We start from the raw sequence: 60,948 nt of genomic DNA, 5'->3' as shown, positions 1-60,948 counted from the left end.
TTCCCTTAATACAACTGAGTAAGTAAAAGTATTCCATTAGTCATTGGCAAAATGTTTAATAATTAAACTGCTTGAATAATTAAGATGCTTGAACAGAAAAACATATGACTGATGACTTAAATTATCTAAGTTTTCATAACTTTAATTTGATAGAAAATGAACCAGATTTTTCCCAATAGGAGGAAGTTCAGACAGCTCAGGAAGAACATGAACCTTTTATGATTACTGAGGCACTGCTTAAACAGTCTAGCTATGCAACTTACTAAGAAGAGCTATCTCTTTAGCAGGGTTTAACTTAGAAAATGGCCGCAACTACTCAACCACTAAAGAAGTTCCTTTATTAACAAGGAAGAGATACTTTCCTAAGAGAATAAAGAGTTACATTACATGCAAACTCCTCGTCTATTTCAAGTGAATATTTTTTGGAGTGTGGATTTGTTTTGTCCACAAAACGAATCCACACTTCTGGTTTATTTTTCACTTCTGGTTTCCCATTCTAAGTTATGGAAAAATGAACTCACAGAAACAAATTCAAGTATCTATTTTGAAAAGTATTTACTTAGTTTGAATAAATTAATTGCAAATAAAAATTAGCTACAATATATAGCCTGAATAGAAATGACTAGAACAAATACAACACAGGACTTGATTTCCTTGCATTAGTCACAAAGCATGTGACAATCCAGAAAACTTCAAAATCAATTGTATATCTTTGAAAAAGGAGTAACAGCAGTTACTGGTACATCACAACTAGTCAACTTATAATACAAGTTTCCTGACATGCATTTCCTGAGTGAACCCAAATGATCATTTTTTTAAAACAAGGAAATTTTGACAAGTTGAAGTAAAGTAAAATAGTTCATGGCTTCTAAGCAACAGGTTTTGTTTTTTAAAAACCAAAAGAAAATTCAGAACAGTATCATAACAGGATAAATTAAAGCTATGCTACCACATACAAAATCTTGCTAGAGTCAATTAAGTATAATACAGCTTTTTGAACTAAAGGAAAACAAATCAAAAGATTAAAAAAATGATTCTGTCTAACCTAAAAGTGTACTGATTTTTACAAGTGTCACAAAGGGTTTGATGTAGTGCAGCTGTCTATACTTTCCTTGTGGGTATTTAAAAACAAACAAACAAAAAACCGGTGGGTGGGGGAAGGGGAGAGAAAATGTTTTCTTCCTTCTGAAAGCAAAGAACTTACAGGAGTTAAGAAATAAACTGACCATGCAAGTATGTCCCTCCAATTGGCTGTCACTGGTGCTCACCTGCCAACCAAATACTTCCTTGAGTCACACTGTGGCAAATGTCCTTATAGGATTCAAATCCACAGTTAAGGTTGGTCTGTTAAGATTTAAAAAAAACAACAACAAAAGAGCACTGTTGTCATTCAATCCTTCAAATCTTTCTACGTTTCTTAACACCTGAATAAGTCCAAATACAGGATAGTTAATTCAGCATTCTTTTTCTAAAAGCAAATCAAGTCACTCTCCTTTCTTGTTAATTTATGCTTTTTCTCATGGGAATGATTTTTTTCTAGAAACAGTGAACAGATGAACCACAGTTTATATCTAAAAAATAAACTTGCCAAATGCTGCTGATACTAAAAACAGATTAGTTACTGTGGGAGAAAAATAGATAATCTAGATTAAATTGCATTTTCAAACGAGCATATAAAATGTTTCTTAGCATTAAGCTTTTGTTATAGTACTATACTCGGAAGAAACATTAAGGAAAAAATTCTTTCCCGATTATCTTTAATGTGGTTAAAAACAAACACCTCTTACATAATGATAATTAATATGAATTTGTTTTTACAAAGCATTCTAATTTACCAAATTTCATATTTAGATGGGGTGGGGAGAAAGTCTCTCCTGTCCTTCTTCCTAACTCTGCAAATCCTTGAGCTACGCTTGCTAAACTACCATTCCCACCAGGAGTGTGAGACTATCGTCACCATGCTACTCTATCGGGAACAGTCTAAGATATTTTCTATAATAAAGATAAATAGAAAAAAAGTTAATATACATGTTGCTGTATTTTACAATTTTGCAACAAACTGTAAACTAACATAGTTTGAACCAACAGTACCCTCAGTTATACAAAACAATTTTTCAACACTGAGGATGGGTGATTCAAAAACACTAAAAGGAAGGCATCAAATTAGACTGTGTCTTTTTCTCCTCAAAATATATTTTCAAAACTCAGAAATCAGAAGTCTGGTACTTTCGAAAATCCCTTTGCTTGAGTTTCCCAGATTTTTGCTCAGAAATTGCTACTATTTATTACAAATGTTTAAAAAAATTCTTCATCTTAATGCAAACGACCAGAGCAGAAAACCTGTGACGTGGACAACAGGTTGGAAAGCCCAGATCACTTAGCTTATAAATGTTTAATGTAGTCCCGCAGGACAACTGTCTGTTAGTCTAGAGGTCCTTGGAAAATAAGTCTGATGTAGCCTTGTTCACCAGCCAACTGATGTGCACAGAAGGGACAGGCGGCATGAAAAGTGTGAGTACCGTGAGGAAGCGGGATCTGGGACCAATAGGCAGTTGTCTTTTCTGAACACACATGCCCACATGGGCTAAACGCATGGGTTGGAGGGCCGGCGTCCACATAAAATCCAGCTTCACATCCAAGCCACAGAGGGACATAGGGACCAACAGACCTACACATAGGACATTCACGATCTTTTCCATCACGTTCTTCTTTGTTTCCCCAGTTATGATAGCCATGCACATGGCCGCAGTTTAGATATACCCATGGTTGTTTTTCATCAACAACATCTTTTCTCTTCATGCTGGGAAATGCTAGTGTGTTGAACCCTACAGGGCACTGAGGTCGCGCTGCATTGATTTCCTGTCTTAAAGCTTCTAAATGCTTCACTGTAGGAGTGTGGGAAAGGCCTTCTGCAGTACGCCACAGCAACGTTGCGCCGCAGAGATCAATTAATGAGCCATCTTGTAACTGATTGGTTTCAATTTCCACCTAGAGGAAACAAGAATCAAAAAACACACATTCACCATGGAGTTTTGGATTTTTACTTCAGAGTTTTGGTCTTACAAGCTTCTTACTCAAGAATCGAGATTTCCTCTGGTTGTTTATTGAAGAAACTTGAATGGCAGTCATGAAAAATATAGGTTTCAAAATCAAGGATAAAATATTGAACAGTAACACATCTTTTCAGAGTTATAGTAAAGACAATTTATTGTTTAAACCATCTGACTAATAATCAGTAAGCTTAATATTTCCAATTTGGTAAATATGTTGGTCAAAGATATACAGATACAAGTAGAAAATACACAGAGTATTGTTTAAATTGGGAAAGCTTACTCACCCTATGAAGTCTACTGTAATTAAGAAGTTTATATCTTAGTACTCACCATTTTCCCTCTCTGCTGAGCTGATCTGGTTTCACGCAGGCTGAACACATTTCCACACACTGATATTTCTCTCCATATTCCAGGTTTGGAGTCTTCCGTGAACCCATTGCGTGGATGCATAACAAGAACGCCATTAGTGGTGAGGCCATCCATCTGTCCATCTGATGTCTTCCATTTGGCAGCCTTCTCCTAGTAGAATAAAGAACTTCTATTTATTTGTAAACTGGGAAACAGAAGCGGTTGTAAAAGGCAACATTTAGGAAAAAAGCTTTTTACCCCAAGAAAGATGTTTTTTGATGAGTCAAATCCTGCAGCATAAATCCGTGCTGTAAAGGGGGGATTCCGTTCACATATGATTCTACAGGCAAATCTTGATATGGTGCTCTGCACTGACTGTGTATCAGAATTACTTTGACTTCCAGGAACTGTGTCAGTTACTACAAAATCAATGGGACTTTCAGTCGACCGGCCAATCTAAGAGAAAAAGAAATATCTATAAACCTATAGAAAGGAACACAGCGGAAAATTCACTCAAAGGCACAAACAATAAGGCGAAATCATCAAGCTTCTGAAATTTCTCAAGCTCAAACTTATCACATTTAACTCTGGAGGTATCTATACCCTTGAAAACCAATCTGTCAGATTTCCTCTGATGTAGTAATCACTTAGAGCACAGAATTAAGTAGGAACTTAGAACCCAGAATATAGGAAACCCCCAGGGAAGGAAGAGTTTAGGATGGCTGAGATTTCTAAGTGGCTGCAGATTTTAATTTTAACCCCTTGGGATAGAAATATGTCTACCACATATTACTCTAGTTTCCTTAACAGAACATAATGAACATAAAAGTAAATCTTCTATGATGACTCCAGGACATTACACTATGAATACTGTTTATATTAAGCTTAAGTGCAGTGATGTCTTTGGGTGCTATAAAGGTGTAGAAGAACACTGATCCCTATGTTAAAATGTTACAAAGCCGTGCTCTGAGGTCTTACGTCTACTTCACAGATTTTCTCCTGTCTTTTTTGTCAGGCTGTCAACTCTCATTTCTTGCTGATGGGTATACGTGTCTCTGCAGCATATTCCTCCCTGAACTAGCTACTCTTAATTCTGCTATGGGTTGAGAAATCAGATAATCAAACTTCAAGGAAAAGTATTTCAAAAGGTTCTTGGTGATGGCCTAAGGGATTCTCTAGGGAGTACAGAAAAGGAATTTCAGTACATGGACTCTGTGGCATTTATTTTATATGCCTAAATGTTTTTTCTGTTTTCTTCCTGGTTCTTGGCCATATTTCAGAGAGACAAGTTTCCTTGAACAGAGTTCTTCTGCTGGATGAGGTGTCAGTGAAGTAAAAACATCTTTAAATGTACTAGCTAGTAAATTAATTAATTTCATTTTGAAAGATGAAAGTTGAAAAAATGAAATCGGTGGGAGAGATGGCGAAAATGACAATTATCACAGGGTATTAAACATTTAGAAATCAGTTCATTAATGTATTTGTTATAAAGTAGTATCACAGGACTTCCCTAGTGGTTCAGTGGTTAAGAACCCACCTACCAATGCAGGGGACCCAGGTCAGATCATTGGTCTGAGAGGATCCCACATGTCATGGGACAACTAGGTCCAAGCACTGTAACTACTGAAGCCCATGAGCCTGGCGCCTGTGCTCTGTAACAAGAGAAGCCACCACAATGAGAAGCCCGCTCACTGCAACAGAGGTGCCCACACTCACTGCAACTAGAGAAGGCTTGCCGGCAGCAATGAAGACCCAGCACAGCCCAAAAAAATAACACTGAACAAGTAGTATCATAAAATATAAAGAAAACTGTTATTGAGAAACACTACTCCCTTTACAAAGATGATGACTCTTAAGTTGTTCTTTGCATAGTTAAGCTTTAAGAATTCCTTTTATCAACACACTTTAAGATAAAACTCTAGTGTTTTTATCCTGCCACTAAGTACAAAGTCCTTATTTAGTCTGGATAGTTTTAGGGGGAAATTTATTGATTAAAAAAATGTAACATTTGGATGTTCCTTTTCTTTATTTCTAAGAATACAATATCTAAAGAAAATGGTCTTAAACCTTTGGAACTAAAAATATTTCCACTATTCTAAAAAATTCAGCATTCCATTAAGAGGGCTGAGTATAGAGTGACTTTAAAGAAACATTTCTGTTACTGACTACAGCAAAGACACCTCCAGGCCTTTTCATCTTCATTTTCTCTCATAAAGTTAAGAAAACTGAAAAGTCATTGGGACAATAATCATAAGAACAACATTATTAGGCACTTTATATCCTACTTAAATTTGTTTCAAAAAAGCCCAAGGCTTTACAAAAACCCAGTATTAAGAGAGATGATGTCTCTCTTAATCAAGAATCTTGCTTATGTCTTTAAGGTTTGGCTCTTCTATCATCGATTTATAAAACCATCAGTACTGGATTGGTACAAAGAATGAGAAATAAAAACTTACTATACCATTAGCTTTGACCAAATATGTGCTGAGAAGAAAGTTTGACTTCACATATATGATATGAATAATTAGAAATTGTACTTTTAGTTGCCTAGAGAGGGAAGTGAGAAGTAATAGCAAAAAAGATCATCAATGTGTATAAAATATTCCTTGGTTTCTTTTTTGGATAATAATAGATGATAATTATTTTTACAGCTACCAATACTAGGAGCTAAGTGTTTACTGGGTACCTGGCACAGTTCTGAGTACTTCAGAGGGACTAACACATTTAAGCTTCTTAATAGTCATCTGAAGGAAGTTCTATTATCTCACTTTATAGGAGGAAACTGATGCAGAGAGTGGCTAAGTAATGTTTACCAGAAATTGATATCAGAGCCCATCTCTTACCCATGCTATGTGGACTTCTATACACGGGGTTTAGAAATCAACATCTATTTTAATGAAATGCATTAAGTATGATAACCTTTAAGCTGACCACAGCGAAAGTCAATTACAACAGGTTTTTAACTTTTTTTTGTTCTTTAAGAAAAAAAGTTTAGATGTTATAATACCTGAAACATATCAGTGTTGCTGTCATGAGTATATTCAACCACTACTGTCTGCGCTCGAGACAAGGTGTATGATATGCTATGCTGGTCCTTATTGCTTATTGCCTAAGAAAAAAAAGATTAATAGCAAAAATTAGCAGGTACCTCAATCTAAATAGATAACCTTTTCACAATAGATAACCATAATAGATAATAGATAACCTTTTTTTCAAAAAAAAAAGAAAAAGGGGAGCTGTGCTCATTATACTATAACAATGTAATTGGAAAAAGAATTTGAGAAAGAAGAGATACATATAAATGTATAACTGAATCACACTGTCGCACACCCAACACTATCACTTTGTATTGGAGTATATGTACTCCAACATAAAACAAAAGTTTAAAAAAAAAATACCGCCATACTGCTTTCAAGGGTAAGTCAACTATTTTATAATTACAAAAGAAAACATCTCTTATGTCAGTGCTGATATCCATTTCACCTATACACAGACATATAAAAATATATATGTTAATACATAATCAAGAACATCATTACTGCTATTCTAAATAAAATATCTGTTTGATCAATTGCGAATAAGAAAAGTAGAGGTTTTTATTCTTTCTTTAAAAAACGGTAATCTGTTTATTACATGTGTGACATATTTTCCCCCTGAAATTTAGAGATTAATAACTTGTACAACCTTTGTGTGACAGTTTCTTAGAGTGAGTGGAATGCAGAAGAATTCAGGCAGACCTCATTTTATTATGCTTCACAGACACTGAATATTTTATAAATTGAAGATTTGTGGCAACTCTGCATTGTCAGATGATAGTTAGCATTTAGCATTAACAGTACTTTAAAATTAAGAGCTTTCCTGGTGGCTCAATGGTGGGAAATTCCATGGAGAGAGGAGCCTAGTAGGCCACAGTCCATGAGGTCGCAAGAGTTGGACACAGCTGAGTAACTCTCACGATGCTATCACTGCACACTTATGTGCTCAGCCACTCAGTCGTGTCCGACTCTTTGTGGCCCATGGACTGCAGCCCGCCTGCTCCTCTGTCCATGGGATTCTCCAGGCAAGAACATTGGAGTGGGTTGCCATTCCCTTCTTCTGGGGATCTTCCCAACCCACGAATCGAACCCGGGTCTCCTATAATGCAGGTGGATTCTTTACCATCTGAGCCTCCAGGGAACCCTGCACACTTAGGAGACCACAGCATAGCGTAAACATAACTTTTATGTATATATTAGGAAATGAAACCAGTTGTGATTTGCTTTATTGTGGTGGTCTGGAACTGAACCCAAAATATATCTGAGGTCTACCTGTGCACTGAAGCAATTACAGAGTAAAAACATAAGTTCACTGTATAAAAAAAACTGTAAAATCTGAGTCTACATTATAAGTATTTCAAGTTACAAGATACTTAAAAATCAAATCCCAGGTAGGAAATGAAAGCAGTACTCAGTACTGCTCTGATAAGGAGAAAATACAAAATCTTGCAAGACAAGAGGAATCTTATTTAATAATTAAAGAGGTTTAAAGGTAACAAATAAGCAGAGTTAACTGGTTTTCCTAGCCACTCTGTGACTCTATAGATGACAAGTATTTGCCATATGCTAGGCTAGATACAGAAAAATTCATAGAATGATTAAACATACCAAAGGAAATGGATATAATGCTTATGACTGTACTTTTGACATATGCCAAACTAAAAACATTGCTAAAAAGAACTTCTCAGTTTTGTTTTCAGGCGTTTTCTATGCATATGAGTTGATGATAATATCAGAGGGGGAAAAACCTGCACAGAGGAAGTGGAAACAGGTTGCGTAAAAGAAACACAGAAAGACACAGAAGAATGATTATATGCAGCAAAGAGGCTAAATTGGAAAAAAAAAAAAACTTTTGTAATTAAAACTTTGGTATTATGAAATTTTACTTGGTTTCAATTGGTAGCTAACCTGGAATAGATAAAAGTCTTCATAGTTTTAAGATAATGAAGACTGTGAAATTTTCAAATATACAAAAAGAATATACAAACACCTGGGTACTAACTACCCAACTTTTATCACTCTTACTAATACCATTTTTGCTTCTGATATTTTAAAAGAAATTAAACTGCAGATATAATGAAGGCTGCTTATATGTCCTTCCCTACTCCTGTCTCTGTAGAGAAACTGGACCTCAAGAGTACAGTTTAGGTCACTCCCGTGCACTTTAACAGGCTTTACTACACATTGATGCATTCATAAACATGACAAAATGGTTTTAAAGATTTAAAAATATATAATTACTTTATCTCAACATTAAGCAGCTGACTTTTCGATGAAATAATTTTTTAGTACTGTGGTCATTATTAATGGCTAAAGGGATTTAAAAACACAGGTTTTGTGTACTTTGAGATTATAAGCTGTTTTTTCTTTTTTTAACTATGAGATCTATTCAGACTGAGAATACAGAGCTGTGTCAAGTTAAATTCTCACTGTATTGGAAGTCAGGGTTTAAGCACTCATCCCAGATGACTGCTAGACTAAACAGTTAGTTTTCTTCCTGACCTCATTACACACTCCTCCAAAATTGAAAAAGCAGAAAGTCAATCTTTGATCCCTAAGATTCTTGCTGCCTAGTAAAGATGAAAAGGAGCCAGCAATGAAACATGAGAAGTATGACAGTAAAAACATGAAGAAAAGTACACAATAGGAAACTACAGAAGTAAGACTTAGAAATTTTCCCTAGGATAGGAGTTCTTAACCAGAGGTAGTATCAGCTGTGTAAGGGGTGTTTGGTGGCTGTGTTTGTTGGCCATCACAAATGACTGAGGGCTGAAATGGCATTCAGTGGGAAGGGACTAAGAATATTAGGTTGGTGCAAAAATACTGGCTGTTCTGCATTGTTGAACTCTATGTGGCTATGTTATTATACATGATTTTAATGTCCATTTCTCACTTAATTTTTTTGCCAATGACTTATTACTTGCTGTTTATTTTATATTTATTTTAGACTACAGAAATGATGAAAGATAAAAAGCAAATTTGAGCAATTTTTTAATTCGAGTTCAAAATGGGTCATAAAGTAGCAAAGACAACTTGCAACATCAATAATGCATCTGACCCAGGAACTGCTAATGAACGTACAGTGCAGTGGTGGTTGAAGTTTTGCAAAGGAGAAGAGTGCCTTGAAGATGAGGAGTGCAGTGGCTGGCTATCGGAAGTTGACAGTGACCAACTGAGAGCATCATTGAAGCTGACCCCCTTACAACTACACAAGAATTTGCCAAAGAATTCAACAATGACCATCCTGTGGTCATTTGAAACAAATTAGAAAGGTAAAAATCTTGATAAGTGGGTGCCTAATGAGCTGACTGCGAATCAAAAAAATCATTTTGAAGTGACATCCTCTCTTATTCTGCTGCTGCCGCCAAGTCACTCCAGTCGTGTCCGACTCTGTGAGACCCCATAGATGGCAGCCCACCAGGCTCCCCCGTCCCTGGGATTCTCCAGGCAAGAACACTGGAGTAGGTTGCCATTTCCCTTCTCCAATGCAAGAAAGTGAAAAGTGAAAGTGAAGTCGCCCAGTTGTGTCCGACTCTTAGCGATCCCATGGACTGCTGCCCCCCAGGCTCCTCCGTCCATGGGATTTTCCAGGCAAGAGTACTGGAGTGGGGTGCCATTGCCTTCTCCGTCTCTTATTCTACACAACAACAAACCATTTTTCAACCGGATTGTGACACGTGACGAAAAGTGGATTTTATACAACCACCAGCAAATGACCAACTTGGTGGCTGGACCGAGAAGAAGCTCCAGAGCACTTCTCAAAGCCAAACTTAAACGAAAAAACTGTCATGGTCACTATTTGGTGGCCTGCTGCCCATCTGACCCACTATAGCTTCCGGAATCCTGGTGAAACCATTACATCTGAGAAGTATGTTCAGCAAATCAATGAGATGCACCAAAAACTGCAACACCTGTAGCTGGCAATGGTCAACAGCAAGGGCCCAATTCTTCTCCATGACAATGCCCGACCACACATTGCACAACCAGTGCTTCAAAAGTTAAATGAATTGGGCTACAAAGTTTTGTCTCATCTACCACATTCACTTGATCTCTTGCCAACCAACTACCACTTCCTCAAGCATCTTGACAACTTTTTGCAGGGAAAACACTTCCACAACCAGGAGGAGGCAGAAATTGCTTTCCAAGAGTTCATGGAATCCTGAAGCACAGATTTTTATGCTACATGAATAAACAAAATTATTTCTCGTTGCCAAAAATGTGTTGGCTGTAATGGTTCCTATTTTGATTAATATAAAGATGTATTTGAGCCTACTTACAACGATTTAAAATTCATGGTCCGAAACCGTAATTACTTTTGTACCAACCTAATATTAAATATCCTGCAACAGGTGGAACAGTCCTGTATAAAGAATTGGCACACCCAAAATGCCAAGAGCACTTCAGTGGGGAAATACTGGAAAGAAGTTCCTCAGATCAATAAAGCTTTCACTCTACCACCTGCTTATTATTTATTAGCACATCCCTTCTTTGCAAAAGAACATAAGGAAACACGTAAAAGAAACTGTCACTTTTCTACATTCCCTGGCTCTTAAATAGTAAGAGGAGACTCTGAGGGCTCTTGCTCAGACACCACACTGGATATAAAACAAAGCCGAAAGTCCGGGGACTGGAAATGTGACTTAAAACAAGGCACTGTATGCCAATTTCCCTCTCATTTACTTTTAATCTACAAAAATATACCTTAGATGGTATAACAGTAATGTACATTCTGCGGCTGCTTAAAGATATAGGTAATTCCAGATGTAAAGAACTCTTTGTAGTGTTTATTCATTCACCACAGTAACAAATTGAGTCTGTTATAAAATTTGAAGTAGAAGAAATGTAAGATCTGAAATGACCCCTTACTGTCTATCACTCTAGGAAAAGCCCAAGTGTCCTAAAATGGTGGCCTAGCTTCTGGAAATTCTGGTTGGGAATAAAAAGGGGGCTAGAAGCATGAAGTAGGCCAGGCACCTGAGAAGTTGTGTTATAGACACAATTGGGTATTTACTTTCATAGCTTTGATTTGATTTAATAATTAATGAAGGTCTACTCTGTTTAAGGCTGTGGTCCGTGTGGTCAGATTGGCTAGTTTTCTGTGATTATGGTTTGACTGTATGGATCACAATAAACTGGAAAATTCTGAAAGAGATGGGAATACCAGACCACCACACCTGCCTCTTGGGAAACCTGTATGCAGGTCAGGAAGCAACAGTTAGAACTGGACATGGAACAGCAGACTGGTTCCAAATAGGAAAAGGAGTACATCAAGGCAGTATATTGTCACCCTGCTTATTTAACTTATATGCAGAGTACATCATGAGTAACGCTGGGCTGGAAGAAGCACAAGCTGGAATCAAGATTGCCAGGAGAAATATCAATAACCTCAGATATGCAGATGACACCACCCTTATGGCAGAAAGTGAAGAGGAACTAAAAAGCCTCTTGATGAAAGTGAAGGAGGAGAGTGAAAACGTTGGCTTAAATCTCAACATTCAGAAAACTAAGATCATGGCATCTGGTCCCGTCACTTCATGGCAAATAGATGGGGAAACAGTGGAAACAGTGGCTGACTTTATTTTTTGGGGATCCAAAATCACTGCAGATGGTGACTGGAGCCATGAAAGTAAAAGACGCTTACTCCTTGGAAGGAAAGTTATGACCAACCTAGACAGCATATTATAAAGCAGAGACATTACTTTGCCAACAAAGGTCTGTCTAGTCAAGGCTATGGTTTTTCCAGTGGTCATGTATGGGTGTGAGAGTTGGACTATGAAGAAAGCTGAGCGCCGAAGAATTGATGCTTTTGAACTGTGGTGTTGGAGAAGACTCTTGACAGTCCCTGGACTGCAAGGAGATCCAACCAGTCCATCCTAAACGAGATCAGTCCTGGGTGTTCACTGGAAGGAATGGTGTTGAAGCTGAAACTCCAATACTTTGGCCACCTCATGTGAAGAGTTGACTCATTGGAAAAGACCCTAATGCTGGGAAGGATTGGGAGCAGGGGGAGAAGGGGACGACAGAGGATGAGATGGTTGGATGGCATCACCGACTCGATGAACATGAGTTTAGGTAAACTCCGGGAGTTGGTGATGGACAGGGAGGTCTGGCATGCTGCGATTCATGGGGTTGCAAAGAGTCAGACACGACTGAGCAACTGAACTAACCGTGTTTAAGGCACTATGCTACAAAGCTGTGGGGGTCATAAAATAAAAAATAAAAACAAGAGCATATATAAAATCTTTGATAAAGACCACTTAGTTAAGAAAATGATCTCATCCAAACATGTTTCTAGGCCCTGAATACATATATTCTGTACCACACTCCTTGCCCAGCTCAGGGAGGTCCCTCGAGTAATAGCGGGAACGTACTACATCTCAGGGCAGTTCCACAATTCCAAATTCTAGATGAAGCCCTGTCCCCCCTCCACCCCCGCTTTTTTTTTTAATGACAAAAAAGGAATTACTTCCTTTTAATTTCTACTCATGGATCTCATGTGTTATTAAAAAAAGTCCTATGCCCTTTTAGATATCCTATCTCCCAAGTGTCTTCTCCCATCCAAACAAAAGGAAACTTCTGGTATACAATGTGAAGGGTCTACAAGAGAATATAAACAGCAAATATGTCTTTCAATCTCTCCAAGTTAATTTATTTAGTTTTTGTTTGTTTTACCTTTGCAGCCTGAGGAGTACAAGCAATATGCACAGTGCTGGGCTTCACCCCATTTGCCTTAGGTCTTTTAAACAAAGCAAATCTACTTTTCCTCCTTCCTCTATCACCATTTGGGAGAGACCCATTATACCTGATGGGAGAGAAAAAAGTTTAGATGATCTCATGTGAGAACCACACAATTCTAAAACAAAAGCTTTATTTTGTCTTAGAGGATCAACCACTGATTAATTATCTATTAGCAGATTGAAAGTGTCTAGAATTAACTTTTAGCAACTGCTGATCCCCAGACCAGCTGCCTAAGTGTGAAACAAAAAAGATTTTTTTCTGTCTATGTCTGAAGTCACAGAGAAGTACATTTTGGATTACACACAAGTTTAAATTACTTGTAGTTTTCTTCCCTCTTTAAGATAATCAAGAGCTGATTAATGGCATATCTGACTTCTTATGACTCATTCTATTTTTTTTAAAGGTGAATGTTTGCATGTGGTAATACAACCTTTAAAAGTACATATTGAAACAAATATGACCTGCTTAAAATAGAATCCCCTTTAACTATGAACCAAACACTTTATAAATAACTGAACTTTTGAAATTAGGAATTTTTAGACTGGTCAGTCTCAGCTACTGGCCTGTATACATTCACGTTGAGTCAGTAAAACCTGTCCGACAGAGCATAACTAAGTGGCCGTTAAACACGTGTGTTGCTCAGATCTTATGACCATTTCTCCATGATAACATAAACATGCCCTAAAGGTAACCAAGTGAGCGAGGAGTGAACCAATAGAAAAAAGGTCCAAAACAAACATCTGGGTGTTAACTATGTCCTAGGCACTAGTGGGTTCTATTTCACAAATCACTTTATTTTATCCATTTTCTCATAAAAACTGCAAAACTGGTACGTACCACTTGCCTCTGTTACAGGTTAGGAATCAAGTTATTCTTCAGAGGAATTGAGTCCCTCCATTATTTTCTGAAGGTCACATAAGTGACACTGGCAAAGCTAGAACTGGAATCTAGGTGCTTGGTGTGCTTTTCTCCATTCTTTACTGCTTTGCCGAAGCGTGAACAGTAGCTTAATAATACTCTCTCCTCATGTACTGTCCCCTTATGGCCCGACAAATTTGGTTTTATGGTTTCTTGTTTATCGTTGGTTAATCTGGGGGGAAACTGAGGCAAGGAATGGGTATAGTTTTGAGGGTGGAGGAGACTGTGCTTATAAAATGGCCTATGCTAGTGGCTGACAAGGAAGGGAACAGAGTTTACTTAAAGGTTGTCAGATATAGAAATGACACTGAACAACCTTTGTAAAATGTAAAACACACTGATTCTCCTGGCAAAAGCCCCTGCTAACCTTGCTAAAGGTTCAGAGTAGTGCCCCTCGGCTAATACATACTGGATTTTGCTGCTTGGGACTGTGCTGCCCCCAGTCTCACAAACTGAGGGCTCCTCACTCCCCCTCACTGCTGTCTACCAGAGCGCGCCTCCTTCCTCCTTTGGACATATTCTCTCTTCCTACACTGTGTTCTTGTAGCTCAGAGCTCTTTTCTAACTAGCACTAGCACAAAACTGACCACCTTATCCAGCTTGACTTCTCCTTCTAAAATGTTGAGAAGCATTGTTTGCATTTTAAGACATCAAGTGCTAGGTACAGAGACAACCATTTTATAAGAATAACTGAGAAACTGCTGGGCTAAAAGAGCCAGTTGAAACCATACACTAAATTTTAAATTCTAATTCTTCAGATGACTCAAATTTCCTGCTGAAGAATTTAACTTTGAATAGCTTTTGGTGGTTAAAAATCTGTTATTAATACATCAAAATCTATGTGATTTTAAATTGTAATATTGTAGTTCCTATATTAAGTTTACAATCTTTTAAGTTGTTTTTGAGAAAAAAAAAAACAAAAACACATTTTCTTTAATTTCAAGGGACCTTAGTTGATCTTGTCTGTCATTTTACAGAAGAGGAAACTAAGACCCAAAATGGTTAAGCGACCTGCCTAAGGCCACACAGCTAGCAGTGTTGGAAAAAGTACTGGAATTCAGGATTCCTGGCTTCCAGTCAAGCTCAATAACACCATATTATTTCCCCAGTTTTTCTTACTCTCTTACCTGAAACAATGGCCACAGTCTCAGTTAAAGAAGAATTTGCACCAACCTGATTCTAAAATATGTTCTAAATGTCTAGAACTGCTTTTTAGGCAGGACAGAAACAGTTGGGAGAAAGTAAATTTTACAATGTCTAGTTTCTGAGATCTCTAAGAAACAGACTAACACTGTGTCTCCATTTGACAGCTGTGGCAAGTTTAGACTGGATAAACTAAAATAATGGAATCATTTATTCCTCAATCATAAGACTGTATGAGTAGAATAGATGAAATTACTTTCGAAGCAAACAAGTAGCAATGTCCTGGGCTTCAGAATCATCATATTGTCACGTCTATACAACTCTTTTAAGTACAGGACCAAAAGCAGAAAGAGCATCTGTCTCACAGGGCAAAGGAACAAATAAACACTAACCTACGTGAAATGACCTAAGCAGATGGGAGATTTTGGGTACAGTCAGCTAAGGCAAATTTTCTAAAAGGCATAGGGAAGACAGATGGACTGGCTATGTGACTTTAGACAAGTACATTTTTCACTTCATCTTTAAGAAGGTTTGTCCTTTCTAGGGGTGAGGGTGAGGCAGAGTTTATGGAGCATTTGAGTAATTACAAAGGATGACACAAAAATGAGAATTAAAAGAACTTCTTGATTTGGTAATATAACTCTGTAGCTTTAAATACTCTTTGGAAATAGGCAGGATATAAACTCTAAAAAAAAAAAAGTGCATTTAACCAAGATGTTCAAGTTACCATATATCATTCAATTTTATGCTCATCAGATGGAGAAGTCTTACCCTAAGACAATGAGTTCACCATATTTTACTGGTGCTTTGGATGGATGATTTTCTTGATCAGGAGAAAACATGAGCTTGGCTGTCTGTCTTTCTCAAATCTTTGTTCACTGGTCAGGAGCCTTGGGACACCTTTTGCATTATTTCCTAGAGGGGAAAAGTTTTCATTAATAATTTGAACAATGAATTTCAGTTTAGGTAAAGATGTTCTTTTCTAAAAGTCCTTGGGAGCACAATATTATGAAAATTATCACATAATATATAAAGCGTCTGACAGTTCCCCCAATAATGGTTATATATTTGATATAACTGTTTAAACACATTAAAATGTAAATTTAGGAATGTTAACTTTACATTAAAATGTAAATTCCAGTTCCAGGATGATGAGGAAAGACATTATTTTTCCTATGATTTCTGCTAATTATAAACCAAAACCCCTGAACATTATATATAAAGCAGAAGACGACTCTGAAAAGTAGAGAGAAGACAGAACATGGGGCCTTGGGGCCCATGGAACAACTTAGTGGCAAGTTCTTTGGGTTTTCTTTTTGCCTACTATCAATATATCCCAGATCTGAAGCTGAAGAATCTAGCAACCTGGAAGTGCCCACTGGCAGAGAGAAAAACAAACATGTGACAAAATGCCTGCTCTCTCTGGTCAGAAGAACAAGAAAACGGCGCCCTTAGCAAGACAAGAAGCTTTTGACGATACCTGCTCTACTCAGCCACCACCACAGCAAACACGGTGACCCCACCATCGCACTCACCAGCAAGAGCTGAGTGCTGAGCAGGGACATCCACCTCAGGAGGCCACAGTGAGGCGGCCTGGCCTCCCCCTGGGCCTACCCTTGTGGAGAAGTGTCAGAACAGGCCAAGTGGAGAGCCAGCACGGCCACCCTGTTGGCTGGTAACGTGCCCCCTCCTCTGCCCGAGTGGTGTCTGTGGAGAGCGCAGCGAGCCTGGGGTTCCAGCCCAATTCGGCAGGATCGTCTTCCCTCAGGTGTCAATGGAGGCCGAGCAGGGAACCTGGACTTCCATGTCCACCTGGTAGTAAAAAGAAGGCTCCCCGTACTCCCCTGACAGAGCAATGTGAGGGAAAGCCAGGGAAAATAGGAGGTCTGGATGATATTCAGTGTCAGAACATTAAACGAAAATGTCCAGCTTTCAAAAGAAAGCCACGTATTATATAAAGTACAAGACAGAATTAAAACAATGCAAAAAGATAATCAACAGATGCCAGAAGTTTAGATGACAGAAATGTGAGAATTATCTAACAAAGATTTTAAATCAGTCATGATAAAAAATTTCAGTAATCAATTACAAACAAGTTTGGAGCAAAGAGACAAACAAAAAATAGAGTCTCCACAAAGAAACAGAAGATATGTAAAGTTCACTGGATGTGCTCAACCCAGAACGGAAGGTACGTAGGAAAGGAATGAGCTGGAAGGCAGAAAGAATGAGCTGAATGACAGACAGGAAATTAGACTGGAAAAAAAAAAGGAACGAGCCTAATGGGCCTGTGGGGCTACAGAACGGCCCTATTAATAACATTAGTGTGGAAGAATGGAGCTGAAAAAGTACTCAAACAATGACTGAAATTCAACAAATGTGAAAAGGGAAACAAAACCACAGATTCAGGAAGCTGAACAAACTCCACATAGGATAAAACTAAAGAAATCTATGCCAAGACACATGACAATTAAACTTCTGACTTAAAGGCAAAGAAATTTTCTTGAAAGCAGTCAGAGAAGAACTAAATCTTACGTATAGGGGGAAAACAATGAATTTCTCACCAGAAACTACAGAAGCCAGAAGCAAGTGGCCTATTTTTTGCAGGTGTTGAAAGAAAGTAACTATCAGCCAGGTTCCAGCAAATATGGAAAGAAAAATCAAAACATTCTCAGATGAGGAAAAATTAAGAGAATCTGTCACCAGCAGAGCTACTCTAATAGAATGGTTAGCAGGAATTCTCTAAACAGAAGATAAAAAAAAACAACAAAACTTGGAACACCAGAAAAGAACAAAGAACATGGTAGTAAAATCAAGACTTATGTTCACACAAAACTGTACATAAAAGTTTATAGCAGCTTTATTCATAGTAGCCAAAAACTTGAATTAATCCAGATGGTCTTTACTGAGTGGATTATTAACCTGCGGTACACCCACACTATGGAATAGTACTAAGCAATAAAAAGGAATAAACTATTGGTCCATGAAACAGCATGGACAAACCTCTAGAGAATTATGCTGAGTATAAAAATCTAAGCTCAAAAGGTTACATATATGATTTCTTTTATATAACACTCTTGAAATGACAAAATTACAGAAACAGAAATCAGATAACTGGTTGCCAAAGGTTAAAGTGGGTGGGGGGGGAGCAGGAGGGAAGTGAATGTGACTACAAAAAAGCAACAGGAAGGCACCACAGTGGTGATAGAAATGGTTTCTAGCCTTATCAGTGTCAGTATTCTATAAAACCAGAATATTGTGATATTGTGCTATAGTTTCACAACTAAAGTTGCATATAACAAGATCATCTAGTTGCATATAACAAGATCATCTAATCTACACTATGTCGTATATCAATATACGAATGTCTATCCCTTTTACTTCTCTCCTAAAGAAGCAATTCATTTTAAAAAGCTTAAGCAGAAGCTTTAACCAGGGGTTTTAAATGAGCTCTTCTTAGACAATTAACGTACTGCCATCTAATCATGAAAACACAGCTGTGGCACACTTCTGACCAAGAACAGTAAGAATTAAAACTTCAATAACATCAATTAATTAAATTTAAAATTTAAATTAAGTTTTAATAACACTGTCCTGATTCAGATTCCTTTTTAGAGTTACTTTCTACTTTTAGGAAGTGGGGGTTTTTCATTTATAGCAGCAAAACATTTCCTTAAAAAGAACTTATTTAAAGAAGTCAATTTCAACAGTATTAAATAGGTTAGTAAGCACATAGATATGGCAAAAATCTGAAAATGATACATAAATGCCCATATCTGGCTGACACTAGTTTTTAGCATGGCTAGCAAGTATTAATCCATGTTCTAGTTCTAGTTCTCTTTGAATAAACCAATCTGCTTCCTCATCTCTAAAAATGAAGGGACTAAAGTAAAATGAAGAGAACACTGGAGGTGAAAATATACGAGAGACCATCTGGTCCTAACATATGAATTTACAAGTAATGTGCATACAGCACTATAGATTTAGTCCTATTGCCCCTATAGCAAAACAGGAACTAATTCTAGCTTTGACAAGTAATAAGAGTAGGGTTGGCATATACTCACCACTCTATTTGCTAGAGCCTCTGGCCAAATTAGCCAAGAAAAACAACATGTTCCCAATTATTCTTACTCTGGCTAGATCCCTTAGGAGGTCTAATTTGAGCTATTTACCAGATAACAAAATTTCAATCACAGGAACACACTGAAACTTGGTTTCTATTTCTGTATCTAATAATCTAAAATCTCTAATAAGATACTTCAGTAGAAATGGTTATTTAGGATCTTAAACAAAGCCCAGCAGCTAGATAGTAACTCTTGCATTCACTCTCTGTAGATAATCTCTGTGTTTTAAAAATCTAAATAATATACAGAATTCTTCAAAATCAATTCCTGAAGTTATATTTCTGAGAACATGAAATGCGTATGTACATAAGCATATTCTAATACCTCAATCACAGACAACGCCTGGTGGTATTCAATTAAGTTAGCTGGTCTAACCCCATATATTCAGTCCTATCCCAAAGTGATCTAGCAAAAAGAATATGAAATAGCCCCATTAATTCTATATGAGACTGGAAACAATGATAGAGAAAATCTTGCTAAGACAATAAGGCTGTTTCCTATAATATCTATTACTTTGAAGTCTGTTTGATCTGTGAAAATTAAGCATGCTGTTCTCATCAGCAGAAACCTTCTCAAGTTAAACAAATTTTAAAAGAAATACATTATGGAACACTATTTGTGTGTGTGTGTATGGGCTAGGAAAACATGAGTAATTTGCCATAAAATACGTTTCTTAGAGTCTCATTAATTTGACTGATACAACATTCTAATCATATGTTCTTTAAAGGCCAGGAAATACAACTGTTTTCTTATCAAGTGTTTGCAAAGGAAAAGACTTTCTAATATATAATCGTCAGTTTTACCTTAAGAAGGAAAACTGGGGAACCAATCTCGGTCCAAATTGCTCCTTTAACATAACACTTTTCTTTTTCACACTGCACAAAGCCTTTTTGCTTTCTACCTACTAAACACAAGTACAAAATTCCTGTCCTGAAAAATAAAAAGAAGTAAAACAAACACTAAGCAAGGGACAAAACAGACCTTAGGAATGTATTTACATAAACTTTTGAATACTCCTATTTTGGTGGGCAAGAGAGTAGGCATAAGGGATGCTGGGGGGAAAAGGGAAAATGTTTTAAAACATGAAAATGTTATAATTTTTTATGGTGAAAAATATAATGTGGATTGCATATGTTATCTCTGATGAAACAGAATTCCATCTACGCCAGCATTCCCCTGTGGCTGATTTCAAAAGGATGATTCAAACAAAAGGAACTCTTTTCTTATGCTTGTGGTGGAGCCATTTGTTGGTGGAGCCAACAAATTGGAGGGTGGTAAACTTACAGTAGTTTCTTGCTAAGAGTGAAAAATTAATCATCATCTTCCTTCTTTCACCATCAGCAGGATTTTAATAAGCAGCATTTTTCCATAAATGGAGAAAAGAGATAGGCAAAATAATGGTGTCAGCTGTAGGAGGATGAGTTACTACTTTTCTTTCTGTTGGTGGCTTTTGGCTTCTCAGTGGAGCACTGAAAGAAGTGAAGGCCATGTTCCCCTTCTCAAGATACAGGGCACTCCTGGACAAACTCCCAGCCCTGCTTTTTAGGGTGGCCAAATGACATGCTGATGTTTTATCAGCTCCAGTGATAACTTATTTTCATCCTGATGGGAAAGCAATTAACATCTTTTCCACAGATAGTGACTGTTCCCCTAAACTCGGGTTTCTCAACCCTGGCACTACTGACATTTTGACATGGGGAGTGGAGGGGGGAGATGGCCTGCATGTTGTCAGAGGTTCAGAAGCACCCCTGAGAATGTCTCACCTTCCCACACTCCATCCCCCAACTTCCTTCCCACCCTCACCCTCAGAACCACTGAGAACAAACTGGAGATAACAATTTTTTTAGGAGGAATTTCCCCGATTTTGCTCATAGTATTTAGTACACAGTAAGGTACTACCATAATCATAATGATGTCGTCTTAAAATTTTTTTATTTTATTTGGCCACACCTCACAGCATGCAGGATCTGAGTCCCCTGACCAGGGATCAAATCCATGTCTCCTGCATTGGGAGTGTGAGTCTTAACCACCAGTCTTAAAGAGTTATTACTAAGCCTTGTGACAGGGAGAGCAATGGCTTTGAAGCTGCAGTTTCAGTATTTCATCAGACTTGATAAGAGTGGCTGGAATGAGAATGGGAGAACTATCATCTTATCTTGATGGTGATTAATTATTAATATTTCTGTGCATTAAAATATTTTAACATTTTAGCAACCTCTCTCCACCAACCTTCTTTCTTGAAGGAAAGAAACTGGAGTCGGGGTGGCTAAAGAAGTAGCTATACGGCCAGTGCTTGGTAGCCTGACTTTTTGTTGTTGCTTAGTCGCTCAGTTGTGTCTGACTCTTTGCAACCCCATGGACTGCAGTCTGCCAGGCTCCTCTGTCCATGGAACTTCCCAGGCAAGAATACTGGAGTGGGTTGCCATTTCCTTCTCCAGGGGATCTTCTCAACCCAAGGATCAAACCCATACCTCCTGCACTGGCAGATGGATTCTTTACCCCTGAACAACCAGGGAAGCCCAGCCTGATGTTTAGAGAAAGGCTAATCTGTGGAGGCCAGATAAAGAAATATCTTCTTGACCTAGGAGACCCAAACTCAGAGAAACTAAAAGCAGGCTTTAAAAGCATAGGGGAATGCTTTTAAATCAAAAGGCATATCAGTATCAATCGGAATCAAACTTAGATTAAGGTCTACTTGCACAGAAAGTTAATCAGCAAAGTGCCTTCTCACAAGATTAGGTTATTTGACCCTCACAACAGCCCTGTGAATTAGGTAGGGATGTCTTATGAACTCCATTTTCCAGACAGGGAACAGAAGGTGTCAGTCAGAAAGGCCAGTGACTGGTTCAAGGCCAAACAGGTACTATGTGACAGAGCTAGAACTGAAGCCTATATATTAAACAAACATACATTAACTCATCTAATTTCTATCACAACTGTATCAAGTATAGTTATTTATCTCCATTTGATAAATGAGAAGACTGATGTTCTTAGAAGTTAAGCCATAGTTCAGGTTTTTTGTTACCACTGATCACACCCCAAACAAGGTTGGGTAGGGTTGATTCCTAAATATTAATGAGTAAGAGGCCATTAGGCAGCCATTTAGGAAAAGAGACTGTAAAGTAAACTAAACTCTAGACAAGCTACACTCCAGCAGAGACTAATAGCAACTATGCAATTATGACTAGGGCTTTTGGACATTATTTGAAATTTTGTCACTTCCTCAAAGCTCACTGTATTTGTCAATCCTGTTGCCTGGTAGTGACCAACAATAAAAACATCAGTAAATAAAGTGGACTTTGCAAGCTTTTTTAAAAAAAAGAGGGGAGAAAGGAATCCAAGGGGAAAAGCATGGTATTACACTAAGACAAATTCCTGGCATCATGAAGAAGAAAAACACATGTATGAGCAGACCACCCAGACAGCGCAGGGACAGGTTTCATGCACTCCCGGGAAAGGGACAGCCGAGAGAGAACAGCAGGCAGCGTTCCTGACGGGGTGGGGGCTTAAACACGACCTGGCCACCCTACCCCAAAAGGATCACTTAATTCCCCACGTCTAGAAAATGTATTTTAAAGGACACAACTAAGGATTCTTTTTGTTTGTTTTTTTAATTGTGCCTGCCCATGCTTGGCCTGCATTTCAACTCTTTTAGCTTACCAAAGTGCCTAAAATGATAATATGCTTCTCAGGAAAGCAAGACCAGAAATTCCCCTAGATTTCACCACTAAAGTCTTGAAGAAAATTTTGCAGAAAGCAGCAAATTCAGTGGGATTAGATAGCTATTCGGACCAAAAAATATCTGATAGAACTATACTCGTTGTAAACGCTATCGTTTCCTCAAGTCAGCAGGCAACCCATGCCTCTGCTACCCTTTTTTCTTAGTGTCCAACACTTTCTGGGTTCTATGCCAAGCACTGTTCTAAATACTTTACATAAAACAACTGATTTAATCCCAGAACAACCTTGTGAGGTTCAATAGATAAAGAAAACCAAGGTTACAACTCAAACCAGTACTCTGGATCAGCTGAAACAACTGAGTTTAAAATGAAAAGTAAATGGGGGGTGGGGAGGAGAGAACTGCACTGGGAAACTAAACAACAAGCAAGAAAACCCTCCAACTCTTCCTACTATAGTGTATTTAATAGTAAGAGTTTATATAAATGCTATTGCCCTGTAATACAGGACAAACTTTTATAATACTGACTAACCATCTGAAGTTTCTAATAATTCAATCATTTTAAAACTGAGTTCAAAAGGCCCTTGGATAAAATTTAAACTTGAAAAAAAGGAATGGATTTTTCTCAATTACTTTAAATCTATACCACCCTATGAAAATAAAAAATGGAATACGAAGTCCATGTTCCACAAAATGTATTGTGTAATGATTATTTTGGACAGTTAGATTACTCCCAGAAATAGAATAATCTGGGTTTTCCTTATTTTTATTAAAACACTGACCAAATCACATGCATTTTAAAAAGGCCAATAACAGTCTCAAGTATCTCCTCCAAGATATTTATTGATTATGAAGTGGAAAACTAACTTGACGGTGGGCGAAACCTGGCAGACACCATGTTTTAACTAACTGATCAAGGTTAACATCTGCAATAAAATGTTTCGATACCATGTATTCCCTGATTATGATGTATGAAAGCCACATCACTTTTGTGCTATGTTGCCAGAAAACGTGTCACCTTGATCTATTCAGGAGAACATATCAGACCAACCCAAACTGACAGCCTACAAAATAACTCTCAGCACTCAAAGTGCCAAGATCATGAAAGATAAGAAAAGGCTGAGAAACTCCCAGGTTGGAGATTAAGGAGATGAAGCAACTACACAGAATCAGGAATTGGATCCTGGAACAGAAAAGGATGGTGGAAAACTGAAATTTGAATATGGCCTATAGTTTAGTGAATAGTATTGTAGCAATGTCAGTTTCCTGGTCTTGATAAATATACTCTGGTTATATAGATCGCTAACATTACAGGAAATAAAGGGTATATGTAAACTCACTGAATTAGTTTTCCAGTTTTTCTCTAAGGCTAGAATTATTTCAAAATAAAAAGTAAAAAAAGAAGACAATAAAAATGGAAAACAAAATTTAATAAAAATTTAATATCAAAATGAATTCAAGATTTAAAGTTTGCTTCTTTCCAGCCCTCTCACAACCTAAATGTGTAAGATTTTCACTTATGCTGGGCCTGTCAAGTCACAGCATCTGGTCTCCTGTCCTGTCTCTGATGTGAAGCTGCCCCATTCACAGCCTCTTTAGTGAGCAAAGTTGTTACTACAAAGTGCGACCATTCATTGGACTGAGTGATAATAACTGAACCTTAGTGATGTATCCACACACTTATCTAAATTTGGCAGAATCATGCTTCATGGCTTTTTTTTTTTAAGTTATGACATAAGAGCAATTTAACTACTGAATGCTCTAGGAAGTTTTATTAGAAAACACTTTGTATATGGAATTATATCATAGCTTTTGATTTAATGCTATACTATACTCTGACCTTTAACAGGATTTTAGTTTATTTGAGTTCTGAAGAGTTTATAAAAGGGAACAGAAAGAAGGATAGGAGAAAGAAGAGTTAGGAAGCAGCAGCCCTGGGTGATTTCTGACACATTTCAATTAGAATAAAATCCTGAAAAGCCAGAAAGTCAAACACTTTCCTGAATTATTCATTAATTATTTCATTGTGGATACTATTCTCTTCAAACAAGAAGAGGCTCTTGCCAAGGTCTAAGCTATGACAGGGTCCTCTAAGGCCAACCCTAAGAACTCTGGCCCTTGACAGTCACGAGGGCTGGACCCAGGGTCGTTCACGAATGCTCAAAGCTACAAACCAGTCCTGTAACACTCAATTCCCCAAGATGGGGACAACACTATACTCACCTCATAGGATCTGTCACCGGGTCTGAATGAGAACCACAAAGCCACACTGGGATTTGTTCTGTTGGGCCATCTCCTTGATTCACTCAAATCACAGAATTTTGAGTCTCTTAAAATTATTCAAACTGTGAGAGTTAAACCAGCGATTTTCAAGGTCTTAATGTAACGCTAAAAAAATTCAAGTATTTGTAAAATGTATTCAGTTAGGCTGGATAATACTTGGTAAACTAAATAATATATCTAATAATATAAAGTTGGCCTTGATAATACTTTATGGTAATGCTGCCTTATCACTTAATATTTGTTTTCTCAGAGATGCATCTTTATTTCTCAGAATCTAAACAAATGTTTATGGTCTGCTCTTTGTCAATAACTGATACCATGTATAAAGTTCTAGTTTTCTACTGCTCATAACACATAACAGGACCTGAAATATAATTAAAAACCTCAAAGATCATAGCAATTAGTTTTAAGGTTGAATGCTATATAAATGTTTTGATTCTCAGTAGTGGAAAAAACATTTAAATCAAATTAGATTTAATGTATGTACTTCCTGCTTTTGATGCTTTCGAATTATGGTGCTGGAGAAGACTCTTGAGAATCCTTTGGACAGCAAGGAGACCAAACCAGTCAATCCTAAAGGAAAATCAACCCTGAATATTCAATGGAGGACTGATGCTGAAGCTGAACCTCCAATGCTTTGCTCACCTGTTGTGAAGAGCTGACACAATGGAAAATACTCTGATGCTAGGAAAGATTGAGGGCAGAAGAAGGGCGTGACAGAGGATAAAATGGTTGGATGGCATCACTGACTCAGTGGACATATAAGAGTTTGAGCAAACTGTGGGAGACAGTGAAGGACAGGGAAGCCTGGAGTGCTGCAGTCCATGGGGTCACAAAGAGTTGGACACAGCCTAGCGAATGAATAACAATTTCCTGTTCTTATAGGGAGTTAACTTAAAGTTTCACAATTTCATTATAAGCGCTATTAAAAAGGAAAGGGAAAAGAAAATGTGGTTGAAAATTCAAATAACTAAATCTCCAATATTTCTTCTAACAATAAAGTCAGCTACCCACAGAGAGAAGTCATTATTAAAAGATGATGACTATTATAATCTCACTAATGAACAAAAGTTTCATATTATGATTTCTCTGTGGTTCATGAAAAGTTCTCAAAAGTAACAGCATCTGATCTTTCGTCGACCAAACCATGTTTTCCCCATAAATTTTTATAACAGTAATTTAGAGACACTGTGTGTGGGAGGCTAAGAACATCTATTTTTTAGCAGAGTGAATATTTTAAATCACCTGGTATGGTGTTCCTATCTAATTCTTTTCATTAGGAAAATAATACACACATGTAGCCTGGATATTTCTACAAATTTCCTCTTTCCACTCTGATTACCCAAGTAGGTAACTTATTAAGATCAATTTTTCTTCCTAATCTGCAACTTTTCTCTTGTCTTCTGCTGTATACATACCCAAGAGAGTGTATACTCCCCTCTAACAAATTAGAAAATCTGATAAAAAATGAACACACATTCCTGGGCAGCATGTTGGTATTCTGGCAAACATTCAGTTTTAAACAAAATTAAAAAAAGAAAATCTTAAGTTATACCTTTTCTTTAAATGAAAATAAAATGCTTCAGAAAAGAACACTGCTGGGAACGTAAAACTGTTCATTTTTTAGCAGAAGCCTCACCTCCTCTTAAACAGCAGATCTAAAATTATTAAATCTCTTCCTACCACATTATAGAACAATAACAAAACATTCAGGTAGAAACATTATCTAAAATTCTTATAAAGCAACTCTCTCAATATTTAAAAAAATTCTATAAATTTTCCCTACCTTGTAAAAATGTTTAAATTTTTAAGTAAATTGTAGTTATCTCAAAAGTCTAATCTCTTTGAGAGGACCTCGGGAGACTTACGGTCAAAAAGCTAAATTCTGAATAAGCTAACAACAGCTAACCAAAGTACAATGACAGCTCCATCATTCTGGCTACCAAACAATTTCCTTCAAAGAGCAATGTAATTCTCAAATTTAACAATTCAGAAGAAAACAATGGACAACACTGAATTCCAAAGTATGTTAAAAACTAAATACTGTAGCTTGAAAGAAAAACACTAAATACTGTAGCCTGGATTGGAAAAACACTGCAAATGAAGAATTTTTAGTTTTCTGCTGACCAACAGAAAACAGGCAGTAAATCCCTGTAGTTATTTCTCTAAGAGTAATGAGAGGTTAAAATTAATAGCATAAACCTCCCTAAAAACACAAAACCCTTGGAGCCCGAGATTTAGTCAAACTTTTTCCCAAGAGGGAAGAAAATATAATTTTTACATATTTCTAAAACCAAATGTGGAAAAATTAAATATAAACCATCTGATGATTCAAATCATTCCTTTTGCAACCCTACCTTTGCCCTGAAGCCCTGACAATGTGACACTTATTAAGCCATAGAACACCCACCTCTTTACTCCTTTGCTATCACCACTAGCTAGATAAACCACCTTCTCACCAGATGATAAAATCCAGATAGTACTAAAGCATCTTCCAGTTACACTTGGAATCACACACATAAAAGCAGTCTGTTCAGTGTTCCTTCACTTAAGCACCTCATAATGTGTGTGGGTGGGCCTGTGTTACGAAAAATAGGTAAACACTATGTAATTCTACATTCTATTGGCTGAGTTGAGAATTCACTTCTCCCCTCTCCTCCCTAAGGAAGTCTGTATCCCAAAAGAAAAGGAAGGAAAGCAGTGAACAATTTTTAACACAGACTGAATTTCAAGTTATGGAATACGGTACTTCAAAAGGGAGTATTCTATTTCTTAAAAGGCTGACTGAATTGACTACATAAAGGTTCTCTAAAAATGCTGGAAATATAAAATTCGGAACTACCTTTTCATAATAAAGTAATAGCCTATTTTAACAGATTTAGTATAATACTTAATCTGTTAAGAAACACTCTACTTAAAAAAACAGAAGAATCAATATCACTCATATGCAAAGAAAGATGGCTCTTTTAGAACTATCCAACGAAGCAGATTTTTTTGGTTTTGTTACAAAAAACTACATTATCTCAGGCATAAGAACAGGTGAGCATTCAATCACATTTCCAACTGATCATGCTTACTTCCAGATTTATACTTTAAAAACAGATTCACTGGGTGCTCAAGAACATAGAGAAATGATAGCAGTCCTCAGAAGGAGTTGGGGTTGTATAAGTTTCACCAAACAGCCTCTCAAGGCACCTTACTTACTGACTTCAGCAGCTTTTAGATCCTACTTGTAAGCTTTATTTGAAGAGTTACTGCCCGCTTTTCCAAATTTCCCTGCACCTTTTCTTAAGAAATGTGTTTTCTTATGGTGAAGGGTTATACATAGAACCTGTTATTCCTCTACACAGCCAAAAATAAACCTACTCTGTGCTTAATTACATTTCAGGTTTTTTAAAGCATGCTAAATTAAGTTACAAGAGCAAATTCTGGTCCATACCTGTTCAACAAGCTGCACATGCAAACTATCTATACTCTCACCCATTAAATTGTTGTTTAGCTTGAGTCTAGGGAGCAAATGCACTTATAGAAAAATATTTGGCAGCCCTAATATCTACCAAATAATAGATACCCTACTATCTACCAAATAGTAGTAAATTAGGGTATCTACTATCTACCTAATACCTACCAAATAATATCGCCACAAAATGAACCCTCTTCTACCTTATAGCTACAAGTCTACTTCTGTTGCTACCCAGCATTCAATAACTATGTCATATCCCCTGCAGCTATTCTTGAGCAAATCTGCATAATATTTCTTTTGCTCATTATGCTGGCAGCAGGCCCACTTAGGTTACTGTGAAGTAAATCTGCTCAGGTAGTCTGCTTTTGTCCAATGTAGATACATGCTCAGTCCAGGAAACCTTTTTGTCAAAGTAATCTGGGCATACTCTAACATTTTGCTGTTTGGTGATCCTGCCACGTCATGTGATTCGAGGCTGATGAAACTGCTCAAGAAGCCGGACGTGACGGGTCCAATACTCATACTCAACAGAATGTAGTTGTGACTGATTATGCCTTAAACTTGATGCCACAACAAAACTTGAGGACCTGCCATTCTTGAGACCAATAAACTGACTCTGTTATTAACTTGGGGAGTGTTATTTCTTGCTCACCTCCTAAGGCAATCAAATACATCAATAGCTCGTACACTGTCCATGACTTATCTTATAGATTAAAAACAGACCATCAGGAGTATAAAAATTCCTTACGTAGTTCAAGCTCTGTGTTTATACCAAATAATCTGAAGGAATATATTTTTCTTAAAGAGCTCCAAGAAAACATGAAGACAAAACCTCCCTATTTACTGAGAATGATGAACAATTTTAAAATGAGACAAAAGACCCATATTCATAATGGAAAAGGGCTAGAATTAAATTTTTAAGCTTTTCTTTCCCAATCTGAACTGACTAGTTATCTGGGGTTTTTTTTTCTCTATGAACTTTTTTTCCTTTTTACATGTGGTTTATTTTTTATTTACAATGATGTCTGATTCAGTAATATCTCATTGTTTGTTGTTTAGTCGCTAAGTTGTGTTTGACTCCTGCAACCCCATGGACTGTAGGCCTGCCAGGCTCCTGTGTCCATGGGATTTCCCAGGCAGAACACTGGAGTGGGCTGCCGTTTGCTTCTGCAGGAGATCTTCCCGACCCAGGGATGGAACTCGCATCTCCTGCATTGCAGGCGGATTCTTTCACTACTGAACCACTGGGGAAGCCCAGTCAAATACAAAAACAAAACATTAAGTAGTTTTGTTAACTGGTAGGAATCAAAGTTACCAAACTCTGACAAATGGACCTTAACACCTCAGTAACCTTTCCCCACCCTTCTCCCCAATCTGCCTTGGCTTACAGGTGTCAAACTTCCTTGTCTTCACCCACAATATCTGAACTTCTGGGACTTATCTCCGTTGGGCTGGGTTTGTTTTATTGATACCAATGATAAACTTTCAGTACCCTGGAAACTTAAAATCAATTCAAAAGAAAAATAAACAAAACAAAGTGCACTTACCTCACAATGTCTATGCCTTTTCAGATGTTTCTTTTCTTATGCCTTATTTTTCTTATCTGTTGTAGTTTAGGTTTTGATTTCACCTTTGAACACGACTTCCCTCTGAGAGCCTGTTTCTCCTCTAAAGGTTTCTGAATACTTCTGAGGATACAGTCAAGGACTCTTTCCTTCTAGGCCCTTTACCTCTAGCCACACCCACAGCAAGTATGTAAACTATTTCATCCTTTAGTTCCACCTCACTGGTGACACTTATGTCATGTTCCTCTAACCCATAAGGCAAATTCACATAGATGGCCTTGGCTATTCCCCAGTAAGCTTTTACTGAATATCTACACGTGCCCAGGTTTTTACCTGCCTAATGCACCTAACTCTAATCCTAGAAAAGGTATTTGAGGTCTAAGATTTTTCAACAAGGCATAATTCTTCATTGTTAGGGACAGGAAGAAGAGCAACAACAACAAAAATATCATTGGTATTCCTGTATCATATAACCACATTGTAAAGCTGGAAAGAACCCTGAAGCATATCCTATCAGCTTATTCAATTTTCAGCTCCCTCATTTTACAGATGAGAAAAGTCTGTATCTAGAGAGGGTAAGGTATTTGATTAAGTCATAGTACTAAGTAGTGGAGCCAGTTAATAGATCTTTTGACTTCTACTAGGTTGTTTCATTCGTTTTGGAGGCAATACCACGAAACTAAAGAAAAGAGCAGTTAGCTGACACGTGACTCATACCCTGTACCACAGTATTATCATGTGAGATGGCCAAGACTGACCTCTAGCTCTATCCTTATCTGTGTGCTGTTACTTTATACCAGAAAGAAAAAGCTGAAAATTAGACAAATAAAAGTTTGATGATATGCGTATCATGGAGATTTCTTTTTTAAAAAACACATAAATGATCAATAATTACACACAAAAAAATGCTCAATATCAACAGCCATTAGGGAAAGGTAAATCAAAACCTGAATAATGAGACACCATTTCACACCCACTAGGATGGCTGTAATCAAAAAGAAATATTGTCAAGGATGTGGAAAATACAAAATTCCCAACCACTGCTGGTAGGAAAGTAAAATAGGGCAGTCACTTTGGAAAACAGTCTGTCAGCTCCTCAAAAGATTAAACACAAAGTTACCATATGACCCAGGAATTCCACTCCTGGTAATATATTCAAAAGAAATGAAAACACATATTCAAACAAAGATCTGTGCACAAATGTTCACAGTAGTATTATCTGTAACAGCCAAAAAGTGGAAATAAGCCAGATGTCCATCAACTGATGAATGGATAAATAAAATGTGGCACATCCATACAATTGAATGTTATCTGGCAATAAAAAGGAATAAAATACTGATACATGCCACAACATAGGTGACCTCTGAAAACCCTATGCTAAGTGAAAGAAGCCAACCAGAAAGGATTACATATTGCATAATTCCATTTATTTGAAACGTCCAGAATAGGTAAATCCAGAGATAGAACTATGATTAGTGGTTGCCTAGGGCTGGGACAGGGTCGGGGGAAGAGGGGGTCGGGAATGGGAGCTTGAGGGGGCAATGGTTAAATGCCATGGGGTTTCTTTTTCAGGTGATAAAAATGTTCTAAAATTGTAATAATGGTTATACAACTGTGACTACACTAAAAAACCACTGAAGTATACACTTTACATTTCAAATGCATGGTATATAAATCATATCTTAATTGAACTATTACATTATCAAAGAAACAAAGCATTTCCACATTAAAAAAAAATGCCACAGACTCTAGATCACTGGATGCTGGCATGCATGTGGCATTCAAGTACTGATCTTGAACTTACTACTTCTTGAACCAAAGAAACTGAGGGAAACAATCATTTGAATATTCTACAAGATAGATAGGTTTTCACAAACAGAGCTGAAGACTTTACTAAATCAATTTGCTTTTTGTACAAAAATCTCACAGTCAGGCCTGGAATTTTTAACTTTATATTATTTTAATCTACCTTTTATTGTAGACATTTTTGTTTGGTTTTGCTGACATCTTACATCACCTTCAATAAATACAAGTGAAGGGTGTTCCCCTAAGATCAACTCATCAATTCTCTGATACAAACTGAGTGTGCCAGAATTCAATTCTGACACTATCCACCTGGAGGAGTTAGTGCAAATCCCACAAGTTAAAGGACTCAGTCCCATAAAAGAGTTACACTTCAGCACTTAAGATGCCAGCTGCAAATCTCAGGCAACCCTTAATTCTGCCATAAATCGAGGGTTCCCGTGACTACCTCTTCATATTCCCTAACTTACTAGTATGGCTCATGCAACTCAGGAAAAAACCTAACTTACATTTTCCAGTTTATTATAAAGGGAAGTGTTATTTAAATATTTTGAGTGTTAACTAGATTACAGTCTCATTTGGCTAAATAGCCGAAAACAGAAAATTAAGATCTAGGTTACCAGATGATGGTATCTCTCCACAGCAGGATTATAAAGAGTCACCCTTCTCCCAATCCTCTAGATTCCACTAAATGCCTATTAATGATTTCCTCTACTAACAACAACAATTGTGGGCTTCCCTGCACTTTATTCAGCTTAGATGTTTGAGTAATTTTCAAACTGAGGCCCATGATCCCCTTACTTTTAATTTTATACATCTGGAGTCACATCTAGAGTCTAATAATACAATTCCAATTCTAACAAATAGTATTGAGCATTTACTATAATTAATGCCAGAAGCAATAAGAATATTCAAACTAATGCAAAAGGTATGATTCCCTATACCACCACTCATTTACTCACAGTCTGGAGGGGAAAAGGTGTAAACCAATCAGTGCAACCCAAATCAGGTACCATATTAAAGTCAAAGGGAATAGATAATGTAACATTTCAAGAAAAGTATTTCCATGTTGGTGGAAGAGCATCCAGGGAAAGGTTCATAGAAGGAGAGGTATTTGATTTGGGCCCTGAGAGACAGACTAGATTTTGGTAAATGGGGAAAAGTATTTCAGGTGGAAGAAACAACATGTGTCAAGATTTAAAAAAAAAAAAAAAAAAAAGTACTGTGTGCTCAGGAAAGGTTAGGTTCCCAGGAACTGAAAGGTAAAGAACAGCCTGATAAAGGAGGCCTTAAGAGTCTGGGTGAAGAGACTGAACTTTTCTCTGGAATTAGTCAAAAGTCTTTAAGGAAGGCTTTCAGAAAGGGAAGAAAACAACTTGCATGTATTACCTATTATATAGCAAGTAAGAACTTTATCTGTGTTAAACTCAATCTTTACAACTGTCTATGACAGATGAGGAAATTAGGCTAAATTATGTGCTCATGGTCATTCAGAAACTAAGCGGCAAAAGTTGAGATCTGAATTTAAACATATATCCTGTCTACCACTCTACCTGGCAAAATTCAATCAAGCAAGCCAGGGCCAAAAGATGTCTGGCCATAATGTCCATGATCAAATTTGATATTATGTCAAATTAATTTTTTTAGTCTGCTTATTACTACATTATGGTAAATGGGTTTTTGCCAAATGTGAGTAGACTGTTGGGATAGCTTGATCTAAAAATATAGGCTGGAGTAGACACATAAAGGGCTTACCAGGTGGTGCTAGTGGCAAAGAACCTGCCTGACACTGTAGGAGATGTAAGAGACAGAGCTGCGGGTCTGATCCCCAGATCAGGAAGACCTCCTGGAGAAAGGAACGGCTACCCACTCCAGTATTCATGCCTAGAGAATCCCAAGGACAGAGGAGCCTGGTGGGCCACAGCCCATAGAATCAGAGAGAGTCAGACACGACTGAAGCTACTTAGCATGAGACACATCATTTTGGGGTTCCTTGAGAAGTTATCTTGAAGAAAGAGCTATCTTTCTGACAGATTAAACTAATTACGAGGTCTGAAGACGAAGAGGGAAATACATGCCAACGCATTATGACGAAACGGATGACATAAGCCATAGAAAGCCCACAAAGACACAAGCAGCATGGCTCCTTTTTCTAGCTACTGATTCTCTTCCCAGTGTTTTGGTAATTTTTTACACTTTATTTATGAAAATCTATATTGATGAATACAGAAGGCTGGTGGGCTCCCTGAGCATTTGTGTATGTTACTATTCAATTTCTCCCAGGTGAATGGTCTTCCCTAAGGAAGGAAAAAGACCCTGGGATCATCATACAGGAATGGGTTTGTACCTTTCCTTTTCCTCAGGTCCATGGGTCAAGAACAAACCAGAAATGTGTAAATGTGAGATCATCTGCATACATGTTTCTGGAAGACACATATATAAATAAGAATCTGTATATAAACCTGAGAGTTATTGGAGTTATAAAGAATCAGACACAACTGAAGTGACTTAGCCAGCATATAAAGCCAAAGGATGCTTATTAAGCTATTTAAAACTAGCCAGGCCAAAACTAACCAAAAAGAACAACTGATGTTGGACAGGGTTTTCATATTTTTAGGTTACTGAGAACCAGGACAACCTTACTACAGTTCAGTTTACCTATGAGGACGAGGAGCTGAGTGGGGTAAGATTGGAAGGAAGCTGAAGAAATCACTTGTCAGTTATGATCTTTAATATTTGTGCAATAAAATATAAAACCTCAGTTTAAAAAATTTAGTTTCTGCATAAAGAAAAAGTATGACAATAATTACTAATTCCTCTTTATATCCTGACACTAAAAAAAAAATCTCTTCACACTGTATTTTTTCAATCATGGATAGATTACCAAGACCAGAAAAAACATTCTCTTAAAGCATATTGCAAAAGCCCAGGCTGTGACATAACCCTTTGCTGATATTTACTAAACAGAGTAACAAAACATGGGAAGACAAAAGCATAAAACTCATCCAATCCCAAGCCATTAAGAGTTGGCTTGAAAAGTTTTCAAAGACCATGATTCTGTATAAACTTGTTGGGAGACTGTGTTTTAGTAGATAATGGCCATCACAGCAATGTTTCCTAAACAATGTTAAGTAAGTCAGGTTATTAACACTGCTGAATTGGAAGTAGATGCCTTCTGGAACTTTGTTGTGTTAAAAGTATATTCATAGAGCAGCAGGATGAGCTCCCTGCGCTATACAGCAACTTCCCACCAGCTGTCTGTTTCACATGTGGTAATGTATGTATTTCAATGCCACTCTCTCAATTTTTCCCACCCTCTCCTTCCCAGCTCAGCCTGGTGCTGTGACCACCCAGAGCGGGGAATGGGGTGGGATGAGGGACGGAGGTTCAAGAGGAAAGGGACATGTGTATACCTATACTGATTCATGTTGATGTATGGCAGAAACCAACACAACATTGTAAACCAATTATCCTCTAATTAAAAATAAAGTTTAAAAAACTTAAAACGGCATTTAACTCGTTAAAAAAAAAAAAGACTTATTTATTTTCAACTGCGCTGTCTTGGTTGCTGTGGGCTTTCTCTAGTTGCAGAGACTGGGGCTCCTCCTTGCTGTGCCCAGGCTTCTCATCGTGACGGCTTCTCTTGCTGCCGAGTGCAGGCTTTAGTAGTTGTGGCGCATGGGCTTAGCTGCTCCGTGGTGACGTGTGGGATCTTCCCAGGTCAGGGATCAAACCTGTGGCCCCTGCGCTGGCAGGAGGACTCTTAACCACTGTACTACCAGGGAAGTCTCCTAACTATCTTTCTTGAACTCTATTTCCAATCAAATTTTGACTGCAACAACTGCAGTTTTGCTACCCATAGTTCTTTTCCTTGTTGTCAAAGGAATTTTGTACCTGAAACTGGAACTAACCTGGAAAATCGAGGTTGTTGCCTCAGTTAACCATTTGAAAGTCAGAATTTAGCTTCCTTTTAACTACATTTGTTAGGAATGACCACTAGACAAAAAGAAATCTATTTCTCAAAGCAGTTCTCCACCTTAGTTTACTGACTTTTCCCCAACCAGTCATCTCAGATAAAACCAGATTCTTTCCAACCATATCATTTAGAATCCATATTCTATACACATCAGACACCTGAAAAGAAGGAATGCTGTTAAACTGAGTTCCCTTTTAAGTAATTTCAGTTCAAGCTAAGACTGGGTAGATGAAAAATTTCAGTTTTCTTTACATTCAAAACTGAAAACCTATTTGTATCAAAACTGAGATACAAAGGTATGTGCGTATGGTAGGTGGTGGTGGGGAGAGTATTGTTTTAAAGCCCAGCAAAATAATACTGTCTTATATGGATATTTCTAAAACAGTAATTAGTTCAGTTTATGAAGTGCCTACTATGGGTCAGGTACTGTAAGAGAAATTATAGATACAAAGATAATTTAGAAATATTTTAAAGAAGTCCTTAAAATTAGGGAAAACTCCTTTTCCCACTAGAATTCTTCTGAGACTTCCTACTTTTAACCATTTAATGGCCTTACAAGCAAATAAACCTATACATGATACACTTCTGTGCATTTAAGGCTAAGTGATCAGATTTCAAATGTCCTTTTAAAAGTACTGTATACATTTTAATTGCCACCAACACTTCTTTATCTTTCCTCTCCAACTACAGAGTATCTTTTTATCGGACCTCAAAAATTTCCTAAAATTTTACCTTTTAATCTAAAATCTCCTAAAACTTTACCTTTTCAACCTTTTAACATAAAATTTACAGACTGAGTTGAATATGATATCTATAATGAGCTTTTAAAAATTCTTAATTTGCTCCTGCTATTATCTTTGTTTGCCCTCATAATGCTTCCTGCCCTTACTGGAGTTTTATTGTAGAGTATATATATTTAAATTTCCACACATATCTTTGAATTTCATACAGTTTACTATTCTTCAGGAGAAGTTTCACTGTTGATATTTTCACATATTAACATTGGTCAAAACACTGAGTTTTATGTACATTAACATGATTATTTTTCATAATAGAAATAAGATTTAATTAACACACTGTTCTTTCTCTTAGAAGGCTGTGACACAAACATGAAATTTGCTCTTTGGATCTATACATTTGGAGGGCTTTAAGGGTTTTTTGGTTTTGTTTTTACCTTAGACCATGCAGCATTTGGTCTATCACCGTGTTTACTAGCCAAGTAGTTACAAAGACAAATAGCAAAGCTTCCTATTCATTCCACTAAATCAATTAGGTTATTCACACATTTATTGAACACTCGCCAAAAAGCTCTTTTTTGGTATCAATAAAAAGCAACCTAATAATAAAGATTTATTTTGTTTTTGGGGGGAAAAAAAAGGCTAGGGTTCTCAAATTCACTGTTACTTTGCAACTCTTGATTCACTTGCCTTTAATATTGTGTAGGTGGAGAAAAGAAACCAAGACATTCAGAACAAAATGTGAAGTCAAGGGAAATTTTTAGACAACAAATAAATTGTGAAAATGACTTAAACTTACTGTCAGAACAATCTTTTGTAGAGAAACATAAATGTAGGCAGTTTAATATATACCCCTGACATTCAATGAAAAAAATACTAGGCTCAGAAGACCATAAATTCAGATCTTATATGTTTATAAGATCTGGGCTCTTTTTCATGTAATTCAATAAACTGCAATTAAAATCATATTCGAATTGGCTTTGTCTAATAGCTCGTGAAATATATTATTCCCTTTTTTGTTATTATGAAAATGTTCTTCAGTAAATATTTAGACTATTTACAAATTTTCTAAGAGCACTCATTTAATGTCACACTGTATTGTGGAAAATCTACTTTAAATGTACCATCCTATATTTGTAAAATGCCCTAGTATCTATATAAAAACCAAGTAAATAGATACACTGCTGATTCTCTAAGATATAGAATACAGTCTACAACTGCTAATATTGGTGATCCATATAGTCACAGGGATTTCTTTAATAATGACTCTAATGTTAGATTAATTTAGCACCCCCTAAAGCAATGTATGTACTATTAAGTTTTTTTTTAATTGAAGGATAACTGCTTTATAGAATTTTGTTGTTTTCTGTCATGTACTATTAAGTTTTGATTAAAATCACTGATTACCTACAGAGAAACAATGTAATTTTTGTGAGAAATAATTCTCAAATTTTTATTTACACTAGGAAGAGTTATTATGGTGACTGAAACAGAAAGGTCCCCAATTGATATGTCCCAATAAGCTCCATTACTTCGATTTTTAAGTTTTAAACCCTGTGTCTTCTGAATTCACTGTACTACAAATTCTTTCCAACTTCTTCCAAATATAAAGTGCCATGGCTGTCCCTCTCTATGTCACATATACCACATATTTTTGACAAAAATGAAACTGAATATATGACAAATGCTCAGTAAACAGTAATTGTTTTAATGTTATCACTATTTAGTTGAAAAGAAATTCTGTTAATGTTTCAAGACCCATTTTGATACTCCTTTTCCAATCACAAAATTTTTCCTTATCCCCTGAACTTTTATTCTTATAAAACCTTTGTATTATATGTATGTATGAGCTTATGCTATCTCCTATTAAAGCTGAAAATTCCAAGATAAAAACTGTTTTCCTCATTCTGCAGCACTTAATAATAAAGGAAAAGATGATGTTAAATATACATTTACGTTAGATCCTTTGGAGTCTTCATTTTAATTTGGTGGATAAAGTATAAATATTTCTATGTTGTCAAGAAATTTAAAAGAAAAAACTAACATTTCCTAGAGACTACAGAATATTAAAGCTCTGTGGGGATGGATATATTCATTCATATACATATTAATGTAACCTAAGAACTAGAAGCAGGTATCTAAATGATTGTATTAGAGACTGAAATGTAAATAACATTTACCACTTCATATTTTTGATGCCAAGAAGCAAGAGTAATTTTACAGTATCATTTTTTCAGTAAGAATCTAGTTTTCATTTTCAGACTAAAATCAGTCATAGAAATCAATATGTGATGCCTTTACTAGCATCCCTTATAACCCCTTACGCCTCCTCCTCTCTCTAACGCCCTGAGTGTCCACGAGAATCTTTGATTTTATGGTTCTTTGTGAGCTTCTTGGTCCAAGAGCCCAGTATGCTTAAAGCATTAAGAAAGTGTTAACCTAGAAAAAGATGTTAATCCATAAAGACAATGCCTTATCTCATAAGAACTAGCTATCAACAAATTGGATTACTACAGCTAATAGGAAAATTAGTAGTATGGCATTTGTTAAAACAGCACCAAATTTTAAATTTTGATCCATTCTCAAAGCTCTTCAGAGGTGAAAATTCTAACAATTCCAATTTACATACTGCTTTAAAACAGTAATTTAGAAGTGAAATCACACAAATTTCAAATTAGCACCAAATATTATATTAAAAAATAATCAAACTGATCTTTCCTAGTTGAGTGCTAACTCTTAAAATGGAAAAGATACTACAAAGTACATCTATTTCCCACTGCCCAACAATCAATCAATCACCCTTCAGGTGGTATGATATCTTCATTTCCCTTTTGTACATACATATAATTTATGTGTGTCTGATGTAGTTGACTAATCCTCAAACTCGAAAGCTGGGTACACGGCTCTGTCCCAGACAATCTGAACCTCACATTCCCTTGGCCACAGGGCAGTGGACGAGTAGGAATCCATGAGATACAGTAAGACTTTTGCTGGGACTTCTAGGGAAAAAAGATAATCAATTTTTTCAGATTAAGGATTTAGGGGCTGAATGGACTAAAGTTATCTTTTGCTCATGCATGGCTGGAGAATAAAGTTAACACTGAGGAAGCAGTACTAAGAAACATACCGAAACTGAGTCTTGCTGACTTTGAGCCATGCGTGCAGCTATTCTTGATGCTACACCTATCCTGGACCAGTTTACACAAACCCTTATAAATTGTCCCCCTAGCTGGCCCCCACCTAAGCCAGTTTCAATGGAGTTTTCTGTCACAACAGAGTCTTAGCTGATATTATAACCATTTTAAGTGTTTCCCCAAAGTAAATACACTAGGTCATAGAATTCAGTTCCAAAAACAAGTAAAAACAAGACTCATCCCCATAGAAGATTCTGGTTTTTCAAAGTCCACTCCTTCTCAAGAACCTCCTACCCTACCTCCCTACTATGTTCAAAGGCTATGAAAGACTGTATCTTCTGCCTTTATACTGTCTAAACACAAAACAAAAAAAAAAAAAAAAGAAAAAATTACTGGAAAGGAATAAGAATAAAAAATCAACAGTGGGGAAGAAAGAAAGAAGTAATGGTGGGGGACAAATCCGCTACAGAAACTGTAAATAATAACCAGATGTCCTTTAAAGCTTATAAATTAAGCAGATTCAACTACATCTAGAATGTAATATAAAGATATCATAATGCTAAAATCAAAGTTCTTATTCAAAAAGCAGCTGATAAAATTTAAAGGAAAATACTTTGGGAAATTGAAATATCTCAGACATCTGAAAACAGACAAATCACTACATAATTTCAAGAGGTTAATCAAAATCATAGAAATTATTAATTTTAAGCATACTCTGTGGATACAACATGTTACTGAGCCTCCACGTCATTCTGAAAATTTCAGCCAGAGAGAATTTAACAGAATAAGTAAAAGACAACTAAAGCCACTTAACAGTAATATAGAATTAGGACTTCCACTTTCTAGGGATTTTGGTGACTTAACTGCTAACAAGAAAAGGGAAAAAACAAAAATACACGTGGAATAAAATGGAATTAAGATGTATATCCTTGTGTCCCTCATATCTCGGTGGTGGATTAGTCTCTAAGTTGTGTCTGACTCTTGAGACCCCACAGAATGTAGCCCACAAGGCTTCTCAGTCCGTGGGATTCTCCAGGCAAGAATACTGGAGTGGGTTGCCATTTCCTTCTCTAAGGGATCTTCCTGACCCAGGGATTGAACCCAGATCTCCTGCATTGCAGGCAGATTCTTTACCGACTGAGCCACCAGGGAAGCTCTCTCATATCTCACTGAAGTGAAATTTTACCTGCATATTTTAGATCTTCTGTATTTCAAACACCAGGTATGAGTGCTGAAATGAATTATAGTTCTCTTATGATCACAACAAGACCATTAACTTAGAGCCTGTGTGCAAAAGGATGAGATAAATTCCTACTGGTTGAGATGAAGTGAAACAGAGTGGTTAAGGGGGTTCTGGAGTCAGACTGTGCTGATACCTGGCACTGTCACCCAACAGGTGTGAGACTTGAACCAACTCCTGTAAACCTAAGATAACTAACAAGTAATAATCTTCACATGTATGCAGTGCTTATCAGAAGTGCCAGGCGTATTTCTCAGAGACTTTTACATACTAATTCTTTAATTACTTCTTAAGAGATGTTAATGTTTCTAAGAGACAAATAATAATATCATCTTTGTTTCACAGAGAAGGAAACTGAGACCCAGATCAGTAAATTACTTACAAACACTACAGTGTATTAACTTTTAATCTAACATTACCTATATTACCTACCTCAATGAGTTGTTATGAGAAAGCAACAAAGTGCCTAGTACAAAGCAGCAGCTCAATAAAGCTTTACTGTTACAGTTCTGTCAACTTCTATTTACTTTAATATTTGTTTTGTCAATTAACTTAAAATGATTATTTTAGTATACAAACTATTTCCTGCTAAAGAGAAACTGGGGGGAAATTGGCTGGAAATTAACTTTTTTGAAAGGTAATAACTCATTGTTCAAAAACTTCTACAGTCTAGTGCTCTTCAAGTTCCCACTAGTTTGAGCACAAGAATCGGAGTTACATTTGAGACATCCGTGGAAAACAACTGTACATATAAGTCTGGAGCTTGGGATGGAAATAAAGACCTGGAAATCTCCAACATACAAAAGAAATTACCTAGGAAGAGTATAGAATAAGAGAATAAAATCTAATCTAAGACTAAGCCTTGTAGAATTAAAAATTTAGGATTCTACAAGATCAGCAGCAGCTTCTGAAAGACATTAAAAAAGCAACAGCATTAAGTGCTGGTGTAAGGTATATGGTGTCCTGGAAGTGACGAAGAATGTTTAAAAAAGTAGGAAGTACCAACTGATATCAAATGCTGCTGAGAAGTCAGGTAAGATAAATGGTGGAGAAGTGTCACTGGATTTAGAAACACAGAGACAGTAAGTGATCTCCACAGCTTTTTCCTCCTCTACAAAACCAAATCAGGATGCCAGTAAGAATAAACACAGCTTCTGGGTTTTGAGCACCTACTGAACACTCAACACTGTGCTGAGGGCTTTACATATAATTTCTCCTCCTTTCAACAAGCCTATCTGGAAGGTATTCAAAGCTTTGAGAGGTAAACTGAGTCAACTACATAAGGCTGCTAACCAGTGAGGGAGGAATTTGAATCCAACTTTCTTCAAATCAAAGCCTCTTTCTATTCTACTACCATACTAACTTGAATGACTGACTACCTATGAAGTTGGTTCTGGAAAAAGAAAAACAGCAAAACTAAAGAAGCTCTTAGGCTGAGAAAATAGGGAATGAGTCTAGGAAAACAAGAGGCTTCAAAAAAACCAAGTTTCATGGATGATGTGAAACAGATGGAAAGAAAGAAGGAAAGATTTAAAGATCCAGCAAAAAGAGCCTCATACCATCACAGCACTTTCATAAAGCAAACTCTGGTCCATGGCATACAGTAGTAGCACATCTGGAAGACTGTTAAAAACACAAAATCTCAAGGTCCATCCAGACTTACTAAATCAGGATATGCACCTAGTTATGACCCCCAGATAACTCACACACTGTATTAATGTCCAAGAAGCCCTGGTCTGTTATCATTACATAGATGAAGATACTAATCAGTTTAAAAAGTTTGCAGACCTAGAACTCAGGCCTCTTCCCTCTCAATTTAGGATACGTTCTGCTTCATTATTTGCCCTCCAAACAGACACAACATTACTATGAACTTCACTAACCTGAGGTTTTGCCACAAAAACACTTAGGAGTTAAAATGAGTCAATCAAATTATCACTGACCATTTTGACTTGTTACACTTCACTTGGAATTTTAAGTGTACCCATGAATCTTCTCCAATCACTTTTTCTTAATAGTGCAACATCCTTTAGTCCATTCAGGTTGCTATAACAGAATACCATAGACTGATGGCTTATGAACAACAGAGATTTATTTCTCACAGTTCTGGAGACAAAGAAGTACAAGACTAAAGCACTGGCAGATCTGATGTCAGGTGAGGGCCAACTTCCTCATTCACAAATCTTTTTGCTATGTCCTCACATGATAGAAGGAGTAAGAAATCCCCCCAGGGTCATTTACAAGGTACTGGATCTCATTCAGGAGGGCTCTGCCCTCGAGACCTAAATACATCCCTAAGGCCCTACCTCCAAACACTGTCATATTGTGGATGAGGTCTCTACACATGCATTTTGGGCAGGTATAAACATCAGTCTACAGTACTGTGTGAAATATACACATGCTATCCCTGACTACAAAAAATAAGAATGCTTAAATTCACCTAGTGAGTTTCAACTCTGACGCTCACGTGAAAAAGACAGTAAAGACTGGGAGAGGGAGATGTCCTATGGGAAGTCATGGAATCATGGAGTTAGAAGGACTTTATAAGGCTGAGATGACAGATTTCATCTAGAATGCCAACCATATAGGTGCTGACAGTGCTGTACCAAAAAGGAGTCTAGGGCCATTTGGGGATTAGCTATCAGCTTTATCTGCCATGGTTTGGTTCCAAGGAGTGCTCTCATAGAGTTTCTGACCTTCCTTGTAAAGAAAAGGAAGCTAAGGCTTGAAGACATTAAGTGAAATATGTGAGGTGCATCCCACATAAATGGACCAGAACTCTACGCCTCTTGACTTCTGAATCAAGAGACGTTCTTATCCAGAACCATACTGCTTCTCCTGTTGGATACATTTATTAAAAATAGTAAGGCATTTTCATGTAGTAGATAATAAAAATCAAACCAATTAAAATTTAGCTGGGAATAAACAAGTCCTTGAAATTTACAAGTCCTATGATAAAGACTTAAATGAAAGTACATTCAAAGATTTAAATGAAGCCCACAACCTCTAAGTTGTATCACTGTGATCCATGAATGATCTCTGACTCAGATTGTTTTCTGACAATTTTATTTCATGGTGAGTGTTTCCATGTGACAATTCTTCTTTAGAATTTAGCCATGATGACTCAGGGAACCTAGGTGCTATGAAGGCGCTTTCAATTTAAGAGGTAGGAGGAGAATGAGGGGGCATACTGAATTGTTAACAGCCTACTCAGCTTGGAAAAGTAGCAAATCCTTTTTGGAAGCCATTTAAAAGACAGCCTCAGGAGGCAAATTCCGGTGAAAGTCTTAAGAAGACTGGTCTTTAAGAACTCAACTATCAGCAGATAGACTAGTGTGCCATTTCTATAAGAGATACAATCAAGAAGATTCAGTAAAATGGGATTTACTTTCTGTTGAGGAAGTGTCGGTGATGAAATTAAAAAAGATCTGGGACCACTGACATCACAGATCTGCTCTCTGCTGAACAGTTTAAGAGTCTACCTCAAAATTCACAGCCCTTCAGTGACCTGACAGGACTAATTCAGAGACGGAATCTTCCTACTTTAAACGAAAATTACAGTAAGGCAGTAAGCAAATTTGAAAAGCTTTCATATACATGAAGTCTGTCTATAGGACGGTGGTTTCTAATTAGCAGCTCATACTTTATAAAAGACACACACACACAGTTCACACATTTTCTCATGAATGATAAAAACTTAACTAGTTTTGTAATTTGGGTCTTTTAGTCCTTTGGTACATTTAAAGTATGGTAGTGAGAGACAATCTGAAGAAAAAATCCATTATGTTAACTGTAGTCTAAAATTAAAGAAAATCAGCTTTCAGTGTTTCCAGTACATGCAGTTCATTAAAGCTGGTGTAAATCCACAGGAACACTAAGTACTGTGGATAGTATCTGCCAAGAACCAGGACTGCAACTCTAAGGTTCTGAAGAACCACATACTGCCAATTGTTTTCGCTTATTGTTAAAAAGTAAAATTAAACTGAACTGTACCTTCTGAAGATTAAGGCAACTGACAGATACCTTGAACACTACAACTAGCAAAAAAAATCGGGGCCAGTCACCTTATAATTCACTCTACGGAAGGAAGAAGTTATAAAGGACTTCATCACATTACTAATCTTTTTCTCCTTTCCTCTCCACTATCAAAAAACAGCTCAATGGAAATCCAGACAGTTTTTCCCCAAGGCCATTTATGATTAACTATTATTACAGTGATGATAAAGTTCTTGATTGATTGACACTTTCAGAAAAGACAACAACATATACCAAAAGCTGAAAACAGCTTTTGAAAATCCACTAGGCTAGCTGATGTATAGATTCTGGATGGATGCAGGATTAACTTATGAGGCTGAGTTTATTATTATTTTCTATATTACTCAGTTCAAAAAGTATTCCATCCTATTAGGTCAGTTATCTCTGAGTGGCAAGTGATACAATACACTATCTCTCCACTAGAACACACACCATAAAAAGGGCAAGAAAAGATAAAGAGAAGCTAACTAGGTATCACACATAGGAAAAGTACTACACTTGCCATCTACATGTCACATCTTTTAGTCCCTTAATTCATTTCAAATCCACTTTATAAGTATAAAAAATGGCAGAAAAAAATGTCAAAGAGGAATGGGCTCTACTAAAGCTGGCGAAGGAAGATAAACAGAGCCAGGGCAGAGTGGAGAGATGAGCATGAGAGAAAGATGAAGTCAGAGAGGTGGAATATGAGTATTTGCAACACACAAGGTGAATAGAATAACCTGGAACCTGATGCTGCAACCATTAACAGAACTTAAGTAATAGACCGAATTTTCATATAACTCCATAAACTACTGTTAATCACCGTCATCATTATTCACTCCAAAATGAAATACAGGCCTTATCATGGTCACAATGTTCAAGTCAATGTGAAATATAACATGGCCCTTTTGCAAAGCAACTTTTTTCCTTTAAAGAGAAGCTGTATTCTTATTACTACTCTTTACTGAATTTATAAGTTTGAATCTTAGCTCATTAGGTCATGGACACTTAAGTAGATCCAAATTACTAGGTCTATCTGGTCATGGTTACTATTTTGTGAGAGCCAATTTTTTTCTTTCCTTCTTTCTCCTGCTCTCTCCCTTTTCCCTCTTTCTCTTTCTCCTCCTTCATAAGTTATTTATTCCACAAAAAAAATGGAAATGAGAAAACAGCTTGATAATCCTACCACCAAATCAAAAGACTGACTGTTATCTCAAGTACAGTCACCTCTTAAAATTTCAAATTCCTTTCCAAAAAACTACCATCACTTTTATTTCACAGGTAAATCAAAGATAGTTTGTTAAAGACTTCCTGAGTTATTGGAAAGCCCCAAAATTAAACATGGCCTATGTTCCATGTTCAAAGGATAGTGTTTAAAACACATTAAATAATCCAGCCAAGCAGCTTAATCCTAATAGTATGTGCAGTATATGAAGAAAGGATCTGGCTATCTACCTATCTATCCACCAAAAGGACAAAAACTCTTGAGTGAATTAAAGAACTAGATTCCTAACAATTTTCTGAAAAATAGGAATCTTGGTTAAAGTATTCCTTATACAGTTACGTATTTATGTGCTTAGTGGTCACTGTTAGTAACCTATTATATAATAAAATTTCATAAATTCTACTTAATTCCATTCATTTCTATGCTTGTTGCTATTGTTCAGTCGCTGTCGTGTCTGTCTGCGAACCCATGGACTGTCAGCACACCGGGTTTCCCTGTCCCCATCTCCCAGAGTTTGCTCAAACTTACATCCATTGAGTTTGGTGATGCTATCTAGCCATCTTATCCTCTGCCACCCTCTTCTCCATTTGCCTTCACTCTTTCCCAGCATCGGGGTCTCTTCCAATGAGTCAGCTCTTCCCATCAGGTGGTCAAAGTATTGGAGCCTCAGCTTCAGCTTTATTCCTTCAAGGTTGATTTCCTTTAGGATTGACTAGTTTGATCTCCTTGCAGAGATCTACGTATCATACTGGTTAAAGAAAATACTGTACCTTCTTATTATGCATAATTGACTAGAAAAAGGATATTTTCTTTATTCAATGTTACTAAAAAGCATTCAAATGTTAAGTTTCTCAGGTTGAAAAACATTCCTATTAAAAAAATGAACTAGTATAAAAATTTTCAAAACTAATAATCTTTACATTGTCCTATAAGTAGATGATTTTAAAAAAACTCCTATTGATGGAGTTTTTTTTTCGGGGAAGGGGAGCTTTCAAACACTTGGAGGATAAGGGTCTGATTTTTCTGTAATTTTAATAAAGATTTAAAAAGAGTTCTTCATGGGAAATCAGCATGTTCTTGAAACAACTACTAATCTGAGATTTGAAACATGAACACAAGAAGACTTGAAAGCCAAATTCCTAACACTAACCGCATGCTAGTCTTTCAATTCCAAGTGTATGCCATAGCAACAAGAAAGTTATACAGTTTCATTATGATGATAAATGCCATCTCTTCCATTTTGGATGCATGACACAAAACTTATCAGCAATGACTGTTTCGAATACCTAAGTATTAAGAAATATGCATGGTCTTGTGTGTATGTGTTTTCATGTATGAGACAGAACTTAAATATCCAAATGAGTATAGTCTCTTCCATGTCAGTCATTCTCACAGGTTATATCCTTGTTCTAAATGATGCTACAACTGTCTAGGACATTATTAAAACTCCTCTTTAGTCTATGAGTAGATCTGATTTTCAGAAACAATAATGGCCTTCTCTGAGTAGATCTGATATTCACAAATAGCCTGAAGTTATTTCCTATTTTCTTTCTGTCAAAATCCTTTCTGAGTCATATCTGATAAATAAAATGAGATACCATGTAGCTAATATCCCTTTTCCTTAAAAACAAGGAGTAAATAGAAAGTAATGGGCTATTTTCATGTGTGGCTCTTAAATTGGCTTAGAAGGCAATTCTTTAAAAGTTCCAAAAATATTTGAGTAATGCTAGCATTGTTGATGGAGAAGGAAATGGCAACCTGCTCCAGTATTCTTGCCTAGAGGGTCCTGTGGACAGAGAAGCCTGGTGGGCTGCCGTCTATGGGGTTGCACAGAGTCAGACATGACTGAAGCAACTCAGCATGCATGTATACTTTGGAAAAGGAAATAGCAACCCACTCCAACATGCTTGCCTGGAGAATCCCAGGGACGGAGGAACCTGGTAGGCTGTTGTCAACGGGGCCGCACAGAGTCGGACACCACTGAAGCGACTTAGCAGTAGCAGTGTTGTTGAAATAAGTGCATAGCTTCCAGGGTCGCTGAAGACTTATTTTAGATAAGTGTATAAAATAAATATCCTTACTCTAAAGGAAGGATGGACAACCAAGTCCTATACAAGTTGGTCTCCTCTACCCTCCACTTACATTTCTGACTGCTTCAGTCGTGTCTCTTTGCCACTCTAAGGACTATAGACCACCAGACACTTCTGGTCATGGGATTTTCTAGGCAAGAATACTGAAGTGGGTTGCCATGCCCTCCTCCAGGGCATCTTCCTGACCCAGGGACTGAACTCATGTCTCTTAAGTCTCCTGCATTGGCAGGTGAGTTCTTTATCACTAGTGCCACCTGGGAAGCCCCGTATTTCTGACCATCCCCTGCTATTCTCTCTCACTCTAACCCAGACACACTGATTTTCTTGTAATTTCTGGCCTTACAATCAAACTTCAACCTCAGGGTCACTGTAATTGCTCTTCCCTCCACCTGGAATGTCCTGCCCCAAAATTAGCCCCAAGGCTTTTGCTCTCAACTCCTTCAGGTCTTTACTCAATTAATTACTACCTCTGCATTCCCAACCCATATACCCCTTTCTCCCTTTCTGCTTTATGTGTGTGTGTGTAAAACTGCTAATTATAGAAATTCTCAAACATACACAGAAGTAGAAAGTAAGAAATCTCATGTGTCCATTACCCAGTTTCAACAACTTTCAATACGTGGCCAATACTGCTTCATCTATGTTCCTCTCTCCTCCAAATTATTTTAAAGCAAAAACTTCAGATATCATATTTTAATTCATAAATATCTATCTCCAAAAGGTAAGGCTCTTGTTTTAAAATTACATTACATGTTCAATACATTACACCCTAAAAACCAACAATTCCTTTTTATTAAATATCCCAATGTCCAAATTTCCCAAAATTTTCACCAATGTCTTTTACAGTTAGTTTGCTCAAAGCAGGATCTAAGGACCATACAATGCATTTGATAGATATGACCCATGAGTTGCTTTTAAAGTTATATTACCCCTCCCTCTGATTTCTTGCTATTTATTGCTTAAAAGAATCCAGGCCATTTGTCATTAAAACACAAACTATTTTATTTGTTTATTTTATTGTCTGCGTCATTACTAAAATGTAAACACCACAAGGCAGAGATTTTAGTTTGTGTGCTATTAGCATTTAGACCAATGCCTGACACATAAAAGGCATCCAAAAAACATTAAATGAATATTTGGCATTCATGCCAAAAGTGCACAGCAGAAATTGCTAATCACAGCACTCTGTCCTGCTGAGTCTGAACCAGGACTCCATGTTTTCTACATGGCACTCTAGGCAGTAACCACCAGGCAATCAGATTTGGTACCCAAGTTGAAATCTACTAGCTATATCTGCCACCTTTAAAGTAAGTAAATTTCTATTTCCAAAATAGATCCAACAAAACTTGTATTTTGAAATTTAGCTGAAGCTTAGCATAATAAATTACTGACTGTATTTCTTGTCAAGTAAGTTTCAACATTTCTTAGCTCATTTTAGACAATTTAGGGGGAAAAGCAAATTGAAGCCAAAAAGTTAATAGGAGAAACTGCAGAACATGGTGGGAAACTGAGCGGGGGTACTACATATTTTTAGAAGTAACAACATCCCAAGAGGTACATTATAAAATAAAAGACCAGCAATAAACTCCTCAAAAAGGAAGTAAATAAGTAAATTACATGTGTATTCAATTAAAAACTTTTTTTTAACTACATGGACGGTCACGATTAACTGGGGGATGACAAATGTCAGGATTTTCTCATAGGCATCAGCAACTTATTCTATTTTCTGTAAATGGTATTATGAAGTGTAAAAAAGTATTCTATTTTCTGTAAATGGTATTATGAAGTGATACAAGGAGTAATTGTAGAACTCTACTTCTCTGAAACGGAGTTTATCATAGCAAAATATCTAAAACATGTCCAACATTCTGAAAAAATAACCAGGTCTTCTTAGACTCATTTGCAACTCAGTTCTTTTACAGTACCTGATGAAGCTCTTTCCCTTTGAGTTTATTTCTGAAGAAAGCTATGTTAATTGAAGGGCTTCAATCAGATGTTCATGTTTCAATTAGTAACTTCTATTTAAAATGAAATAAATTCTCTGACTCAAGAAATCTTCTGCTTTCTCTTTATCTTGCAAATTCATTCAGCAAAAACAAAAACTATGTAAGACCTACTACATGCAATTATTTTCAACCTCTGGAAGGAACAATTATCAGAACTGCTCTTTCGAGAGAACACACACACACACACACCTAAAAGCTAGTGATACAACCTGAAATTATATCTAGTTCTTTCAGTGTCTAATATTTCTTGCATTGAGGTTCCTACACATTAGTCTGGGGGAAACGGTTCTCTAACAGAGGTCGAACTTTAACAAAGAAAACCAATAAACCCTCATTACCATGTGTGTAAAAAAAAACAAAAAAAAACCTCCTAACAACTCAAATCCCCTGAAGGAATGATTTCTATTTACATTTCCTATGTGATATATTTAGAGGGAATCTGGAAAACATGGCTAGAGATCTATAAACAGAAAGTGCTAAATGGAATTCACTGTTTACTGACTTTAGCTAGAATTTTGTCCCTTACATACTGCTGCCAGGAATCTGTAATACTGTACTCTTTAAAAATATCTTCATCAGGTTTCCTTCATTCTACTGATTTTCTTTCTTCTTTCTACTGGCTTTTAAATTTTTTTATTCTCTTCAATTAAAAGACACAAATGTAACTTCATGGAACAGCATGATTTTTCCAAAGAAACTTCTAGCACCACCTCTCAGTGCCATCACGTGCTTGTCATTATGTTTTCACATACACAATTAAAACAGACAACAAAATAATCCATATAAGTCTTTCTGATTCAATAAATATGAGAAAAGGTCTCTACCGATGTGCCATGATAAGGCGTATTATGTGAGAATGTTAGTTTTCAAAGTCTTCCAGATTAAAATCTCTTCTTAGCTACAGAAGCTTCTGTCTGAAAACAGTTCTTCACAGAGTACGACTACTACAGTCCTTATCATCTGACCTACTGGACAGCCACAATAAGGCATATTCTGAATTCACAGAACTCTTCATATAGAAGTGACATTCCGACAACCTGAAAGGAAGCTGAAACAAAGACGGATGGAAACATATTTAGGCTTCCCCTTGAAACTTGGCTCAGCAGCATTCAGCAGTACTAGACTCAGTTCCCTGCCCTGTGCTTTTCAGTCATTTCCTTTAAAGGGTTCCAAAGAAACTAGGAAACCTGCAGCCTTTTGACAGTCAACACTAACTTCTGCCTTTGGACTCCAGTGACTGAGCAGACATTGTGTTAGTAGCTTTTAAAGTTCAAATAAATGCCTCTGGTAAATCTGGTTTGTAAACGCTGTAGAAAAAGTTCAACTTAACCGACTATAAGGTCACTTCAATGAAAATATTAAGGAAAGCACAGATTTCTCCTTGCCCCCAAATCTTCCACGAAGAGACAATTCCCAGGATCTCTTTTTCTTTTTTAAAGTCAATAAATATCACTATTATTATATGACAGCACTTATGTATTATTAATAAAAATCTAGGTGACAGTTTTCTCTTTAAAAGTCTTAAATTTATTAGATTTAGTATTATAGCCACTTCACTACACGCATCTTTCCATACACTTAACTGTTCTATTTTTCAACTGTTTTAAAGTCGCGATCTCTTTCAAGATACTACAGAAAGAGAACAGGTTAGAAGACTGGAGGAAAATATCAAAATAAGAACATCCTTCCCTTTTCTGATGGAATCACCAGAATCTAAAATCTAGGGGCAACTATAAAATACAAAATTAAATTCAAGAAATTGCAGATAACAAAAAGTCTTGTTACTACAGTTCTGATCATTATTCACCTCAGGAAATAACTAGTAGAAATAATGCTTGATTTAAATTTGCAGTACCTTCTAGTTTGGGTCAGCTACCAAAATAAACTTGTCCTCAGAATTATCTTCCTCCACAAGAGGTTGTTGGTACGAGTGAAAAACACAAGGAATTTATGTGCTGTATTTGTACAAGAAGGACAATGTTCTGAAAGATATAAATCTGATCACTCTGAGAAAACATTTTCTCTTTGTTAGTTACAAAGAAAACGCCATAAACTGAAACAAGAACTGGAGAAATTGAACCTTCTCCACAATTCAAAAATCTAAATTCACACTACTATGCAAAGTAAATAACAACAAAAACACTCTAACCTTTCTGCTCAATTATGAAGGTAACCCATACTCAAGGTAGAAAAAGACAAAGCCAGTTCTTAAACAAAAGATCAGCTGCTATGAAAACAAAACAACATTCTGCAGCCTAAGAGAAGTACACCGTCTTTGAACCAAAACAAATAGATGACCTTTTCGTATATTTAAAGCTTCAGTTCTTAGCACAACCAGCACCTTATGGATAAAGCGCTCACTCAATTATCTGATGACTAAACGATGGGGAGGCTGTTGGCGCTATTAAAACCAAGACACATTTCCTTGTGTGCAGTGATTAAAATCTGTGAAGCCTACGTTAAAAAGTCTCTGTCCTCCCACCCCCATCCCCCATCCCTGCTCGTCTGCCTTGTAAGAAACCTACATACCCAAAAAATAAAAGTAGATAGGTGAGTTTATGATCACAGTATTTTCCCCACTCCGGGCATTTTTCAAGAGACTTCTGAGGTTAAAATTCAAACACTATGTAAGAAGAGTTATTGTTTGAACTACCTAACAAGTACCCCGACCTCTTTTAGACTTTAGTTAGCCTGTAAGTAAAAGGAACATCTTTAACTTTTCCACGGGGCACTGGAGAACGCGTTTTTACTCATAAATGCTTTCAGGTCTTCAGACACCAGGTGCGGTGGAGGAGCAAGCGTATCCATCAATTAGAGAGCTCCTCTGGACCTCAGTTTACCCACATACACAAACGGGCTTATTAACTTGTTTCGTCGGGGCCCCGGAGGTGTAATTAATTAGTGTTTTTAAGTGCTCTGAGATGCAGACATGAAAGGAAACGCGAGGGACACGCAGAGATGATGACAATAATCATAATAAAAAGAATGACTAACTTGGAAGTCTGTGTTATGTAAGGAAAGGAAAAAGAAGTTATCACTGTCGCACAAACAAAAGAAAAGCCCACGACCCCTTTTGTTTCCCTTTGGTTTCGGTCTCGCTCCCCGCCCCCGCGGAGCTCCCCTCCGGCAGCTGGCGACCCGGCCCCGAGCGCGGGGCTCGGACTTGGCCACCCGCGCGCCCGCTCCCAGGCAGAGGGGGAGGGCGCGCCGGGCCGGCTCCTGACAAAGGCGCTTCCTCCTGCGAGGGCGCGGGATGCCGGCGCCGCAAACTCCGCTCCCGGCCGCCTCCGGCGCGGGGGCGCGCAGGCGGGCGGGGAGGGCCGGCCGGCCGGCCGCCCCGGCAAGCCGCTGAGGAAGTTGCGCGCCTACCCGGCCCGCACCCCTCGGCGGCCCCGCCGCGACCCCTCCTGCGGCCACACTCACCGGACAATTGCTGGTGGCCGGAATCCCAGCACGGCCCCGACACCCGGAGCGAGGGGGGAGAAGTGTGCGTGCGCGCGGATCGCGAGCAGACAGCCCGTTCCGCCGCCGCCTTGCTTGCCAGCCGGCCGAGCCCAGCGAGGGGAAGTTGGCGGCGGAGCCGAACGCTGGAGAAGCCGCGGGCGGAGGAAGAGTCGCGGGATCCGCTTTGTGATGCGCTCCGGGAGGGCTCGAGGCAAATCCGAACGCGCGGCGAAGCTGGTGCTGCTGCTGGAGGCGGCAGCGGCGGCGCCCCCCGACGGTTCCACCGCCTCTGGGTCTCTGACCCACGCTCGGAGGGAGGGGAGGGGACTAGCGGGAGGGCGGGACCGGAGGGAGGGGACTGGGCAGGGCCACAGCGGGAGGCGGTGCGGCGGCGCCGAGCTGTCTCTTGGGAGTTGTAGTTCTCCTCAAGAAAAAAGATGTACATTGTTGAGGACGCGTCTGCGTTCGCTAGGCACTGCGCATGCTGGGGAGCGGGGGCGGGGTGGGGGGGCGGCTCGGCCTTACTGTTACTATGGTTACCGACACTCTAAGGAAGGGAACGTGTTAAGCGAGGCTGCTGACTGAACAAGGCCCTCCTTGTATTATGGTACTGTTAGGGATCCCACTTTTGGCTAGTCCTTTTACTTCGCTCCACCCCCAGCTTCTAGCCTCATCACGCCGAGTGCCCAGTGAAATCTGACTTCCTCACCAAATCTCGGTCTTCCCTGCTGCTTAATTTTATCTCATAAGTTCGGGATCACAAATACCCATTTCCCTCCCCTCCTGCAAATGTATCCTCTCTGCCTTAAATTTACGGTTCTTTGTTTGTTTGTTCTTTAACCTAAGACTTGTAGAAAGGTGTTAGTCGTTCAGTCATGTCGGATTCTTTGTGACCCCAAGGACTGTAGCCCCTCCAGTCTCCTTGGGATTCTGCAGGCAAGAATACTGGATTGGGTAACTGGTCCTTTCCCCAGGGGATCTTCCTGACCCAGAGGTGGAACCCAGGGCTTCTGCATTGCAGATTCTTTACCATCTGAGCCATCAGTTGCTTTCGATGTCTTAATTAGGTTATAAAAGGGTTAGGAACATCACCACTGTTAGATTCCCATCATTTCTTCACTCAGTCACATCCAACTTTAAGGCCAGCAAAGGTTAAGCTCAAGGTTAAGATCACTATATCTTACTTGATCCATGTTAAAAAAAATTCTAAAATTTTAAGGCCTACAATTTTCAGGAAATACAAATTTTGTAAAGTAGAAGTTCAAAAGATAAGTGGAAAGTTGAAAATTGTTTGCTGTATGTACATTTACCAACTTTCATTTGGCAATAAGAGAAGTCTGAACCAAGGTCTGAGTATGCTTTGGGGCTGGTCAGCTAAATCTACGCCCATGTGGGACAGCCAGGTGTGAAGAAATGGTGGAGGAGGTTGGTGCAAGGCAGGACATGTTACTGGATTCCAGAGAACTAAAGGCAACCTGTCCCGAGATCTTTTGTTTTCCTTCTCTGCCTACCTAGAACCCCATACTCTGGAAGAAAAGGACTAATGTTTAGAAATCAGAAACATGAAAAAAGCTGCAGTTTTCAGGTAGGGAGTTTCAAGGTCAAGGATCCTTCTGTTTGCAGACCCCATAATTAATATTCAAAAAACAGTTATTGAGTATAGTATGTCTCAGGTACTTCTTCAGTTCCCAGAAATAGAGATACAGGAGTTTAAAAGAAATATTTATTGTTTTCAAAGTGCTTACTGTGCAGAGGAGGAGCCAGGTAAATAAACAAACTACAATAAATACCTTAATAGAAAAGTTTACCAGATGCTTTGATACACACCTACCCCAGACTCAGATGGCATCAAGAAATGCTTCAAAGAACATTTAAACTTGAGGATGACTAGGAGTCAGTGTGTCTGTGTTCTTTGGTGGAGGAAGGAAAAGGGAGAAGTAAGTGAGAGAATTGTGGGCAGGGTTAGGGCTAGGGTTTAGGGCAGCAAGAGTAAAGTGCTAGAGGTGTGAGATCAAAGAATATTTTGGTTCAGGAAAGAATTCATCATTGCTGGTGGTAGGATGGGGTTAAAGAGAATGGCCAGAGGAGAGACGAAAAGGTAAAGGAGACAGATTGTGAAGAATCTCGTATAATATGCAAAGAATGCAGTCTTTTCTAGAAGCAATGGAAAGTTGTGCCAGGATTGGAAGCAAATTTTAGTTAGATGTACATTTTATAAATGCATTTTATTCATTTAAAAAAAGATGAGAGTCTGAACTGGCACTGGCAGTGGCAGGAGACAGAACTGAGGGAAATCAGACACTATTTAAGTAAAAGAATTGCTAGAACCTAGTGAGTAAATTACCTGTGATTGGGAGTGAAGGATGAAGAAAAGTTATCAGTTATGATGCTTTGGATTGCCAACAGCAAAAATCCCAACTCTAACTAGCTTAACCAATAAACCAACATTGACCTATCTAGATAGAAAATCCAGTGAAAAGATGGGCTACAGGGTTGAATGATTCAACAGGTCAGTGATGTCATTAAGGACATGCTTCTTTCTTGTTTCATTGCTCTTCCTTAGTATTGGCTTTATAGTTTCCAATAATTCTTGTGACTGTGAGTTTCACCATCTAGGTCCAAGAAGAGAAGATGAGGGAGTCATTTTTGTAAACTCTTTCTAAAACTCTTTTAGAAAGGAGAGAAAACTCCTTTCTTAGAAGTCTCACCAATTGATTCATGGTGACCAGGGGATGGCATGAGTCTAGTTATCTTAGGATAGAGAAATATATCCTGCCTCTAGATTCAAAGTTGTGATGAGAAAGTGTGGATATCCCAATGAAAATTGAGGTGATAACCTAGAAAAAGAAGAATGGAGGCAGAGAAGGGGAGAACCACAACACCTACTACATGGAAGGAGAAGGATAATGACTCCCAGATGTTTGACTTGTATGACTATGAGCAAGTGATGCCATTCACTGAGTTAGGGAATATAAGACATTGAGCAGCTCTTTTGAGGGGGAATTTGATGAGTTTCATTTTGAGTATACTAAGTTTGAGATGGCTCTGAATCTAGGTGGAGAAGTGGAGTGGGCAGTTATATACATGACTCTATTGCCCTGAAGAGAGATCTGGACAGTAGAAGATCAAATTGGAGTGTACCATCATATAGATGGTGATTGAAATTTTGGAAGTGGATGAGATTGGCCAGGGAGAGAATGCACAGCAGAAAAGAAGTTACTAATAGCATCCAGGAGTCTTGGAGCCAATAATAGCACAGAGGCAGCTTCATGCTCTTCCTGCCTACTTTTTAAGTGCTGGGAACATCAGTGCTTAAGATGCCTGGGAACTAGCGAGAACACTAAGGCATACAAAGTAGGAAAACATAATCTATAAGCAGGGGAAAAAGTCAGCTAATTAAAAAAATCTAGAAATTACAGAGATGATAGAATTAGCAGTCAAAATATTAAAACAATTATTGCAAATGTTTTATATGCTGATACAGAGAAATTAAAGGTATAAAAATGGAATTTCTAGAGAAACAACAACAACAAAGAAAAGTAAAACAGAGAGCCTCAGTGATCTGTGGGATAATACCAAGTATTCTAATATATGTGTAATATAGATGAGAGGGGGTGAGAAGGGTGATAGAAAAATTATTTGAAGTAATATAGCTGATATTATTTTTGTATTTGATGAAAATTATGAGACAAGAAGCTCAGTGAGCCCTCAGCAGGATAAACACACACATTCCCACATACTCACAAAAACCACTGCAAAAGACACCATTAAATTGTTGAAAACTTGTGATAAGAAAAGATTAAAAGCAGCCAGTGGGGGATAAAAGATTATGTATAGAAAAAAAATAATTTCAGTAAACTTCTAATTAAAAACTATGCAAGTCAGAAGACAATGAAAGGGCGTTTTTAAAATGCTGAAAGAAAAAAAGTCTGTCACATAGAATCCTATATTTAGAGAAGATATCTTTCATAAATGAAGGCTAAAGAAAACAAATGCTGAGAGAATGTTGCCAGCAGAACTGCATTATAAAAAATGTTAAAGCAAATTCTTTGGCATAGAAAAACAGTACTATATAGAAACTTGGATTTATACTAAAAAATGAAAAGTGTTAGAAATGGAAACTATATGAGTTAGTATAAAAGATTTTTCCCTCCACTTAAAAAAATTTTTAAAGATAATTGACTATTTAAAACAAAATGTATATAACATAACATATATGGAAGTAAAATGCTTGACCACAATAACTATTTGAATTCAAAGGGTGGAAGCAGGAAATGGAATTACATTGTTAGAATTTACATCATATGTAAAGTGTTACACTATTACTTGAAGGTGCGTGCTTAGCACTTCAGTCGTGTCCAACACTCTGTGACCCTATGGACCATGGCCTGCCAGGCTCCTCTGTCCATGGGATACTCCAGGCAAGAATACTGGAGTGGGTTGCCATTTCCTTTTCCAAATCTGACATGAGACAAGCCAAAATGACAACCACAAAGTATTTGAAGGCAAATTGTGATAAATTAAAACTGTATATTCTAAACCTTAGAACAGCCATAAAAAAAAAAAAAAACAGGTATAGCTAATAAGCCAATAGTAAGATGGTAATAAATAACAGTATAGCTAATAAAAACAAAAATATAAATGAAATCTGTGTCCTTTAGGACCATGGAAAAGACGTGCAGCTCTGGACTTTCCACCTCTTGACTTCTTTTAAGTGAGAGAAATAAACTTCTGTTTTCTTTAAAGGCATAGTTTCTTGTAGCCTGCACTATGTACAGCTGAAGCTAATCAGAACAGCCACAAGCCTAAAGTGATTTCATCAAGTAAAGTGTGTTTCCCGGAATCAGGCAGACCCACACATTGCTCAGAATTTGGCCGCGTGGCCAATAACTACAACATATGTTTTGGGGTCATGTATTTGTCACTAGAATTCCGAGGACAGTTCATCTCTTATATGAGTATCACTTATTACTATCAATTCAATCAGTTTATTCTTGAAGGAAAAGATACATGTAAATTGCTTAGCGTAGTCCTTGGAATACAGTAAATGCTCTGTAAATATCTGTTACTTTGAAACAGAGCCACAATAACAAGGTAGATGTACCACCACTTAGACCCATGTGGGGTTTGTGCTCCAATGCCAGGTGTAGAAAATCAAGGTGGCATTCATTTATATGTCAAAATCTGTGAATCTCTTTTTGAAATTTATCCACCACAGTTCTATTATGTTCTTCAAAATCTGAAGTCCTTTGAGTAGAGGACAGGTGAGTCATGGAAAATGTGTTCACCTCCAACTGCCACCTACTTGATCCACATATCTAGTGTAATACCTACATTTCCTTGACCAAAGCAGCTATCCTTTGGTTGAAAATCTGTTATTCCAAATTTGTTATATTCAGATATCTAGTCATTTTAGTGAATCCTAAGGAACTAATAGGGCTTCCCTGGTAGCTCAGCTGGTAAAGAATCCGCCTGCAATGCAGGAGACCTGGTTCAGATCTTGGGATTGGGAAGATCCCCTGGAGAAGAAATAGGCTACCCACTCCAGTATTCTTCCCTGAAGAATCCCATAGACAGAGGAGCCTGGTGGGTAACAGTCCATAGGGTCACAAAGAGCTGGACATGACTGAGCAACTAAGCATACAGGGGACTAATAAGTTATATTACTGGGATCCCTTGAATGCTAAAAAGTTTTTCATCTTGGGAAATTGCTTAGTAAATTTCAATATTTCCTCTACCTTATGACTATATGAAAGTCAGCTAAAACTATGTTTCTACTCTCCCCCAGGCAAATATAAAAATGGTATTTAGGATGTGAACATAAGGAAAAATCACATTATTGGCACCTGTCTCTAAAACATCGTGCAATAAACCTAATTTAGTAGTAAATGATGCTAGAGGAAATTAGACACACTCAGCTTTTCTTATGACTTGAAATATTGCAAACTTGTATTTCTCCTTACATTGGAAATTTTTCATTTCCTGCAAACGAATATATCTTTTTAAGTTTAATCCAAATTTCCCATATTTTATACTGACAAATGATTACATACTGTTAGTTCACACACGCTATAAGTTATTTTTTGTTTCTAAAAATTTAGGCAGACTTCCCTTTAGGATCAGGAAGACCCTAGACTGCATATTTAACTCTTGCTGAGGTTCTTGGATTTTAGAGTAATAATGTATGTGTGTTCATTTCAATATTCAGACAATAAATAGGTTCTCTCTCAAAACTCCTACCTTCTAACATTTCTCCCCCAAATAAAATTATTCTCTCCTAATGTCCTCAAAAATCTCCAAATAGCTCATCGTCAACATGAAACATGTTCCTATTTTAAACCTGTGAATGGCACACAATTTGAAGGCCTGGGCTTTCACTCAAAAGATTTGTAGGCCCCAAATGTTGGTTCTGACATTTTAGATATATGTGGAAAATGTCAAAGACAAGCTAGTTAAGATTTTAATGTTTTAAAGGAGTATGTTTGTACATCAAAGAATGCAGTCTATATATTAGTATTAGTCCAACCAACATGTATGCCAGCAGGTTAATTTCAGACTGTAAAAATTACTGAATAATGAAAGGCGTGGAAAACTCATGAAGGGAAGATTTAGATTGTGTTTCCATCCTTATTAATTTATCTAATCGTGGAATAATTACTTGTATTGTTATCTTCGTACCTCAAATTTCATGCATTTATTCTTTCACCACATACTTATTGAGCATCTACTATGGTGCCAGGCTATGGACACAAAGATTAATTATCATTTTATCAACCCTCAGAAAGTTTATAATCAAGTGTATATATAGATAAGTGCAATGAGATTTTATAGGTACTTTTCTAGAAGGATGTTTAGGAAATAGTGAGACTATAGATAGGGAATAATTTCTCGTGAGAATGCAGTCAGAAAACACTTCAAAGAAGAGGCAGT

General features: G+C 37.5%; 1 protein-coding gene across 2 annotated transcripts; it reads right to left on the bottom strand.

The window, feature by feature from the left end:
• Window positions 1-313: 313 nt before the first annotated feature.
• Window positions 314-54,300, bottom strand: PELI1 (pellino E3 ubiquitin protein ligase 1). 2 transcript variants are annotated; one of them, XM_065929058.1, is made up of 7 exons: window positions 53,998-54,300; window positions 16,007-16,150; window positions 13,109-13,238; window positions 6,409-6,510; window positions 3,660-3,857; window positions 3,384-3,572; window positions 314-2,988 (listed from the first exon to the last, which is right to left on the bottom strand). In XM_065929058.1, the coding sequence occupies exons 2-7, from the start codon at window positions 16,075-16,077 to the stop codon at window positions 2,422-2,424; spliced, it is 1,257 nt and encodes a 418-aa protein (XP_065785130.1). In that variant the 5' UTR covers window positions 16,078-16,150; window positions 53,998-54,300; the 3' UTR covers window positions 314-2,421. The 2 variants fall into 2 exon arrangements, with proteins under 2 accessions (XP_065785130.1, XP_065785131.1); XM_065929059.1 differs by lacking the exon at window positions 53,998-54,300 and adding an exon at window positions 47,007-47,196.
• Window positions 54,301-60,948: the final 6,648 nt, after the last annotated feature.

The sequence above is a fragment of the Muntiacus reevesi genome, chromosome 3 (genome assembly GCF_963930625.1).
Source record: "Muntiacus reevesi chromosome 3, mMunRee1.1, whole genome shotgun sequence".
Lineage (NCBI taxonomy): Eukaryota > Metazoa > Chordata > Mammalia > Artiodactyla > Cervidae > Muntiacus > Muntiacus reevesi.
Note: the sequence above shows the minus strand (reverse complement) of the source record. Positions and strands in the feature narration are given on the sequence as shown.

Bases quoted from the DNA above. Each gene is read 5' to 3' on its own strand.
- PELI1 (XM_065929058.1), bottom strand. From the start codon at position 16,077: ATGTTTTCTCCTGATCAAGAAAATCATCCATCCAAAGCACCAGTAAAA. The intron at 3,573-3,659 runs GTAAAAAGCTTT...TTATTCTACTAG, and splicing joins CAAAAAACATCTTTCTTGGG to GAGAAGGCTGCCAAATGGAA. The intron at 2,989-3,383 runs GTGAGTACTAAG...TGTTTCCTCTAG, and splicing joins CTCAGCAGAGAGGGAAAATG to GTGGAAATTGAAACCAATCA.